The 71,194-nt window shown below is 47.5% G+C and overlaps 1 protein-coding gene, 1 long non-coding RNA gene and 1 pseudogene across 3 annotated transcripts; 1 reads left to right on the top strand and 2 right to left on the bottom strand.

The window, feature by feature from the left end:
* Window positions 1-16,251: 16,251 nt before the first annotated feature.
* On the bottom strand, window positions 16,252-46,686 carry LOC115898604. Its single transcript, XR_004058282.1, has 5 exons — window positions 46,598-46,686; window positions 24,587-24,740; window positions 21,730-21,847; window positions 21,171-21,307; window positions 16,252-17,916 (listed from the first exon to the last, which is right to left on the bottom strand). It is a non-coding gene; the product is annotated as an uncharacterized LOC115898604 (long non-coding RNA).
* A 5,202-nt stretch (window positions 46,687-51,888) lies between these two features.
* Window positions 51,889-61,375, bottom strand: LOC115898613 (annotated as a pseudogene).
* On the top strand, window positions 61,198-65,848 carry PJA1 (praja ring finger ubiquitin ligase 1). Of its 2 annotated transcripts, none has more exons than XM_030934574.1 (2): window positions 61,198-61,342; window positions 63,571-65,848. In XM_030934574.1, the coding sequence occupies exon 2, from the start codon at window positions 63,632-63,634 to the stop codon at window positions 65,399-65,401; it is 1,770 nt and encodes a 589-aa protein (XP_030790434.1). In that variant the 5' UTR covers window positions 61,198-61,342; window positions 63,571-63,631; the 3' UTR covers window positions 65,402-65,848. The 2 variants fall into 2 exon arrangements, with proteins under 2 accessions (XP_030790434.1, XP_010360083.1); XM_010361781.2 differs by having other exon boundaries at window positions 61,199-61,342; window positions 63,565-65,848.
* The last annotated feature ends 5,346 nt before the right edge of the window (window positions 65,849-71,194 follow it).

The raw sequence follows: 71,194 nt of genomic DNA, 5'->3' as shown, positions 1-71,194 counted from the left end.
CTACAGTGGCTGCATCATTTTTATATTTCCACCAGCAATGCAGGAGGGTTCCCATTTCTCTACATCCTTGCCAACACTTGTTACTTTCTGAGTTAAAAAAAATTTATTCTAGCCATGGTAGTGGGTGTGATGTGGTACCTCCTTGTGGTTTTGATTCGCGTTTCCTTAATGACTATGATGTTGAGCATCTTCTCGTGTGCTAATGGAAATTTGCATATCTTCTTTGGAGAAATTATTTGTCCAAATTTCTCTTGCGCATTTAAAAACATTTGGGTTGTCTTTCTATTCTTGGGTTGTAAGAGTCCTTTATACATTCTGAACACTAAATCCTTATTAGATATATGATTGGCAAATATTTTCACCCATTCTGCGGATTTTCTGTTAACTTTTCTTGATCTATAGTTCACTCTTAACCCCTTTTTTGCAGATGAAGAAACTGAGGCTTAGAGAAAAATGTGGCTTGCCTGAAGTCACATTCAGTGAGAGTCAGTGGCAGAAAGCTCTTTCTACTTAGCCATACGGGGGGTATAGGGAAGTGGGCTGGGAGGGTGGAGCAAATCAGCAGCATGGATAAGTCAAACCAGGGCTAGTCTACCAACTATTTCTCTTTGCTTTTGGTATGCATGATCCCATTTTGGTAGATGGCTTCTCTTGATCATTATGTCCTACTCAAGCCACTCCTAACATTACATTCCTTTCCTGATAGTTCATCGACAGTTGGTTAGAGAAAGTAGCCCAGGATTAAACCCTTCCTGGGCATAATCTACATGAGGATGATGAAAAAATCATGCCAGTGTGCATTCACAAGTTGTTCTGTGGTGCATGATGGTCCATGGAGGGCTGAGAAAGGAACTAGAGTACTGGAACCCTTGCCTGGGTTCAGGGACAATGAGGAGCCCCATGTATCAAACCACCCTTTTGGGGTGCGAATATATCTTTGTGTTCAGGACTACATCTTTCACATTTCAACCTCAAAGCAAGAGAAGTCTTTTCCTTTTTGGCTTCTTCATGTCAAACATCAGCCAAGCTAATGTTAAACCCATGATGAAAATTAGCCAAAATTTACACACGAATATATATACATCCTGGCTTGGACAACAGGCAAGGACAATTAGGCAATTTTAGAAATTATCCCTTTGCTTACACCTCAATTATGAGAGTTCACTCTGATTTTAGGTAATTCCCAACATTTGAACAAATTATCAAGTTTCTTTGTTGCTGCTTGTATGATAATTTACTTAGATAGCTTAAGAAGGTGGCAGGTCTTGTGGTGTGTTCATATATAAATTGAAAGTGAATTCAGTTATGCTTTAAATTTACTTGAAAATTGCACGGCCTTCAATTGCTCCTTCTACAAGTGTTGATTGAGGAGTTCGTGGGTGCAGTGCCTTATGCTAGATGCCAGGACCACCTTAATTTACCTTTTTAGGCCTTAGTTTCTCCCTTTGTAAAATGTAGGGATGGGTGAAATCAGGGTTTGTTAAACTTTATTTTTTGGTGGCATATTTTCTCTAGGCAAAATCTCATCTGGAACTCGAATACAAATGACAGACTGAGTAGAGCTGTTTTGGGGTGCGGGGCCTCCCCTTAAATACGCCACACCCATACCTAGCTGTCCCAGGACCTCTCTGATTTCTTTTCAGAGCAGAAACAGAGAGGGACTGAAGACCAGCAGGGCCCTACCCTTGATGCTGCAGAAAGCAGCATCCATGTTGCTGGGCCTGTTCTCAGCTCTTTTTCGCTGCTACCTCCTGCTGGATTGGGGGTAAGTCTGGGTTGGAGCCTGCTTAGAGGTGACACTACATCACAGAGCTGAGCATCTTCTGCTTCCTCCTCCCACACTGAGCCTCCTCCCCCACTGAGCCTCCTCCTCTCTCCTACTCTCTCTATCAGTCCAGTATTTCTGGAGGCCTAAGCAGATTTCAGACAAAAGAAGCTCTAGGCCCAGTCTACCTCCTCTGTCTCCCCAAGTCAGAGGGAGCTTGGAGCCCTTTTGCCCTCTCCTACACAGAGGGAGACTCCACCAGAGAAGGCCAGGAGCTTCGGGAGGATGTAGGCTGAATACTCCAGATTTCTGGGGCCTACTGTTGGTTCCCTCTCTCCTCATTGCCTGTGAAGGAGCACAAGGAATTTCACCCCAAAATATGGCTCCCTGGTATAAGGAGTATTTTGAATTAAAGGTCTTTAGACATCAACAGGCACTGGATGAGACGTTTCCCGCATCTACATAAAAACCGGACAGACCCTCCAAGGAGAACAATTTTTTTCCCTTCCCTGTTATCTCATTATCTATTGCAGAAAAGAAAACAAAAAATGTAACCACACCTGAACAGACCCTTTCACAGAATAATGTGTCTCTCAGGATCGTTCAAATTCCAAAGAGAACTGTTTACACGTTAATCTCTGTTCCCCGATTCAGTCATTCTCATTGGTAATCATTTATTGCTCCTCAGCAGAATTCCTCTTCTCCCCCTTCCCATAACCTGTTTGCCACGATTCAAGTCCCCATTCTTTGTGTAACCTCAAGATGGTATCTAAGCTTCTGCCCCCGACTGGGGGCGTGGGTAATCACTCCACGATTCTCCCTGTGCACATGTTAATACATTTGTATGCCTTTTCTCTGATTAATCTGCCTTTTGTGAATTGATTTTTCAGCGAAACTTCCGAGGGTGAAGGGGAAATTTTCCCTTGGTCCCTACACTTGCTTCAGCCAGAGCAGGTTCAAAAGGGGCTCCAGAAGGGAACTGGGCATGGAGGGGACTTTAATTGGAGACAGAGGTCACCTGCCTCATATTGCTCCCTATGAGGCTTGAAGAGAAATGCCCACAGTCTGTAGCATACGACTGAACAGGAGGGGTTGGGGGTAGGAAGTAGGAAGAGGCTAGAAGCGGGGGGTAAGAACTAAAGAAAGAAAGCAGGCATGGGGGAGGGGTGGATCCCATTTTCCCGGTATTCAGAGGGGCTGGTCAGCAGCTGATGGGTCTCCAGGCAGTGGTGTACGGATGGGGCCAGAGCCTATTCTCAGGGTCCAGGTGGCCAACTGACTTGGAGGACTGCCTGGCCCTCATACCCACACCCTCCCTTCACCCCACAAAAAGGGAACTCCCGAGCTAGTGCCCATTTCCCCAGCCCACCAGGAGGAGGGGGTGGCTGGGGAATATTCTACCATTTTCCAGATGGAGAAAAGTGAGGCCCAGGGAGGGGAAAAGTCTGGCCGTTGGCAACAAAGTCTGCAGCAAGAGCCATTGCCAGCCTCACGGACTGAGCCCCAGGGCAGGGGTGGTGAGGGCGGTCAGGGGGTGGGAGGGGTGGGGTGAGCTGTGAGGTTGAGCTGAGCCGGCTGGGATTCTAACCACCAGCTCTTTATTTAGCTTTGGGTCTGAAGCAGCTAAACGAATGCAAATGAAATTCCGCAAGTGAAAAGGGTTTCTCTGGTGAGACTCCTCCGTTGCCAGCCCAGAAGCCAGGTATGCGAGGACCCACCCCAGGGAACATTGGCATAGAGCCCAGGCAGCCACTGGGTGGCGCTGTTTCTCCATCCAAGTGTTTAGGCGGGTTTCAGATGCCAGGGCAAAGAAGTCACCCCCATTCATGCCCCATCCTGCCAGGCCCTTAACAAAGGCGCCTGGGTTAGGGCAGGGAAAACCAGTTTTGACAAAACTCCATGTCTCCCCTGGCACGTGGGTGGGAAATGGAGGGTCCAGACTGGCAGGGCTTAAGAAACCCAGAGGAAGAGACAGGCAGTTGATTGGGGCCCCTGGGGGCCGCCCCGTTTCTCAACCACTCTTGGAGCTGAGAAGCTCCAGGTGTTTGAGCCTAGAGATGAGGGAGAACAATTCTCCCCATTTCATCGGCGAACACATTGAGGCCCGGAGTTAAAGGACCCAAAGATAAGCTTTTGAGCAGCCTAGGAAGCACCCTTTCCCAAAACTTACGTTTCAAAGTGAGCCCCTTTTTGCCTGGGCCACAGTGGCGACAGGGAGAAGGGGGCTTTAGAAATGCTAATACCATGCGTGAGTGACAGTGAGAGGACAATGGAGAAGGGCGCTGTGAATGGGGCCGCCGAGGCCTGGGAGCCGGGCTCCCCACGTGGGAGCCGGGTGGGGGAGGGGAGGGAGGGGAGAAACCGGTCTCAGCCAAGGAGCTCAGAGTCTGGGCTAATTGGAAGGGGCTGCAGCTCTGGGGGCAGGAAGGGGGTGGGGATTACCTGCGGGTCGGCCGCGGAGGGGCGGGGCTCCGAGGAGGTAGGGGGCCCTGCCGGCATTGGGAAGGGGCTCTGGAAGAGCCTGGGACCCGCTGACCTGGAGACCCGGAGAAAAACGGTGGGGAAGCTGAGGGGTCTGGATAAGCCCAGAATTAAGGAAGGCAACAGCAGGTGACTTGGAATCGTGAGGAGGGGGCCCGAGAGCCCGTTCCCTCATTCGTTCATGCCGCATCAAAAGGTGGTTAAGAGGGGTCGTTAAGAGGCTGCTCTCCAGTCACACTGCTGGAAGTCTTTTCGGGCTCCCTTGCTTATTCACCATGTGCTCTCCAGCATCAGTCACATTGGAATAAGAGCATCTGCCTCACGGGGTCCTTGGGACGATGGAAAGAAACAGCGCGGGTAAAGTGCTTAAGAAAGTGCATAACAAGCGCTCAGTAATGGTGAGGGTTTTGTTGTTGTTGTTGTTTGTTTTTGTTTTTGTTTTGTTTTCTTTTTTTTTTGAGAGGGAGTCTCTCTCTGTCGCCCAGGCTGAAGTGCAGTGGTGCGATCTCTGCTCACTGCAACCTCTGCCTCCTGGGTTCAAGCAATTCTCCTGCGTCAGCCTCCCGAGTAGTTGGGATTACAGGCATGCACCACCACGCTTGGCTAAGATTTTGTATTTTTAGTAGAGACGGGGTGTCAACATTTGGCCAGGCTGATCTTGAACTCCTGACCTCATGATCCGCCCACCTCGGCCTCCCAAAGTGCTGGGATTACAGGCATGAGCCACCGCGCCCAGCCGTTTTTTTTTTTTTTTTTTTTTTTTTTTTTTTTGAGACAGAGTCTTGCTCTGTCAACCAGGCTGCAAGTGCAGTGGCAGGATCTCAACCTCTGCCTCCTGGGTTCAGGCGATTCTCCTGCCTCAGCCTTCCGAGTAATTGGGATTACAGGTGCCTGCCACCATGCCCAGTTAATTTTTGTATTTTTAGTAGAGACAGGGTTTCATCATGTTGGCCAATCTGGTCTCGAACCCCTGACCTCAAGCGATCCACCTGCCTTGGCCTCCCAAAGTGCTGGGATTACAATTGTGAGCCACTGCACCCGGTCAGTGGTGAGCTCTTTTCTTTCTTTTTCTTTCTCTCTTTCTCTCTTTCTCTCTTTCTCTCTTTCTCTCTTTCTCTCTTTCTCTCTTTCTTTCTTTCTTTCTTTCTTTCTTTCTTTCATTTTTTTTTTTTTTTTGATGGAGTCTCGCTCTGTCTCCCAGGCTGGAGTACAGTGGCACGATCTTGGCTCACTGCAAGCTCCGCCTCCTGGGTTAACGCTATTCTCCCACCTCAGCCTCCCGAGTAGCTGGGACTACAGGCGCCTGCCACCTCACTCAGCTAATTTTTTGTATTTTAATAGAGACGGGGTTTCACCGTGTTAGCCAGGATGGTCTTGATCTCCTGACCTCGTGATCCACCCATGTCGGCCTCCCAAAGTGCTGGGATTACAGGTGTGAACCACGGCGCCTGGTCAGTGGTGAGCTCTTACTATGAATTTGGTAAATAGTGATTCATGCCAACTGTGAGCCCTGGGCTTGGCTTGCTCATCTGTGATTCAGAGGTTTGTGCCCTACCCTGTGAGGCCGGCTACGCTGAGGGAAAGAAGAAGGGGCTCCACCTGGACACCAGGCTCTGGTCTGTGGAAAAACCAGAGGCCTGATGTGTGGGCCGCAGAGCCTGGGGGCCTGTGTGGGAGGGTCCCTGGGATGGTGCTGGCCCTTGGGGTCTAGGGAAGTAGGGCTCCCTTTGGGCCTCCTGGAAAGATGCAGCAGCCCCAGGAGTGGTTGTGTAGTGAGGGGCATCCCAGTCAGCCCCTGGGGGCCCACCGTCAAACTCAAGCTCCTCTAGTAGAGTCAGTCAGAAGGCGAGAGAAGAAGTCCCATTCAAACTCTACAACAGTCACCTCCAACTCCAACTGTGCCAGGCAACCCATTTGGGGAATGAGAGAAAAATATCACAATATATGTTTTATTTATTTTTACCTCATCTTTTAACAGTTTTGACGTTCAGCATGCCATTTGTGATATACCTAATCAATTAGTAAAGTAATGCATGTAAAATAATAGCAACCCATGTACACTTACTGTGTCCCAGATACCACATGCATTAACTCACAAGATCCTCACACCTTATGGCCGTAAGTAGTATTACCAGCTCCACTTTCCATAGCACGTGGAAAGAGATGGAGTCACCTGCCCAAGCAAAAAGCCAGCATGCAAACTCACATAGGCCAGGCCCAAAGTCTGTGTTCTTAACCACTATTATGTATAAACAAATTTCTGTGAATATGTTGAGTTGGTGTGCTCAAAATGCTCTAGTGATAAGAGTTCATGATTTTAAAAGTTTGGTGACTGTTGCCCTGTCACCAAACTTGAGGGCAGCAGCTCGAGAAGCATCCTTAAAGATGCTCATGGTGTGGACAGAAACACTAAAGCATGGTGAAGGACAGGACTTTGTCCTAGATCACACAGCAAGTACATGACAACAGCGGGCCACTAATCTGGATGTTCTGCCTCCCATAATGAAAATTAACAAGTGCTCGGTTGCTCCCACATTCCCTGTCTCCTACCCTCCCCTCCCTACACTTCCCCTCCCCGACACTTCCCCAGAATTCCCTTCCTGCTTCTCCTGTCTTCCTGACCCCCAAATGCAGGCAGAACAGCTGCTTCTGGCTTGCAAGGGTGGCTTTCCGGACTTTGGCCAGGATCCTCCCAGTAACCCCTTGGCCCAAGCCCAGGACGGCCACTGTCCTGTGGGAAAGGAGGCCGGGAGGGCAGGCCTTGAACAACTGGCATGAAAGCGGGCAATGACCACGGACAGAGGCAGCTGAGGAAGCAGGGGGCTCTAAATCTCCAGGATCTCCATCAGCCGCATTCAGAAGTGGAGAGAGAGATGCATAAAGGATAGATATAGAGCAAAGAGATGCATAAATAGACCTATAGTTACTTAGATATAGAGGCGTTTAGATATATAGATAGATATAGAGATACAGAGCTATGGAAATTTATAAATGCATAGATAGATAGTTACATAGTCATAGAGATTACAACATAGACACATGCAAATTCTTCAGATTAGAAACATTCTTATGTAAAAGCCTTGTTAGAAAGCTTGGCTATGTAAAGTTATGCAGGATTCTCTCCTTTGGGCTGGAAAGGTGTGTCACCCAGTGCACAGGGAATCACAGAATCAGCTCCTCTCTTAGGCTCTGAAGCTGTCTAGTCTCATTTCCACATAATCCTGGACCCTCCCGTTCCACCACCAGGCTGTCAGCCAGCCTCTCTTGCCTCTCTTACTCCATCCCTCTGTGAAGAGCCCTGATGATTATCAAGTCCTTCCCTGGATTGAGCTGAGTGCTACCTCTGCGTGGCTGCCACCTGTGGATCACACCTCTGTACCCTGGGACTACCAGACCCTAGTCTGCCCTCTCTACCCAGTGGCAGCTCTTTAGACGTATGAGGTCAGAGACCATCTCCCCCAGAGCCCTCTCTTGGCTTTTCCCACCTGGGTGCCTCTGGGGCCCCACTGAAAGCCTCTCTGACCAAAGGCACAACCGAGGAGAAGCGTGGTGGCCTGGGCCAGGCATGTTCCAAGGCCTTGACCAATGCAACTGGCCACTCTTTCGCTTTTGAAGCAACACATAGGGTTAGGGGTCAGATACGTGCCTCAGAAACCTCAACACTGCTGGGCTGGAGACAAAGGAGAATGAAGTCCAGGGAACAGTTCTCTGTCTCCAACTTTGTCCCTGCCTCTGGTTTGATGTCTCTGGCCCTTTCTCTATGTATCTATCTCTCTTTCTCTGTCATTGCTCTTGTGCTGCCTCCCCCACCCCCACTTTTCTTTTCTACTTGTCTCTTTCCTCCTCTCTTTCCCTCCACCCCAAAGCCATGTCTTGAATTTGCTCTTGGCCTTTTTGTTTGTCTTTAACTTCAAGAACTTGCATAGGTATTCCGTTGAGGAGAGCTGACCAGAGGTCAACATCCCATGGGGCTGTAGCAATTGCAACAAAGAAACACAGAGAAGGACATTGGGATAGAATTGTCCCACCCTCCTTTCACTGGCCCTGTTACAGCATTCCTCATGGTTGTCCATCCAGCCTCCACTTCCAAACCTCTGGGAACGAGGGTATCGATAGGCCCTGACTCAGCCGTCCCCTTGCAGAACAGCTCAAACTGACAGGAGGTCCTTTCTGGAAGTGGACTAAAATTGCTATTTCTGTGACTTCCACCCGCAAGTCTTAACTGTGGTCCTTGGGATCATCCAGGTCACCCTAGCTCCCTCTGCCCTTTGGCAGTTCTTCAGAGGTCTCCCCAAAGAATTAAGGTCCTTTTCTGCCTGCATTCTCTCAATGTGGGCTCTCAGGAGAGAATGAGAGGCCCTCCAATCCATCGTAGTTGCACTTCATCCTGAAGAGGGCATCCCCATCCTAAACCAAATTGGGGAGGGAGTTGGCAGGAGCATCAGAAATATTCCAGGGAGGGGCTACTGGTCAGAAATGATGTCCCACCAGGTCACGTTCGTGAACCTCAGTCTGAGATAAGGTGAGGGAATGGAAACTGGCCCAGCCTGAGGACGTAGGGAAAGTAGGCAGGCAGCTGGAAAGAAGACCAGGGCAGGAGGCAGGCTAGCCCGTCCCTGCCTGAGACCCAAAGCCCGTGACAGAAGACCTCAGGTGCCCAGGGAACTGGGCAGCCAAGAGCCAGAGAGCAGAGAGGCCTCCTCTGGGGGCACATTCAGGACTGGATGCCCTCTAAGAAGAGAGGCACAGAGCATTGAGTCAGCTGTTTCAGCCCAGCGCCCAGGAGTAGCAAGAGTGCTTTTCAGCCACACACTCCCTAGAGAGCAGGCACGAAGTCTTGAGATCCTGCCAGCCTGGGATCTTCAGCTTGCACCAAACTAGGAAGGGGCCCAGCCTAGCCTGGCCAGACCAGTTCTGCATCTGCCCCTCAACTTCCATCAGAACTGGCACCCTTGCAACTCCCAGCAGATTCCACCCAGGCACTGGCCTCAGGTGCTCCCAAACTCCTTGGGGTGGCAGGGGTCTCTCTATGCTTCAAGCCCTTAAGGGGAGATTTCTGGTCTCCCTGGAATGATTCCCAGAAGCCAACCAGGATCCTTCATGCTGCAGCTATTGCTCTGGCCCTACCCTCAGTGGATTTTGCTGTTTATTGCACATTTAGTGAGTGTCTTACTTCTCCGTGCCAGGCCCTGTGCTAAGCTTTTTGCATACATATCACAGATGAAAGAGTTAACACCATGTGCCCCACCAGAAGTCCTGCCCCCTCTCTGGCATCCCTCTATACATCTCAGGCAGCAGGAATCATATTCCCTAAGGCAGCACTTGGCAAAAAGGGGCCTGCTCTGCCCAGCTGGCCACATGTCCCTTTACTTTCCCTCCCCTCTCGGTTCCTCAAGCAAGTGTCGGGAAACAGGATCCAAGGAGAAAACAGGCACCTGTTCCTGACAGGACCCCTCTTCCCTGCCCCAGCCTCTGGGCCTCCTGGTGCCCCTAGGGCCTGATGGGAAAGAAAGGCCTCAAAGACACTGGGAACCTCCTCCTAGTTTCTATTTGGCCTGCCGCATTTGGTCAACCCTGTCAAAGAGAGGAGATGCAGTAGAATGTAGCAGTTAATAGCACAGACACCAGGGCAGATGGCCCAGGCTGGGCCACATAATAGATTTGCAAGTCTGTTTTACCCATCTATAAAATGGGCATCATAATTGTATCTACTTCACTGGATTGTTTTGAGGGTTGAGTTAATATATGTAAAATATTCAGAATAGCATCTGAGGTGTAGTAAATAAACAAATAATTGTTAAATAAATTCAGCCCCTGTCCCCTAGGATCTCCCCAACTCCTACCCTCCGAGTTGCCCCAGTTTTTGCTCTATCTCATTAATCTCCCTGGACAAATATATGAACTCTGCCCTTGCTTCCTACCCTGGCCCCCTCTATCACTGTCCCTTAGTCCTCTGAGGCTAGACCCTAGCCCAGGTGCTCAGCTACCCTCTGGAGATGCTGAAAGGCCTGCATGGGAATGGGTCTTCCTCTACCTGCAGCTTAGTGGGGGCCTCCCCTGGGAGGCCTCTTGCCTCTGTCTCCCCGGAGTGGGGCAGCTGCTCTGCCTCTTTAAGGCCCTAACTAGGTCATCGCCCAGCTGAACACCCCCTCACATTCCCCTCACACTAAACAATCTGATCTGATCGCTGGTGATGAGGTCAATTTCACATGGCTTTGTTCCTGCAGTGAGCTTGTCATGACCAATCATTTCCAAGCGAGGAGCCCATAATCCCGTGCTGGCTCTCTCACCCCCAGAGGCCATGGCCCCTTTCTTGCTCACCAATGTGAGGTCCCCAAGGGTCGGCTCAGCACGAGTTTCCTCATGGCCTTTGCGTGCCCTCCTGCTCTTCCTGGCTTGAGTGGGAGAGAGTCTGGGTTGGGGTCAATGATGGGGCTGCCAAGAGGGGGCATAGTGGGTGCCAGGTAATCTGAGGAGAAGCCAGTCTCCAGGGATGGAGGTGGGTGGCTGAGGCAAGGGAAGAGTGGTGGCATCCATTCTTGGGCCTTTGATCCACGCAGCTTGGGGAATGAGTCCTTACTCTGGGGTGACCCAGGATGGAACCTCTGTCCTGGGGACAGGGAGAAAGGGTCAGGGGCTTGTAAGAGATTCTGAACATAGACACCCCCCCACCAATCCCCCTTGCATGGCCCTTGCATAGAATAGTGGAAGCCAGTGGGGGGTACATGGGCTCACATGCCAGGTACCTGCAGGCTGCCGTGTGGTCACGACGAGAGGCAAAGGCACACTTCTGGGAATGAAGACGAGGATTTCATTTCTGGTGCCACTGTTAAGTAGCTGTGTCCAAGTCCCTTTTTCCTGAGCCTGAGATTCTCCGGATGCACCGTAAGAGTGCTGCGCCAAGACCAAGCCATTGCTTCCTTTTGGTTTGAAGTATTCTTGAGGCTTTGTGGCAGGAGAGTTGGAATGTGAAGAGGAAAGGCATGGGATGGATATTTTGCTCCCTCTCTGTTTCCCCAGAGGGGCAGAGTCAGTGTCAGTTATGTTTGTTTTTGGTGGGGATAAAAAACATCATGCCAGAGGAAAGAGCTTTTCTTCCTGCTTCTGCATCCTTCTTGCAAGACAGGACTCATCCCATCTGCCTGAGCCCCGAGGAATGGATGGCGAGAACAAGGGAGAGCGTGTGCCTGACAGGGCCCTGCCTAGGGGTGCTGGCTTCTGAGTGGGGAACTGGGTGGGGAAGGGAGCACCAAGGCAGTGGGGGCAGCTTGCTGGACATCTGGGCCCCAGGTGAATCCTGCAGCTAAGAGGGAAGAGGGAAGGGAGTGTGCCAGACTCTAGACAGGGAGCTTTTGCTATCTCATCCCATCTCTTTTAGCCCTCACATTGCCATAGTGACAATGGGCTGTCCCTGCATTTTACAGATGAAGACATGAAGGCTGGTCTCAGGAGTGAGGGAGGAGAATCAGGTGGGCTGAACAGGGCTCTAGGTCAGGTTTAGAACATAGCAGTGGCAAGAAACTTCTCTTCAGAGAGCTGATGTCTGGGAAAGCAGGACCTAAAGGCCTGGCCTAGCCCGGGCCCCCAGTCACGGTGTCATGGAAAGCATATAAGCTTTGGAATCACACAGACCTGGGTCCTAGTCCTAGTCTGACACTTTGCTGTGTGACTTTGGGCAAGCCACTTGCCTGTCTGAGCCTAAATTTCCTCCTCAGTTCAGTGGAGGTAAATGAGCTTGACTTCACAGGGCAGTCGGGAGGATTCAGTGAGATGACGGATGCACATATAATAGATGCCAAGTAAGCGTTCTTTGTTCTTTGTTCTTTTTTTTTTTTTTTTGCGACAGGGCCTCAGTCTGTCACCCAGACTGGAGTGCAGTGGTGCCATCTCGGCTCACTGTGACCTCTGCTGCTCAGGTGATCCTCCCACCTAAGCCTCCCGAGTAGCTGGGACTACAGGCACACACCACCACGCCCACTAATGTTTGTATTTTTGGTAGAGACAGGATTTCACCATGTTGTCTGGGCTGGTCTGAACTCCTGACCTTAAGTGATCCACCCACTTCAGTCTTCCAAAGTGCTGGGACTACAGGTGTGAGCCACCGTGCCCAGTGTAAGTATTCTTTCTTTACCTCTAAATAAATCACAGACCCAATCTCTTCCCCACACCTCCACTGCAGCCATTCTTGTCCAGGTCACTCTCACCTCTCGCCTGGATCAGCAGCCTTTTCTCAGCTTCCCTGCTTCTAGGCTTGTCCCTTCCCAACTGTTAGTCACACAAAAGCTGAATGATTTGTGACAGTCCTAAGTCAGTCATGTTACTCCCCTCATCACAACCCTCCCAAGGCTTCTGATGTCACTCAGAGGAAAATGTGAAGGCCTTACCCATGGCCTACAAGGCTCTCCACAGTGGTCCCTGCTGACACCGCTGGCCTTATCTGGGATCACTTTCCCCTTACTCACTCTGTTCCAATTACACTCATCTCTTCTGTGCCCTGAACCTACAAGCTGGTTCCTGCCTCAGGGCCTTTGCATTGTTGTTCTCTCTGTCTGGAACACACTTGCTCCACTTCTCATGGCCAGGTCCTTCATGTCATACAGATTTGAGCATAGATGTCAATTCCTTACAGGATCTTTCCTTTCCAAAAGTTTCTTGGTTCCAAGTCCTCATCATCTGAGAATTCTTCCTGTTGTCTTACCTGCATCTGTGCTATAGTCATTTAACCTCACTCCCATGACCCCTGTCCTCATAAAATGTCCCTTTAAGAACTCATTACTCAGCCGAGTGTGCTGGCTCATGCCTGTAATTCCTGCACTTTGGGAGGCTGAGGTGGGTGGATCACTTGAGGTCAGGAGTTCGAGACCAGCCTGGCCAATATGGTGAAACCCTGTCTCTACAAAAAATTAGCCAGGTGTGGTGGCAGGTGTCTGTAATCTCAGCTATTCGGGAGGCTGAGGCAGGAGAATTACTTGAACCTGGGAGGCAGAGGTTGCAGTGAGCTGAGATCACGCCACTACACTCCAGCCTGGGAGACAGAGCAAGACCCTGTCACAAAAAACAAACAACAACAAAAACAGAACTCATTACTCAATTTTTGAGGCCCTCAAAACTTAGGAATCTACTTGGGCTCTACTGGATAAGGCCCCCAGATAAATTGTGAGCTCCCTGGGGGGCCTGGTGGGGAAGGGAAATGGTGGTTTATTGAGGTCCCGACTAGTGTTCACATGGTATCACTTACTTCTTGAGACAGCCATGTAAGGTAGGGATTCCTACCCCATCATACAATGAAGAAACTGAGAGTCAGAACAGTTGACTTGGCCAAGATCACATAGCTGGTTGCATAGTGATCTTGTGATTCCAGGGCCAGTTTTCTGTCCACCACATTAAAACAGACCCCTTGCCACTTACACAGCAGAAGTATTTCCAGGTGTCCCATAATAACCTTCTTTGAGTGCTTACTGAATACCTTTAAAGTCACATCTTAACTTTAAGAGGCTCCACCCTCCCTCAGCCCCTCACTTTCATTTTGTCCACTGAAAGGAGCCCCCAGCTGTGCTGGCCCGTTTCTGTGTGGCCTTGGGGGAAGAGATTCCACCTGCCTCACTGTCCCCCGTACTGACCACCCTGATGCTACTGCCCAAAATGCCCCAGGGCATCTCCTCTGAGCTAGGTGCTCCAGGCTAGCCATAGAGGACCACAGAGAGCATAGACCCACAGGATACCCTGATACCAGGAGAGGGTGACACACTAAGCCCCTGGGAGTGCAGATCTTGGAGATTGTTGCCTTCACAGAGTAGGTCGGTATTTGGACTGGGAGCTGTATAATGAGTGGGGACCTATTACATGGAGATGGAGCAGAGGCTGAGGGACAAGCACAGGCAAAGGCCTGGAGGTGGGAAGAACAGAGCAAGCAACTGAGTGTGGCAGGAGCCCAGGGTGCGTGAAGAGAACGACCAGAGCTGAGGAAGGAGAGGACAATTAGGGTCAGGCCTCCTCTCAGCACCCCAGCCACCTTGGGCTGCTGCCAGTCAGCCATTCTGCCCAGTTCCCCATGGACAAAGTGGGCAGGCAGGCCTACTGGGCCACTGTGTGCCGAGTCATGACAGCTAAACTCATGAGAGCCAGGACCCAGGGGCTGCTGGCTGTAAGGCTTTGGGGGATTTGGACCTGCACATTTTGACAAACAAAAGATCCTGCTGTGGTGGGAAGGGCCAGCACCCGAGGATCAGCTTGAGTCTGGGCACTTGGGCCAGGAAGAAGTGGAGGCGCGACCCTTGTTGAAAGTAGACAGCTCTCACTCTTAGCAAGAGACAACTCCCACTGTTCAGGCTCACCATAGCCTGATAAATGAGAAAGCAGCGTCTGCACTTGGGGAGAAGTGAGTGGCATAGGAGGAAGGTGGGTCCAGGGAGGGTAGGCCAGATGAACTAGGAGCCAAACCCTTACTGACCATCCTCTCTGCCCATGGTGGACCAGAGAGAGGAAAGGGACCCTAGGATTCAGAATGTCTTGAGAACCTACCATAGGCCAGGCTGGGAGCTTTAAATGTACATTCTCACAGAATTCTCATGACAGCACTATGGTCTAGGTGTTGTTCTCCCCATTGTACAGAAGGAAAACCAAGGTACAGAATGAGCAAGGGACCTGCCTGAGGCCACTCAGCAAGTCAGTGTGGCAGTAAGGCTTCAGTTCAGGCTTGGGGCTCCCTGCCTAGTGCTCTTCTTCCCGCAGCCCCTGGCATGGGGAGTCCTCAAATCTCCCAACATCCTTCAAGACGCCAGCTTGTCTAGCCCTGTATTTGTACAGAGAGGGGCAGAAGTTTGGCCAGGAACATTCAGCTGGCTGAGAAGAAGAGGCCCCGAAGTTCCCTACCCAGCCTATGGCAGCTGGAGGGAGACGGTGAGTCGTGGAGCAGGGAGGGAGGGTGGGTTTGCTCACCTGAAACATTTCAATTACATTCTTATAAAGTATAAATGTATGAGTATAAAGAAAGACTTGCTCGCACATGCTTTTGGCAGCCTCCGTGCAAAGAGATAGCAGAGAGCTCAAAAGATCTAATTGCTTATGTAATCTCCGTTGAATTTGGTCTATCGGGAAATATCTCTTGGAAGTGTTTATCGCATCCATGTTATAAATAGCCAAGCTCGACTCTCCTCCGTGCCTTCCTGAGGCTGCCTGGGGGCTGGGCTGGCAGACGTCAGGAGGGAGGAGCCAGGTCCTCTGCGGAGGAAGGGGCACCTGCCCTGGCAGGGTGGCTCTTGGAGGCAAGCAGGGAGGGCACTGACCTTCAGTGTGCACAGAATCAGAGCCGGCTACTATTTTGCCCAACCCCCGCCTCATCCCGAGGAGGGGGGTCTTGGCATTTCCATGCCCCCCGGCATCCCTTCATTTAAAAGCAGCAGCCCTCCTCTTGTCTATGAACGTCTAGCTTAAAGAAGAAATGCGACAAGGGAAAGCTGGAAAATGAGAAAATATCCTTGGAAATTACACCAATACTATCATCCCCATTTTGCTGATGGGGAGACTGAGGCTCAGGGAGGCAGCAGGCACCAGTATGTGGTGGTGCTAGAACCAGGTCTGTCTGACCTCACATCTTGGCTTTTTGCAGCATAACCAAGGGCCACCCTGCTGGCGATGCAGGGTTTTGCTAACTTTCTCCTGGGAGGAACATAAAGTGGCAACTTGGCAGGATGCGGCCTTTTCACATACACACCACCCCCCTTCACTTCTGCAGTCTCAGTGATCTCTGGCCATACCAGGCCTGATCTGCTCAATTGTCACAACTCAGGGAGCCCTGTCTCTTCCCTCTGCCAAGCCCCCTCCTCCACCACTCTTGAGGTCCCAGCTCCAGGCCTGCCTCTTCCAGGAAGCCTTGCCTGAGATTTATGGCCATCAGTTGCCTGGCCCACCTTGGTTGTGGTCTAGGCCCCTCACCTGCCTGTGGAGCTCCCTCATTACCTATCTCAGTTTCCTGTGGCTTCTGTAACAATGACCACAAACTTAGTGGCTGAAGACAACAAAAATGTATTCTCTCACAGATCTGGAGGCTAGATGTCTAAAGCCAGTATCACTGGGCCAAAATCAAGGTGTTGATGGGGCCATGCTCCTTCCAGAGGCTGTAGGGGAGAACCTGGTCCTTGTCTTTTCCAGCTTCTGTGGCTGCCGGCATTCCTTGACTTGTAGCCACTTCACTCCAATCGCTGCCTTTATGGTCACGTGGTCTTTTCTTTTTCTGTCTATGTCAAGTCTCCTCTGCCTCCCTCTTATGTGATTGCATTTAGAAACCCTTAACTTGATCATATCTGCCAAGATCATTTTTCCTAATCAGGTAACTTTTACAGGTTCCAGGGATTAGGACCTGATATCTTTGGGGGATATTATTCAGCCTACTACATTGTCTTAAGGGTCTCCCTGGTCTTCCTTTTTGTGAGACTAGAAACTTCCAGAAGGCAGAGACAGTAGATGATGTCTCTGAATGTTCTTCGCATGATCCCCTATGTCACTTGGAGCCTCCAACAATCTTCAGGAAAGGTTGGCTGACTGAGTGATTGGCATCTTGCCCCTTCTCCCATTGGTCAACCATCAACTTCTAGATGTACTTGGTGTTTTCTTCAGGCTCCTGGGGCCACATGGCAGCATAGAGGAGGCTGATTTCTGGCCTCCAGGCATCTGTCAAGGTCTCCGGATGAATTTGCAGACAAGTGCCTCATGGCACATGTGCGGACATGGCTATTCACTGATCAAATTTGGAGCCTGGGTCCAACTGTGGGCAGGAGGAGCACATCTCATTGGCTTTCAGAGTCTGTTTTCAAAAGCATTCCCATTCCTGACAGACTAGAAGGAGGGGCTGAAGCTTACAAAGGAAATATGACAGGGAGAAATGTTAGGTCTTGCTCTTGAATCCAGTCCTCAAATGTAGGCTGGCAAGGGGGAACCAGGTGAGAGGGCAAGGAGCAGAGCTGAGGAGGTGACTGTCATATGCATGGTCTGACCAAATACATCCATGGAACCTTCAGCTGCATCTGTAGGCAGTATAGAAGTGAAGTTTCAAGAACAAGGAGGTGACAGACTGCCCTGGAATATGGTGTCAGCTCTGTGTGCCACGTATTAAGGGTACCAGAGTCACACTGGAGCATGACCAGGGAGGCAAAAGCATGCCGTGGAGAAAGCGAGGGCCCTGGTCTCAGGAGGAACAGTTGAAGGAAGTAGAGTTGTTTTGCTTGGAGAAGACTCAGGGGTTATGGCTATGGTTATGCTTCAGACCTCTAAGAGGCTGCTGGAGGGCAGAGGGAGAAGGCAGAGCTTAGGTGGCCCCCAGAGGCAGCACTGTGACCAATGCATGGAAACCACAAAGAGACAGAGTTCAGCTAAGTTGAATAAAGCAACTTTTGGGCCGGGCATTGTGGCTTATGCCTGTAATCCCAGCACTTTGAGAGGCCGAGGCAGGTGGATCACCTGAGGTCAGGAGTTTGAGACCAGCCTGACCAACATGGTGAAACCCCGTCTGTACTAAAAATACAAAAATTAGCTGGGCGTGGTGGCGGGCGTCTGTAGTCCCAGCTACTCAGGAGGCTGAGACAGGAGAATTGCTTGAACCCAGGAGGTGGAGGTTGCAGTGAGCCGAGATTGTGCCACTGCACTCCAGCCTGGGCAACAGAGCAAGACTCCGTCTCAAAAAGAAAGAAAGACAAAAAAAAAAAAAAAAAAAAAAAAAAAAAAAAAAGGAAGCAACTTTCTTAGAGTTAGGCCTGTCCTGAAATGATCTCTGTCCTGAGAGGGAATAAGCTCCCTGCTTCGGGAAGTAGGAAAGGAGAGGCTGGGCAAGCATTTGGCTGAAACATGGTAGACGGGACTTGAACATCTGAATGAGGATTTGATCAGAGCAGGCAGCTCTCTGGAAGCTTGGGATGGCCTTCTGTCCATAGAGCCTCTCACTTCTTGATGCCTCATCTGGGAGGCCTTTCCTTACTCTCCCTGCTGGTCCCCTCACCCCACCCTCCACAGACATAATTTTCCCTCCTCAGAAGACCCAAAGCACCGACCACATTGTATCCAAGCAAATTCTTTAGGCTTTGTCTCCTGCATGAGACTGAAGTCCTCTAGAACAGAGAGAGGACTTCTTCAGCTGTGGATCCACTCTTTACCTTTCCCCACACATTGCCCGGTGTCTGGGCCACAGGAGCTAGAAGAGAAGAAAGAGAAGAGTGCTAAGGCACAGTGGGCGGGGAGAGGGCTCACTCGCCAGCCAGGAGTCTTTAGAAACTGCACGTTGACACAGATTCAGATATAGTGGAAGTGCGTCCTAGATGAAGGTGGGGTGAGTGAAGGTGACCTCTTAGAGTTCTTTCAGGCCTCAGAATGCTCTCATGAATGCCAATCCAGGTTTCTGTCCTTTCCTTTTCTTCTTTGCATCATTCTGAGAGAGTTCCCCCAGCCCATGCTTCTGTTCCCAAGGGGCTTTTCCTCTCTACTGGCCCCTCTGACTCACTCCAAGCTCCCTCCAGATGGGCTCCATCGTCCTTGAAATCCCCAGCTGGGCCCACCAGCTGGACTTTCTCAGGAGTGAGGCCCAAGGAAGGTGCAGAGCCCACCCAGCAGGCTAGAGGGAGAACAGCTGCCTTTGGGGTAAGAGGGGTAGGGGGTGAGGTTCCCCCATAAGCAATCTGTGTTGGAAACGGAGAAGCTCAGTATAGGAATGGAGGTGGGGGTGGCTTTTTTGGTTACCGAAAAACATGCCAGGCCCAAGGTGGTCATTCTCTTCTGCAGCTCTGTTGATTAGCTCCATGCCCACTTAAACGCTTCATGCATGTGATGGTCCACATGCATGCCCGGAAGCCTGAGGTCTGTTATGGGGGTATGACCTTTGGCAGGCCCTGCCCCTCCCTCACTCTGGCCCTCACTCAGGCATCACTTCAAAAATGGTAACAGTGCCTGTTTATGTAGCGAATGACACTGGACTGGACAGAACCCAGCATCACTATCTGTCCTTATGTGTAGATATTATTGGTTTGTTTACTTGTTCACTGACTGCCCCCTGGACTGGCAGCTTCTTGGAGGCATGGATCTCTGTTTCGCTCATCACTGCACTCCTAGTGCCCAACTCAGTGCCCTACACAGAGTAAGCATTCAATCAGTATTTGCTAAATCAGTAGATGAATGGTAAAAGCTACGAATAGCTACTTCAGAAAATGTCACATCCCTCTACGGTTTTGCCTACAATTCTAGGGGAATCTCAGACCCCAGAAACCTGTCTCTCAGATACCCAACAGATCCATGGTCCCGTTAGGAGACCCAGAAAGACCCAAGAGAGTAGCACATGTTTATTGTCTTATGCACTGTGTGAAAACAGGTTGTTATGGACCTAGTCAGGAATAGGAATGGACATAATCATGGAGTCAGAGGTGTGAGGATGTCTCTAGGCTTGGCTGGGACACAGCAGCCCTGAACCACGGAGCTGCCAGAAGCAACAGGCTCTCTCTGCTGAGGCTGTGGGCTTACCTCATGGTAAGAAGCCAGTGAGAATACAGGGGCTTCTTGCTGGCTTGCTGTCCTGCCCCCAATGCATAAAATGGGTCCTTTGGTTGAGACCTCAGCATCTTGGGCTTTGGGCCAGTGACATTCAGTGGCCCTGAGTCTGCAACCTTGGAGGATTCCTGAGCACACAGAGATGAAGAATAGCTCCTGGGTCATGGGCCATCCCTTGGTGAATCCAGGCCAGGGTCTGCCTCTACCCTCTGCCTGCTCTCACACCCATCCCAACAGCTCTCAGTCCTCACCAGCTTCAACAGGGATCCAGGTCCTTGCCCTGCCTGTTTACCGGCCTGTGGTGGGCAGGCAAGCACTTTGGATATGTTAAAGAGCTGTGCCCAGAAAGTGATTTTTGCTATCACTTCAGGTGCTGTGTTGCAGTTCTCTCTCTGTGGGGGGACAGACATCCTGTGGGGCATGCCACGCTACAGGGAGGCTCTTTGCAAGAATGGAAAAAAATAGGAGTTGGGAGTCAGCCTGGTCTGCGTTCAAACCCTGTTTCTGCCACTTTCAAGCTGTGTAACTTTGGGAAAGTCACTTGATTTATCTGAGCCTCAGTTTTCTCATCTGTAAAATAGGGATGAAAATACATACTCTTCAGGGCTGATGCAAGGATTCAAGGAGATAATGTATACGGAGCACTTTCACAGGGTCTATCACTTACTGGGTTTTCAATAGACAGTAGTTCTCTTTTGTAGTTAATATTGGCAAGGGCTACTATAGAAAGTGTGGTCCCTGGACCAGCAATGTCAGCACTACCTGGGAACTTGTTAGAAGTGCAGGGTCTCTAGCCCCACCCTAGATCTGCTGAATCAGAAACTGCATTTTAATGAGATCCCCAGGTGAGTCCTAGGCATGAGAAAATTGGAGAAGAGGAGGCTAGTTCACAGCCTTTAGGCTGGCAATCATATATGAGGAATATCCACTTCTGGAAGCCTATCCAGGAATTAGCTTCATACATCCTTAAGTTAAAATGGTAGTAGTAGTGAGTGCAGTAGTAGGGTTGGGAGCAGTAGTAATAGTGGTAATAAATACTGAACATTTACTATGTACCAGACACTATTTGGGGTGCATCACAGTAACCCCATGAATCAGTACTGTAATTGCTGTTATTTTACCAGTAGGAAAGCAAGGCACAGCACAGAAAGGTTAAGTTACTGTCAAAGTTGGGATTAGTGACAGAACCACAGCACAAATCCAGGGCACCTTCCTCCAGAGCTCACTCACTGAGGGCAGGCACAGAAGAAACTACATTTCAGGGGCTGGGTGCAGTGGCTCATGCCTGTAATCCCAGCACTTTGGGAGGCTGAGGCAGGTAGATCACTTGAGGCCAGGAGTTCAAGACCAGCCTGGGCAACATGGTAAAACCCCATCTACTAAAAATACAAAAAGTTACCTGGCTGTGGTGGTGTGTGCCTGTTGTCCCAATAATTGGGAGGCTGAGGTGGGAGGATCACTTGAGCTCGGGAGGTCAAGGATGCAGTGAGCCAAGATAGCACCATTACACTCCACTCCGGGTAATAGAGCAAGACCCTGTCTCAAAAAAGGAAGGAAGGAAGGAAGGAAGGAGGGAAGGAAGGAAGGAAGGAAGGAAGGAGGGAAGGAAGGAAGGAAGGAAGGAAGGAGAGAAAGAGAGGGAAAGACAAAAAAAGAAAGAGAAAGAGAGAAAAGAAAAGAAGGAAGGAAGGGAGGAAAGAAGGAAAAGAAACTGCGTTTCAGGAGCAACATGGTCAATTCCATGCCACAAGCACCCACTGAATTGCTTCCCCATGTCTGCCTGGCCCAGGCCTGGGAGATACGGAGATGGAGGAGACACAGGCTCTGCTCAGTGCCAGAGACAAGCATGCGAGTAAATGATGAAAGGGGGTAACCTGCACCACTGCTGTGCCTACATGGGGAAACAAAATACTGTGGGGGCGCGGAGGAGTGAAGCCACGTGTCTTGCTCACGGGTACCTGGTAGAAGCAGCTTCCCAGCAGGCCGGATTGTTCCCAGTTACAGCTTCCTTTATAAATCTCCAGGCTCTTAGGCATGATTAAAGTGCCTTCTGGATCAGACAGTGAGTCTAGGATTCTAGGGAGAAAAATGTTGACAAGGTATGGGGAGGTGGTGGTGGTTAGGAGATGAGAATTTGAGCCCAGTTTTCAGTTTTAATTCTTTGTGTGGCCTTGAATGATCAGGCCCCAAATTTCTCCTAGTCTGTAGGGAAAAGAAGTAGAAGCTGTGGCTGGAATTGTAAGGCCAAAGTAAGGAACCAAGGGTTTGTTGCAATTTTTAGCAGTTGCACTATGTCCACTTTGCTCACTGCTATACCCTAGGCACCTAACTCATTGCCTGGTCCAGAGCTGCTGCTCCATAGTGACTTGTTGGATGCATGTTGAGGGAGTAGTCACAGGAAAAGGGGCCCAGGATGAGCAGATACCAGCTTCTTTATGCCCTTATGCCTGAATCAGCCCTCCATTTTGAACACAGTCCAGTTGGCCTCCTCTCTGCCTCCAGGTCTGCTCTTGACCTCGAGCTGGAGTTCATTCTGCTTCTCTCCATTAGGGCAATGAGTCTCTGCTGCCTGGTGAGAAACCCAAGGCTGACAAGGCCCTTGGAGATTGGTCCATTGCACAGATAGGGAAAGAGGCCAGAAAAGAGAAGGGACTGACCCAATGGCATGCAGGGAATCTGTGGTAGAGTCAGGACTGGGAGCCACATATTCTTATGTCCCCACCCCATCACTCTCCGTTCCTGGCCTGGGGCTCCCAGGAGTCAGGGAAAGACAGAGATAATGAGTGAATGAAGGACGAGGCTCTGTCATGAAGAAAGATTGGCCTTCAAGGCCTCTGGAAACAAATTGGAGGTGTGGGGAGAGCCAGAGGTGGCAGCACCAAGGACAAGGCTGCTCACGGGCAGGGGCTGGTGGGGAAGTGAGGGAGAGGCGCAGGGGAGTGGGCAGGCAGGAAGCTGTAGTTGGAATGCTGAGGAGACATGTTTCTTTTTAGGCACTCCTCTTCCACTGCTCACTGTCTCCTCTCAGGAGTAAAGGGAGAAAAAAGAGGATGTGATGCCTAGGTGAGCCCCATTATGTGGAACGTGTTGGTAGGGGCTCCACAGATAGCCCATTCTGCAGTTGGCAGCACCAGGTCCAAGGCCTTCCTCCAGGCCAGAGCCCAGCCTGCTCGCTCAGCTACTCTGTCTCCTTGAGGCTGGGTCAGAACCCTCAAGGTCTCACAAGATGCCCTCAACCCACTGACTTTGAGTTAAACACACCTAGGTTTGAATCTCTCCTCCAACACTTTCTAGGCTATGTGAACTTGACCTTACTTCTCCAAACCTAGGTTCATGCAACTGTAAATTGAAGAAAATGGTCCCTGCCCTGCCTCCCTCCCCAAGTGGAGTGCTCTGCACTCCTTCCTGTGAGAGCACTGTGGCAGGGGTCATGAGTCCCTTGCCTCTTTCTTTCCCTCTATACATCCTGGTCCAGCCTGGTGGGGAGGGTACCGAAGACCTTTCTGTGGCAGCTCACATTCCAGGCCCTCTCAGCAATGGAAGTGCCTCTGGTCCCTCAAAACTGTCCCTCCCCCCAATCATCCCCAAAGCAATCTTGGCAGTCATTTCACAGCACAACACACAATCAAACGTGTGCTGTGTTTCCCCCACATGCATGCATGAACTATACCTGCTGCTCACCAAATGCACAGGCCAAGGGTGGAGAAGGCACCTGGGGTGCCCTTGAGCAGACCCTCCAGACCAGGGCCTCCACTAAGTGCCTGCTGTGGATCGTCTTGCTAACTCTTTGCTACATATGTAGGAGGGCTTGCCACTATCTGTTTCACAGATACAAAGACAGAAGGGAACATCCTGTTCAGAGAAGAGGACTCCACATCCCTGAGATCAGCGGTGGCCGGGCCCACGTCAGAGCTCATAGCTGCTCGTGCTGTGTTACAAAGCCCTCAGGAGGAGACAGACAGGGAAACATCACTAACATGGAAGGTACCAGGATAGAGTCATATAATGGAATACCATACAGCAGTGAAAAAGAACATGGCCACATGTAACGTGTAACAACATGGGTGACTCTCCCAGATGTGATGTTGAGTGAGGGAAATACAGCAGAAAGAAAGAACATACTATGGCATGCTATATTTATATTCCATGAATATGAACTTCAAAAACATGTGGAACCAACCTATAGGGAGAGAAGTCAAAATAGTAGTTTCCCTTGGGGCAGGGATTACTGATTGGGAAGAGGCACGCAAGAGCCTTCTGGAGTGCTGAAAATGGTCTGTATCTCGACCTAGGTGGTGGTTACAGAGGCTGATACATATGTAAGCATTCATGGAGCTGTATGCTTAAGATTAGTGTACTTTAATGTATGAAAATTATGCCTCAATAGAAAAAGTATTTTTAAAAACCAAAAGTGCCAAGAGCTTTCCCCAGATCTTTGCATAACTGGCTTCTTGTCATTCAGGCCATCCCCTAAATATCACCTCTTCAAAGAGGCCTTCCCTGGTCCCCCCTGCACCTAATCGAATTTAGCAACACTCCCCACCTCTGTGCCTCAGTTGCTCTCTATTCTATTAACTGGTTTTCTTTTCTTTTTAGTATGTACCAGTGTGCTGGAGCTGGCTTTCACTGGCTCTTCCCAACTCAGTATTCAACGACTTCATACTGCCAGCTTGAGATCAGCCGTGATGGGAATGTTGGCACCACAGAAGTCAGCAGGTACTGCAGATGCCCTCCTCCAAGCAGATCACTCAGCATTTTCCAGTACACCCCGTACACAACACTATTTGAAATCATCTTATGTATTTGTCAGCATACTGATCTGCTGTATGTCTCCTCCACATGAAGTTTCATGAGGGCAGGGTCTATGGCTTGTCATTTTTGCCAGTATCCCTGGTTCCTAGAACAATGCTTGTTGTATAGTAGATATTCAGTACATGCTGCTTGAATGAATAAAAGTCTGACAGAAACACTGGAAGCACAAGAGAGGAAACTGTTACCTTTGTACAAGAATAGGGAATATTTGAGCTGAGGCTTCAACCATAAAAGAGAGTTTGCTAAGGAGCCAAGGGAGAAAGGACTTCCCAGGCAGAAGGAATAAAATGGAGGCGTGAAAGAGCATGGGAGGTCTGGGGGAAAGCCAGCCACCAGAGTGGCTGTATTGTAGGGTGTGTGGGGTAGGAAAGGCCTTGGGAGTGGTGCAGAAAGGTAGGCTGGGGCCACATTGTGAAGGGCCTTAGCTCCTTGAATGGAAGGCTGGATTTTCCCCTGTAGGCGATAGGGAACCATTGAAATGTTTTAATTAAAGAAATAATCCGATCAAGTCTTTGCTGGCAAGGTACCTCTGATGGCAGCCTGGAGGGTGGATTGAAGGGGGATGACTGGAGGTCCAGTCATCTATCCACAGTATGCCTAGGATAGAAGGCTTGCCTTTTGAAACCAGCAGTTCTTCTCACTGTTTTTCCTGCCTGTTTCTATTCCCTCAGTCCTCAGTGAAGATGGAAAACAGCTGGCTCTTCCCTCAAAGCCCAGTGGCCCTCTAGGTCCCAGGCCTTAGTTTCCATTGGCCAGATTTCTCCATGTGGCCTAGCTCTGTGGGGGAAGCCCTCGTGGCCCTGCCAAGACGCCCAAAGGATAAGTCTCCAGTGTGGGCACAGGAACTGCCTGTACCTTCCTAGTGTTTTCACTTAGCCAGCCCATTCCCCGTTCTGTGCCTCATCCTGCTGAGTCCCAGGCAGCAGCAGCCACTACTACAGTCACCGCTAGAAGAGGAGGGTTAAGGGGCCTTTGTTGTCTGTGGTGTTGCTATGCAGGGACAGCCACAGACAGCTCTGAGGTTGGGTTGTGGTCGAGAGTGGGGTTCATGCTTGGCAGCTGAGGGATGCCACCCCAGCCCAGGCTCCCGCTCCGGGCAGGGAGTGGTAAATTAGAACCTCCAGCCTTCTAATTTAAGGGACCAAAATAAGCCCAGGAACATTCCTGCTGGGGCCCCAGGAGCCCAGCCTTCAGGCAGCAGCTAGGCTCTGTCCTCAAGCCCTGAGTTGCAGAGGTTGGGGAGCTGGGCAGCCAAGGATGGCTAAAGCCTGGGTGACAGGACATACAGGAGGTATGGGAGGGAATGGGTGGAGGCATTTGTCTGTGGTTCTATAATCAGTCCACTTTAGTTGAGCCTGAATCCCCATCAAACGTTTAACATCAGGCACTGGACTAGCTTAGCCCTGGGATGACAGTAGCCAGTAATACTAGGATTTACCCATCTGGGAGAAACCTTAAAGACCATTTGGGTCAAAATTCTCATGTTACAGATGAAAAAGTGAAGCCCAGAAAGGAAAAGACACTAACTCCAAGTCACACAGAAAGTCAGGGGCAGAGCTAGGACTAGAATTGAGGGCTGTAGTGCAGAACTAACTCCACCCCAAGCAGACCTGGGGGAGCATCGGATGGAGCTTCAGATGACCTGTTGGGTGTGTCCTACAGGAACCTGGAATTCAGTCAACATGCAGGAACTGCGGGGGCATCCCAAAGGTGAGGCCTTGGAACTGGGCCTGGGGACAGGGCAACTTAGGCATAGAGAATGGGCCACATGAAGTCACAGAGGTGGGGAATCTCACAAGCCAGAACCAGGAACCTGATGTCGTCTAAGAGTTGCATGGGTGCGTGGGTGTCTCTCCCTAACTCATGTTCCAGTGGACATGTTCCCCAAGAGTACCTGCTGCCTCTCTTTCTCAAGAGGAAAGGAAGCTGAAATGTCGACGAGCTTCCTTATCATCACAGCTAACATTTTTTGAGGGCTTACTATGTGTCAGGCTCTGTGCAAAGTGTTATCCCATTTGATCCTCATAACAGCCTTATGAGGCGGGACTATTATTAACCACCTTTTAAAGATGAGAAAACTGAAGCACATAGAGGTCAAGTAGTTGGTTGAGGTGGCACAGGGGATTTGTACAGAGGAAGTCTGATTCTAAGGTCTGTGCACTTAACCATCACACTATAATAGTGTTAATGATAACTGTAATAATAAGCTAGTGTCTGTTGAATATTTACTATGGGCCAACCACTGTTCAAAGGATTTCATAGGGAGTAGCTTGTTTGATCTTCCCAATGACTTTATGGAGTAGGTATTACCACTATTATTGTAATCTCTAATTTACAGATGAGAAAACCAAGGCAGAGAGAAGTAAAGAGCTAGTATTGCTTCTGCAAGACCTTGCCAAGTAGACAAGGGAGAAAGGATTTCCAAGGCAGAGGGAACAAAATGGAAGCATGAAAATAGCATGGCAGTGTCTGGGAGAGCCCAGCAGTCAGACTGTACTGTAGGGTGGGTAGGATGGCAAGAGACATTGGGTGGTCCTGGAGATTGCCCCCCCGCCCACTGAAGGAGCGCTCTGCAATGGCCCTGATGAGAGGGAATGAGGGGGTTCTCCCGGTTGCTCAGTATTTGAGAGCTGGGTTGGGAAGCCTGAAATATCCTAAGAACCCTCCCTGCCTCAATGGGCCAGGAGAGGCCAGGGCAGTCATGAGTTGAGGGAGCAAAAAGTACAGGACTCAAGCCACATCCCCCAAGGAAAGCAGGGACAGAAGGTGTCTCTGTGGGGTCTCTTTCCTCAACACCAGGAGCTTGGCACCCCTGGGAATTGGATAATTCTCAGAGACCCTAGGAATGTCAGGGTCTTTAGTGTAGCAATCCAGTCCTACCCTTTTATAGCAGCAATGTAAAAGCTGAGGTTTGGAATGGTGAAGGGACTCATGCAATGTCATGTTGATAGGAAGTGGTGGAGCTGTGGCTCAACTCCCAGTCCTTCAGAGTTATTTCTGCTACCCTGCCTGGCCTCCTTTGGAGCAGACCCTTGGAGTTAGAAGAGACCTGAGTATGAATGACGGTGGATTTCTTGCCTGAAACCGTGGAGACCAGAGGAAGTGCCACAGTATTTTTTAAATTCCAGAAGAAAAGAACTGTCAACCCAGAGAGTTCAATATCCAGTGAAAATATCATTCAGGAAGGAAGCAGAAGTAAAGACATTCTCAGATGAAGAAAAACTAAGAGAATGTGTTTCCAGCAGATCTGGTCTAAAAGAAAAGCTAAAGAAAGTTCTTCAGTCAAGACGGCAATGAGGGAAACTTGGGACAGGGGTAGACTTGCTTTTTTCTGTCATACCGGTCCTCAGCGCCTTCCCCCATCTTAAAGCCTCTTCTATTACAGTCCCTTCCAGCCCGGGTGCCCTATCCCCTTTGCCCTCTGCCTGGGGCAGAGATCCAGGAGCCCAAGACCTGGGTTTGTAAGCCAGGTGAAAGCTAAGGGGAATATGCATGGGATGTGGATTCCTGGGTTGCAGATTGTGCTTAATACCACCACCAACTAGCTGTGCAACCTCAGGCAGGTTTCTTATCTTCTCTGAGCCGCCATCTGGCTGCTGGGGATAATTACCAAGCGTTTTGTGTGGCTGGGACAAGGGAAGGGGAGGGAAGCCTATTAGTGGTGTGTGAAAGGGCCGTCCAGATGGGAGGGATGGTTATCATCATTCCTCTGCTAGTCCCCTCCTCTCCAGCCAGCCAGGCATCTGCAGGGGCGTGAAGGCTGGGGGCAGGCCACTTAGCAACTCAGCTTCCTTTTACTTCCTCCCTGGGGCCTTTGCAGTTCTGGATTCCAGGGCTTTGATGGAAGGGTAGGAGCTGCCTCTTTGCATTAGCAGCCTGGGCTGCCTGGCCTGGACCTACCTATTTTCTTGGAATCTTTTTGGCACCAACAGCTTCTTTTTCACACATACTACTAAAAGAGAAGGAAGTAGGCCAGAAGTGGGGTGGCTCTTCCACCAGGGGTAGCTGTGGGGGTACCAGCTGATCCATGGGTGCTCAGGTGGAGGGCAGGGACTTCTCCAGCAGTAGGTTCGGCCTGGAATGCACAGCTCGAGGACAGGGTGAAAAGAGGACAGGTAGGAATAGCTGCTGCAGCTAAGTTGTAAGATAAGGACAGGAATGTAGCCGGGCCTGTACACAGAACCATGGCTGCCAGAGGAGCCCAGGGATCTGGCTTCTAGACCCATCAACTTGCTTGCTGATCTTTGGCATTCTCCTTTCCCTCCCCAAGCCTCAATTTTCCAGCTGTACTTTGTGTACTTGTGTGTGCGTGCATATGTGTGTGTAAGGGGAGGGCTAGGCTACTGACCTCTGAGGTCTATTCAAGCTTCAACACTGTGGTTCTAATGAAGTAGTTAAGGCCTGAGGCAGGAGGCTGGCTGGGGAGCTGGGGGCTCCTGAAAGCTATCTGGGGGAGTTGGTACAATGTGGTCTTCGCTAGAGTGCTTTGTTGCTGACTGAGGACCGGGGAGTTCCAGCTCTGCTCATTATCATCTACATAACCTTCAGCAAGTCACGTAATGTCTCTAATGTCCCAAGGCCAGTTTTACTCCCACCTTGGTAGGACGTTGCCCTTGTGGAGAACAGAAGATCCCCTTTGCATCATATAAGAGGGCTTGTAGCATAGCTATGAGAGGGATCCACACCAGTATGTCTCCAGTGTGGTTCCCACATCCAGTCTGGCCAGCCCTCTGCATGGTTGGCTCCTTGACAGGCTGCCACCAGACCTCTCAGCCTCCAGGGCTTTGAGCAGACCGGCTTGCCTCTGGCTGATTCTCCTGGGGTAATCATGGGTCTGGACTGTACCATTCCTCCAGCAAGAGCCCTGGCCCCACCCCTCAGCAGATGGCAGGGGGTTTCACCTGTACCCTGAGGTCATGACATGTACTAGTTTACAGGGCTTTAAATTAGGCTGGGGCCAGCCACAAAATGATCAAGACCAGTGAGGGAGATGTCTGTGCTGGCCCCTTTAGTTGTGGCCCTAAAGGACATACCTGGAGGGGGAAAAGAAGTTATTTGGAGATATAGTGAGTTCAGAAAGCTCAGGGCTTGCTGGGGCATTTGGAGAAGCCAAAGAGCTTGGTCAGTCAGAAAACAGTATCAGCTTGGGCATAGGCTGCAGTAGCTGGAGAGAGTTCAGGGAGGAAGGGGAGAAGGCCAGAAGCTCAAAGAGCTCCTTCTCAAGTCCCCTGACAGACAGCCAGATACTCCTCATGAAAAGAAGCATTTCAGAAATGATTCCCAATGTCATGGTCCATTGGCAGAGGTCAGGTGAGGAGAAGCAGTACTGGAAGTAGTGTATGAGCCTGACTGTCCCTTGGTTCTGTAACATACTTCCCTGCCTCGTTGGGTGCCTGCCCTTTCTCTGAGGTTGGTTCTCCCCCTTCCCCAAAAAGACTGTGAGCCATCCCAAAGCTTTCCAGTAAATCTATTTTTGGTTTAACTTAGCTGGACTCAGATTCAACCAAAACCCTTGCTGGATATGGCCCCTGATGACTAAAAGTCACAAATCAGCGTGCCCATCCTAACTCTAGAACAGAGGCAATGCACGGTGAGGGGAGGAGCCAGTTCAGAATCTATTAATAGGTCCCTTGAGTAGTGGATCAGCATGGTAGGGTGCCCGATTTCCAAGTCCTTGGGCTAAGGAATGCAGTAGGTGCTCCATGGATGGATGAATGAATAAATGAATGAATAAATAGCCCCCACCCCTAGCTATCCCATGCACCCTGTCCTTGGTGCCAGACTACCTCTATTCCTGCCCATAAGCCTTTTCTGGGCCACCCTACCCACCTGGCCTCTGAGAGAAGAAAGAGAAAGTCACAGAGTCATGGGATGGCAAGCTGGCCTGGCCTTTACTCTGCGGAATCCAGTGCCCTCCTGGCCCAGTTGGAAAGGGCAAGGCTCAGAGAGGTGAAAGGTCTGGCCAAAGGTGTTAGGACTCGGCTCTCCTGCCTCCGTCATAACACATGTCAGGAATTTTTGTTAAGTTTGTGTTCCAGAGGTCTCACTCCACAGCAAGTTCTATCCCAGAATGCATTGGGACTTCAAAGCATGACAGGATGGCATCTGAGCTCTCCCACTCCCCTTCGGCCCCGGTACTCCTGGGGCCAGAGGGTGGGAGTGCCTTTGATCAGTCAGGAGTGTTGACTGTCCTTCACCAGGCCTGACAGCAGAGATGAGCCAGAGGCTGGCCCATGCCCTCTGGATGCCGGGAGAGCACACAACGTCACAAGAGAGAAAGTCCAGCCTCCAGCCTGGGGCCTCCTGCATCTGGGGCACGCCACCCAAAGCCTGCACAGCTGGCCAGCAGGGAGGGCCACAGCTGGGGGATGTTTGTGCTAATCTTCAGCAAAGGAAGCAGTGTGATAGCTAGGCTGATGTCTCCAGGGTGGGCTGCCACTCAGCGCTGGAGGCTTTGCTTCCCCTCTACCTTCCAGTCCCACATTCCTCCCCTCAAGTTCCTGCCTCCTGCAGCCCCCACTCCCGGCTTCTCCTACCAGTTACCATCACTTTCTCAGATAGAGTCCTGGGTGTGGGAAAAATGGCCTTGGACTGGGAGTCTGGAGGTCGGGGTTCCACCGCTGTCTTGCTATGTGATCTGAATCAGTCCCTCACCCTCACTGGACCTCAGTCTGCCCAGCTGCAATGCAAGGAGAAAGGTCTATGGAACTGCCCTAGCACTGCTACTCTGAGAGTCTCTGAATCAGAGAATGTGATTTGTGACTGATGACTCAATCACATATAAGGGAATGCTTATTCTCTGTCCTGTTGGGCTCAGCTGGATTGTCTGGGCACTCTAGGCACCATGACCATGCTTCTGAACTTGCTGTTAAAGGAACAGGGGAGTAAGGTCCAAGAGTGAGCTTTGATCAGGCTAGGGGGAAGAACAGAGGGAAGTACAGATTGTTCAAACCCAGAAATGCTCCATTGGTTCTTGGACCCATGGCCCAGGGGAGAAAAGCTAAGAAACCTGATTGATAAATCCAGGAACAAGGTGTCCAGGTCTCCTCTAAGAACAGGTTTTCTGTGACCATAACTCACATACCTTGCTCCCAGAGCCCAGTACTGCTCAGGCCAAGTTCCCTTTCTTAGGGGAGATGACCATGTCATGACAGCCTCTCCAGCCAACGAAGGATGGGGGCTTGAGCTTGGCCTCCCGAGCCAGTCAGTGTTACTCCTGGAGTCCTCAGTGCTCAGTGGAACCAGAAACAATCCATCTTGACCTGTACAATACAATGATGCAGGTCTCACTTGTTAAGACTGGGGCAAATCTCTACCATCAGGCCCCAAACTGAGGCTGCCCAGGAAGGTGGTTTCCTGCCAGGACTTTCCTCCCTCAGGGATTTCTGAGGACCACTGCATGCTGGGCTAGGAAGAAAGCAAAGAGAGAGAAACAATCTCAGGGGTCGGGGGTGGTAGAACAGTCCCTGGCAGTGTGCTGTGGCACAGAGGGCTGTGGACATGGAGTGCCCCTGGGAAGAGGTGATGGGCTGTCCCATGGCCTGTTCACTGTGTGCTAAGCTTTGCCTGCTGCCTCTTATTCCACCCTCACAACAACCCAGAGGAGAGGTATTCATGGCTGCATTTTATAAGGAAGGACACTGAAGTAGAGTGATTAAAGGGCCTTCTCGGACGTCCCATGGCTCAGTTTTGTCTCCAAATCCCGTGGTCTGTCCGATCTCCATATTGCAGTGCTGCAGTCTCAAAACAGCCAAGAGTACTTTCAACAGGAAAGGACAGGAAGGCTTCACCGAGGAGGTGGCATTTGGGATCGACATTCGGGACAGGTGGATGGGAAGGAGAGTATTCCAAGGGTGTGGAGGAGTGTGGGGATGGGATGGAGTATGCTCAAGGCATTGAAAGGTACCTTGGAAGGACAGCAAGGAGGCCAGATTGGCTAGAGGGAGTGGCCGGGAAAGTAAAGGGTGAAGCTCAGCAGATAGTTGTTCCCACTGTGGGGGCCCCTGCATGTTAGGATCAGGAATTTGGCCTTGATCCTGTAGGCTATGGGAAACCATAGAAGGATTTTGAGCAGGGGATGGGCCATGGGCTCTCCCCATGGCACTATGGAAGATAAACGTGAGGGGAGAAGACAAAAGTAGAAATATGAGATGAAAAATCTAAAAAAGTTGATTTTATAGAAGTAGAGTGTAGAACAATGGCTCCCACAGGCTGGGGAGGGAGGATGGGGAGAGGTTGTTCCAACTGTAACTATGTTACAATTAGACAGGAGGAGTAAGTTCTGGTGTGCTACTGTACAGCAAGGCCATGCAGTTAACAATCATGTAGTGTATCTTGCAAAATATCTAGAAGAGAGGATTTTGAATGTCTCCACCACAGAGAAATGATAAATGCTTCAATGATGGTTATGTCAGTTACCCTTATTTGAACACTGCACAATGTATACATGTATGGAAACGTCACTACACCCCATAAATATGCAAAGTTATTATGTATTAATGAAAATAAAACCAAAGAAGAAGGAGAAGGAGAAGACCCCAAGGGGAAGGATCACTGAGGAAGGAGAAAAACAGGAGGGAGATTGAAGAAATGTGAATGGATAGGACTGAAGACCCTTGAGGTGTTGCAGGGGGAAGAGAAAGGAATGCAAGATACACCACCCAGGGATGTAGTAGATGGGAAAGTCGCTGTGGGGGATGAGGCTTCTGGGAGAAGGAGGATTTTGAGATGGGGTGTGGGTACAGGAGAAATGTCAGTGCAGTTTTGGCTGTGGTGGGTTTGAGGAGCTTGTGGGACATTCCAGCCTAGGTGTGCCATGAGCAATAGGAAGAAAGGAGATGAGAAGAGAAACCAGCTGGAAAGAGAGCAGTTTGGGAGTCATCAGCCTCTTCCTAGCAAGTTCCATAGCCTCCCAGACCTCATTGTCTTCTTCATCTATGTGATGGTGTAAGGTCAGCCTCATTAGGTTTCTGTGAAGATTAAATGAATTGACACAAGCACAATGTTTAGATCAGTGCCTGGCACAGAGTTAGCACTCACTTCATCTGAACTCTTATTAGGACAGAGGTGGTAGCTGCAATCTGAGGGGTGGATGAGGTCACACCAGAGGCATGTGAAGGATGGAAGAGAGGTGAGCCTGGTACAGAGCTCAAGGAGCACTAACCTGCCAGTGATGGGCAGAGAGCACCTTAGGAGTGTGCCAGTGACCAGACTGGAAGGGTTTGGGTCTTCAGTTCTAATCTCATGACGTTCCAGTGCCATCTCCCTGTGACAGAGTCTTTCTGCCTATCTTGAGACGCAGGTCATTAGCTGTGAGAGCTGCAGGCATTTGGGACTCCAAGTATCCCTGCCTCACCTCTGCTCACCAGCACCCCATTCCCTCACACTGAGCCCACAACCAGACACCTTTATGTGCCACAGCACTGTGCAAAGGAAGAACCTCACATGGCCAGAGCTTCCATCCCAGGCCACCGTGGGCCTGAGACTGGTCTCCTTAGCTTCCCATCTGGGGAGTGATTACAATATGACCCCCTTGCCCCTCTCCCCCAGGGTGAAGCAGGCAGATGGGCTTGTGACTTTGAAGTGTTTTGGGGTACCCTTGGGAATTCCCAAGGCAGGCCCAAGCCCTAATTGCCTCCCAGAGGCTGTGCAGGCTCTGCCAGAGGAGGAAGGGCCAATTTTTGCTTTTTGTGATCTTCCAACAGGCTGCTGGCAGTGCCTCCAAGACAGCAGGGGAGACTTGCTTGAGGGCTACAGGTCTAGGCAATGGGCAGGCCGGAAGCCCCGTCAGCAGCCACCATTCACAGTAATCTCAAACTTCCAGTCCTCTCAGTGTGTAGCATCTTGCAGAGTCACGCATCTAGGCTCACACCTGTGATGGGGTCCAGGGACACATGTGGAGCTTTCAGGGCCCATGCTCATGTCAGGCAGCCCAGCAGAAGCTGTGGGAGCATGCACAGAGACCAGGGCTTCAGCTCCTTGGGATGGTTCTTTCTTTTTGGCAGAAGGGAATAGGACAATGAGACAAATAGCTGAAGGAGGCCCAGACAGTTGCATTGGGAAGAACACTGAGTGTGGAGTCAGGACAGGGTGTGGCCTCAGCTGATTGGCTGAGCAGGCTTAGCTATGCGACATTTCACCCTTGTCAGAAACAGGCTTTATTTGAATCTCTACTATGTACCAGGCACACTGGTCTTTCTTTCATCTTAACAATGCCTCTCCAAGAGAAGCCTTATTACCCCACTTTACAGATGTGGAAACTGAGACCCACAGAGGTGAAGTGGCTTGCCCAAGGTCAAGCAGCAGGAAAGTGGTAGAGCTGGTTTTTAACTGAATCCAGAGCCTGTGTGCTTTCACTATACCTGGCTATCTCCAACTGAAAAATGAGAGGATAAGGAGGAGCTCATCATTACTTAACTACAGAGGGGCTGAGCCTGAGTTGCAAAGCCAGAACTTGTCCCACACACAGTGGAGGCTGCCCCAGTGTGCCCAAACCCAGACAATTAGGAGTTGCCCACAATCGCTGTACCACAGTCTCATGGAGGCAGCCAGATTCCTAAACATATGGATCAGTAAAGGCCAGAAAGACTCCCTTCTGCAGCTCAGTGGACTGGGGAGCACCCCACCTTTCTCCTCAACTTCATGTGGACTCCTCTTCCTATCAGTAAAAGCTTAGGAGGTCGTCTTAGCTCTCTGAGCCTTGGCTTCCTCCTCTGCAAAATGAGATTTCCCTATCCTGTAGGGATGTCACGAAGATTAAATGAAATAACCGATGAGAAGGATCTGGGGCTCCAAAAGGGATGGGAACAGGGAAGAAGTTGTCTAAGAATGCCTCACCTGTGTACACCAAGTTAGACTTTACAACAGCACGGTCTCATTTATTTCCAGGGTTTCCCTCATTCTGTTCAACCAACCAGATGCCAGTGATGGTGTATTGGTGGTGGTGGTGATGGTTGGGGTAGTACATACAAAATGAAATGTGTATCAAATGGAAACATGGCTACCCTTTGATCTCACAACTTCGCATCAGGGATTCGACAAGTACATTAAGGATGTTTATTGCCTTCTTATTTATACTAGCCCCAAATGGCAAACAACATAAAAGTGTAACAATGGGGGATTGGTTAAATCATTTCTGGTTATGGTACATACAGTACATAATTAGAGTACATTTCCAGTTAAGATGGCAACAGAGCCCCTCTGTACCAAGCACGGAGTGATGGAAGATCGATACACTGTAAAAAGAGAAAACCCCAAAGACAGAGTCAGGCTGAAAAAATGAGATATGGAGACATACAGAAATGCAAAGCAACCAGCACAGCTGTAACTTGCCAGCCTCTGGGTCAGAACACGGGCGCCATGGCGGGGGGTGGGCAGGAGTGGCCGGGACTCAGCTCCTGTGAGTACTACAAGTGCTCCATTGTGGGATGGGAGGCAGAAACCAGGGGGAGGAGGGGCAGGGTTCTCCCTTTATGAGCTGGAAAAGACAGCTTCCAGCTGCTTCTGGGAGTTCTGATTACAAGGCAGCCTGGGCCATGAGGAGCTGGGAGGAGGGAGACTCGGCCTCATGACAAGGAAGTGAACCGAGCCCCAAGGTTCTACACTGAAGCAGGAGAATGCTCCCAACATCTCCTATAGGGCAAGAGCCCTGAGTGTCATAAAATCAGATTCTGGGCTGAGGGATTTGGAGGGGCCAATGGAGGCCACCATGAAACCACCAGACAGGGAGGGGTAAGCACTGAGAGAGAAAGACAATAAGACACAAACACAAACAAAACAACACCAACACTGCCTCTCCAAACCAAAATTCCAAAACACATAAAGAAATCAAATGCTCAGGGAGAGCCAGCAAAATCTACAATCAGCACATAAATTTACTCCAGATGAGTTTTAGAGAATAGGCTGACAGATTTTGAAAATAAGCATGCCTAGGATGCTCACAGAGAGAAATGAAGGAATGACATTCCTTAAAAGGACAAAATAGGATTGCACAAAAACAGGAAGAGAGATAAAAAAAGAAAATCAAGTAGAAACTTTGGAAGTCAAAAATACAGTTATTGAAATAAAAAGAAAGCAAACTTCAATGAATGGGATATCTCTAGCCTGGGCACAATCACGGAAAGAATTAGAGAATTGTAAGCTAGTGCTGAGGGATTCACACCAGCATAGAAACAAACTTTGAAAGAGCAGTTAGTAGGCATGAAGAGTTTGCATAGAGGGGCTTTGGCCTAAGTCTAACAGAAACTCCAAACAGAAAATGGTGAGGAGGCAATCATTGAGAGATAATAGCTGAGAATTTTTCAGAAAGGAAAAGAGGTATGAGTTTCAGGGAGAAAGGGCAGGCCAAGGACTAAGCAAAATAAATAAAAATAAGTCTACACCTAGACACTTTGTGGGAAATTCACAGACCATCAAAGATAAGGAAAAAAACCTCACAGGCTACAGCAGAAAAGAGACCCATTCTATACGAAGAACAAGTTCACAATGTGAGACAGAGCCATGCACAGAGGATGACTGCCATGACCTGATGACGGGGAAGGGTCTTGTTGCAGCTTCTCTGGTAAGCCGCCTCTAAAGATGGCCAAAGACATGGTTTTTCCTAGGTTTGAGGTGCACTACTTCGGTGTTCCTGCTTACCTCCTGCTCGCTCTCTGGCCCTTATTGTGACCATGCTTGACTCTCCCATCCTGTGCTGGGACAACCGTTTTCCTTTCCTCATTGCTGCTACTGCAGAGTGAGGTGGGCTATGGCCTGGAGGAGATCCTCTCAGTGCACCACTGAGTCTTGCTCTGGAGGAGAGGATCAGGAGAACCAGCCCTTTACAAGACCAGTACTCTCACCACCAGACTTGATATAGGAGTGTAAAGGAGTGCTCACCTTGGAAGGTGAAGGGGGCTCCCCACCCACTTGGGTGTCACATGCATGTAGCTTAGAATGTCTGCCTTGCGACTTCCAAACTGCATGCCTTTGGTTAGCAAGTCACTTCCAAGCCCCAGTGTTCTCATTTACAAAAGAGGGACCATAACTTTACCCAATAGAATGGTGATACAGAAAAAAAGGGGAGCCTAGAAATTAATGGAAATGTGTTGTGTAAGCTGTAATGTGGTGGACTATTATGACTGCCTCCTCCTGTCTCCAGCTCACCTGGAATCCAGTTCCTTCCCCTGAGTGATTTCAGTTAGTCCCCACAACCCCATGACATGGGTGATATTATCCCATATGTACAGAGGAGGACACTGAGGCTCAGCAAGGTAGTTCTTCCTCTCTGAGGTATTAAGTGGAAGAACCAGGACTTAAACTCGGATCTGTCTTACTCCAGGTCTGTTCTTTACTGCTGGTCCTGGCTTTGCCCTGACCTCAGACCTCTAGGGTACATGGAGGGAGGAAAGGAGGGAGGGAGGGAAAAGCTGCTGCATTGGAGTCTCCCCTCTTTAGGGAGACTGAAGAGGCAGGGTCCAGCTCCCAGGCTGAGGTTTGGAGACAGCCGCAGAGCAAAGGAGCTTGGGAGGTTGGAATGCGGGATGGTAGATAGCAGAGGGGAGAGAGTTTCTGACTGCACCCCAGTCAGGGACCACATGAAGCAATTGGCCTGCCTTGCCAATCCCAGTTTAAACCCAATTCCATCCCATAATGCTTGTGTGATCCATGGCAAGTCATTTAGCCTCTCTATGCCTCAGTCTCCTCATCTTTCTATGAGGTAGCAATTTCTATCTCCCAAGGCTGTGGGAAGGATGATATGAGGAAGCATACGTAAAGCGCTCAGAACTGTGTTCACAAAGGGTGGCCTCTCTGCACCCATCACTGTCCCAGTCCTCAGCTCTGGGCTCTGTCCTGGCTCCTGACCCCAGCAGCATCTCCCTTGCTCCCAGTTCTGCTATGCCTTCTTTCTTTGCCTCACATTCTCAGGGAGACACAAGTTCAGATGCCCTGGTTGTTTGGAAAGATGGCAGTGTCTATGGCTGGGCCCACCTTCAATAAGTGAGAGTGAATTATTGATTCATTCTTGTATTCATTCATTTACTCCAATATTTATTGATCACTGACAAAGTGTCATGCACTGGTGATACAGCACCAGACCAGACAGACAAGGCTTAGTGTTCATGGAGCTCACATTCCAGAGAAGATGAAGTCTACCGCTTCCATAGAGGCCTCAGACACAATCCTATCCCTAGGTTGGCTGCCATATTAGACATCCCTTTCAACTGCCTCTGGACTGCCTGGCCCTTATGACCACAGCAGAGAACCCAAGAGATCATCTCATCTACCCTCTGCCTCCAGACAACCGTTCCAGCCCAGATGCCTAAAACCTGCTTCTGTCTATAAAACGGGCTCTGGAGTCCAAAGACCTAGGATCAAAGCACGACTCTGCTGCTCATTAGCTTTGTGACCTTGGGCAAGTTCTGTAACCACACTGAGACTTTGTTTTCTCATCTATGAAATGGGCATTAGAACAGCACTATTTTCATAGGGTCATTGTGTGAATGGAATAAGATAACACAAGTAACATGCTAGAAACAGTGCCTGGCATATGGTATGTGCTCAATGCAGATAAAATGGTGCTATTATTATTATTACTACTGTCGTTATTAATATTACCTGACCCAGGGTGTCATAGGCCTTTCGTTCTGTGTCCAGTCTCAGTTTCAGAAGATATGCTTATTCCTGTCCCTGTGGCCAGGCCAAAATCCATAGGCAAACCTCCCAGGAGGCCCTCTGACCATGGCCCTGTTGGGGGCAGTCTGGAGGTTCGAGCTCTGTCTCAGGTGTCCTCACAGTACACTGTAGAGAGAGTAAGTGCACCCACTCACCTTCCTCAGGCTTTGCTCCAGTGCTCCCTTGTTAAGGAAGGCCTCCCCTGACAACGCCATCTAAAATCACAAACCCTAGCACCCTCATTCCCCCTCCACTACTTTCTTCTTTTCCATAACCCTTGCCACCATCTTTCATGCTACATATTTTATTTGCATATTCTTTTTAAAATTGTGGTCTGTCTCTTCCCTCTAAAATGTAAGCAGGAAGAAACTATCAAGTCTGTAGGGCCAAGCAGGCTAAGCCAGACACCCTGGCTTGCTAGTTACCAACTACAGGACAGTCTCTGCCTGATCCTAAATCTCAGCTTTTCCATCAGAATCATGAGGTGGGTAGAACTGGGGTTCAAAGGGCCTCCTCAGCTCTGACTTAGAACAGTCTGTACTTTTGTGTCAGTTCTCATGGCAGACCGGGCAGGACCTAACCTCAGTTCAGACCAGTCTGTTGTAGGAGGCTGTGCCACAGGCAGTGTGTCAGGGCTATAAGCAGAATTCCTCTGCCCACTCAACCTGGCTTTCCTCCACCCTTGACCTTTGTTGGAAAGGCCCTGGGTTTGCAAGCAGGGTGGTCTGGCTCCCCTCTCCAGTGGGGCAGGAGGATTCAACCTCATCTCCATATCCTGGCAGGTGCAGCCTCAGCCTAGTGCCCTCCTCCCCTCTGACAACATTGCCGCACACGGTGGCCAGCTATTTGCTCCCCTTAAAGGCTACTTGGCTGGACATGATGCTAGCACATGTTCTGTTGAGCTGCCTTCTCTCTCAAAGGCTGCCTTATGGTTTGCAAATGGGGTGAAACAATCCCATAGGACAGTTTGCTGATTCAGAGACTGCTGGCTCCGGGGTGCAAATCCTGCTTGGAATTTCATCTTTCACCCTGATTGTGGGTGTGAGATATCTGCTAAGACCCAGCATGAGAAAAGCCAGGACATGACATTTAGCCCCTAGCCTCTTTCTCTGCCCCACTGCCTTGCCAACTAAAAGGCTGCCTCTGGGGAAGGCAGCTCTGTCCATGCTAACATGGGCCCTGCCATTTATGTATTTGACAATATGTATTTATTGGGTGACTACTATGTGCCAAGCACTGCTTCAGGGGCTGGGGACACTGTAATAAGCAAACACAGACACAGTCTCTGCTCTCTTGCTCCACTTACATTCTAGAGGCAGAGGCTGGCATTTAATATGGGGGCTTGAGGCATATTACAAAAACCTGAGCGGGAGACTCAAAGTTTGCACATATGTGGTGATGGACGCTATGAGCATAAATGAGATGGCTCAAAAGAGAGTATATAGAATGAGAGGGGAAGGGGTTTGGGATAAAACTTGAGGAATCCCAACATCTCAGGGGTAGGCAGAGGAAGAGAAAGTAGAGAGGAAGCCACCATGAGTAAGGGGATCCCAGGGCATCAAGCCAAGCCAAGAGAGGATTTTCAGGAGGAATAAATGATCAGCCATTAAATGAGTCATATCAATAAAGGAGAAGCCCAAGCAAAGGCCACAGGCTGAGTGTTTAGAGAGCAGCATTGTTGAGTAGCGCACATGGAAGGCAACCCATTACAGGCTCCAGAGCAAAGACAGACAGTGAATGCAAGAAAGAGGAAAGCAACATTTCTTGAGCACCTACTATGTGTCAGGTTCTCTGCTGGGGCCCTTATATGCCTCATCCTTTCATTCATTTGGTCAACAATTTTCTAGATGCAGGGCCTTTATGGAAAGCAAAGATAGGTAAGGCCTCTGCCCTCATGGACCTCATAGCCCACATGGGAATAGGAGCCAGACATTTATCAAAGTGTCCCCCAAATGAATGTGAACTTACAACTGGGACTAGGGTTATGCAGGAGAAGCATGTGGTACTAATGAGATCCTTTAATTTGGGGCTTTGACCTAGCAGGGAGCTCAGGGAAGGCTTCCTGAGGAGTGGACAAAGAAGCTGAGATCTGAAGGACACATAGAAAGGAACTCGGTGACTGGAGTAGAGTGGAGTGTTTTATGCAGAAGGAACAACATATGCAAAAAACTAAAAGGTGGCCACTGGGAGTGGAGTGGAGAAGGAGAGGGGCGGAGAGGGGCAGAGAGGGTCACGGGAGCAGGGAGAGGTGGGTGAGGCAGAGCTAGACTCAATGAGGCTTCACAGGCCATAAGGAGGAGTTTTGTCTACCCTGAAACCACAAGAAAGCTGCAGCAGGTCGTTAATCAAGGCAAGGATATGATCAAAGTCCTGTTTTGAAAATACCAGTCCAGCCACTACATGCAGATAGAGCAAGAGATGATTTGGGCAGAGTATTTAGAAAGTGATACTTCTGAGTCCAGGAAAGGATGGTGGTAGCGTGCATTAGAGGGGAGACAAAGGAGACTGAAACAAGTGGATGGGTTGAAAAGATGTTTAGAGACTGCTTAGAATAGCAGATTACCTATAACTGGCACTTGTAAATAAGAGGATGGTAAAATAAATGTTATTAGGTCCACCCAGTAGAATACTATTTGTAAAAACAGAGCTAAAGATTTCTAATGCGGAACAGAAAGATTGACAAAATATATTTTTAGGTGAAAAATGCAAGGTACAAAACAGCATGTACAGTATTGTATTTTGTGGAAGAAAGGGAGCAATATCTATTGTTTGTCTTTCCATAAAGATGCGGTAGAAGGATACCCACCTCCCAAATAAAGGTGGTTTATCTGTGTGTGTTTTAGGGGGACTACTGAAGTTGATGCAGTTGGGTGAGACTCCTTACTAAATCTTGTTTCATATTTATTTTGATTTTTCAATGCATTTCCTATTTAGAGATAAATAACCTTGAAAGTCAAAGCAACATAGGAAGTAAAACGAGCAGGATTGGCTATGAGGTTGGTAATGTGGGAGATGTTGAAAATGACTCCTAGGCTTGTGGCTTGTGTAACTAGATGTAAGGGGGTCCCTTTGCTATGATAAGGGACAGGAAAAGACAGTAGGTTTGGGGAGGAAGATCATGAGATCAGTTTAGGACACATTGAGTGTGAAATGCCTTCAAAGAGTGAGATGACTCTTTGAAGAAGTTTGTATGTGAAGAAGAGAGAGGCAAGGCAGTAGCTGCAGAAGGAAGTAAGGTCCAAAAAGGTGGGTTGGTTTGTTGGTTTCAGTGGGAGACACCTGGGCACCTGAAAAGTAGTAGGGAAAGATCCAGTTGAAAGCGAGAACCTGGTTGTCCTTGAGCCATGTCATTGCTAATTATTCCATTTTAGGGATGAGGAAATGAGGCTCTGGAAGGCCCAAGATCACATCGCTAGTAAGTGGCAGAACCGAAACTGGAAGCTACATCTTCTGACTACCAGACCAATGGAGCCATGGAAAGGTGCTGGCAGGGAGCTATTAGGAGATAGGAATTAATGAGGTCACCAGGCTTAGAGGCTCAGAAGACACCCACATATTCTGAATAATCCCTCTAGAGCAGTCATCTCAACTGGGGGTGGTTTTGCCCCCCAGGAGACATTTGGCAATGTCTGGAGACAGTTTGGTTGTCAGAACTCAGGGTGGGGGTATGCTACTGGCACCTGGTGGGCATAGGCCAGGGATACTGCTAACAGTCTGCCTCACACACCCCAGCAATGCACAGGACAGCCCTTGCAACAAGTCAATAGTGCCCAGGTTGAGAAACCCTGCTCTGGAAGCTCCAGGGGCTCAGGGAGCTTGTCAGCATCTCCACCCTCTCCACAAATGCAAGTATCTTTATTGTTTTTACTATCTTTTTATTTCTGTGATTTGGGCACATTGTAAAACACTCAAACAATGCAAAAGTTGTTAAAATATTAAGTAAAAGTCTTGCCTCCCTCAATCGGAATTCCCCAGAGGTAATGGTTGTTATTGTAACTTTAGTAAACGGGTTGAAATCCACAAGCAGAAAACTTATTTTCTCTCTCTCCTATTTCTCCCTAAACACTCTCTGTGACCTATTTCTCCCCTGCTTCTTGGATGAAATCTCCTGAAGAGCCAGAACTTTTTGAGATGCTTTCAGATAATTAAAAAAAATCCTCCGATTACCTCCAGGAATAACATGTCCAGTCTAGTGGAACAGACAAAACCCAAACTTCACTAAAAGTGAAATCTCCTCCACTGAGGCCTGTCAGGCTGCAGAGGCCAGGGATGTGGTCAGTGTCTTCTCTCTTTTCTGTCCCTACTGGCTTATTATTTAGCCAGTTTCCCTGTTGATGCATATTGAGGTAGTTTCCAGTTTTTTTACTCTTATAAACACTGTTGAGCCATCCTTGTACCTATGTTTATCTGTACACACTTGTTATTTTGTAAGGACAAATTTCTAGAAATCAGTGTGCAGAGGTATGCATATTTAAAACAGTAAAACATACTTCCAGATTGTTCTCCAGAGTAACTGCATCAGTATATGTTCCCACCAGCAGAGTATGAGAGGGTCCATTAACAGTTCTCACTCTTGGCTGGGCGCGGGTGGCTCATCCCTATAATCCCAGCACTTTGGGAGGCTGAGGCGGGTGGGTAATTTGAGGTCACAAGTTGGCCAGCTTGGCCAACATGGTGAAACCCCGTCTCTACTCAAAAAAAAAAAAAAAAAAAAAAAAAATTAGCTGGGCGTGGCAGCACGCACCCATAATGCTAGCTACTCGGGAGGCTGAGGCACGAGAGTCACTTGAACCCGAGAGGTGGAGGTTGCAGTGAGCCGAGTGAAGTTGCACTGCACTCTAGCCTGGGCGACAGAATGAGACTAATGAGACTCTATCTCAAAAAAAAAAAAAAAAAATAGTTCTCACTCTCTCTCCTCACCTTTTTCAATACAGTACATACTAGTGGGGCCAGGCTGACATTAACTACTGATTGAATGAGTGCTGAGAGAACACCATTCTTTGTGGGCTTCTTGAAGTCCATGAAGAAAGCACAAACTCTCCCAAACTCATTCCTCCCTCTTGACACACAGTCATCTCTTACTCCTCTCCCTCCTCCACCCTCTCAAACTTCAGGATTCTAGGTCCTGAATTGCTCTTGAATCCATTGTCTTCTCTCCGTTTCATGGCCAATGTTGGAATTCAGGCCTCATCATCTCTTGACTACAAGAGTTCCTTGCAGGTCTCCCCATCTCCAACTTTGCCATCTCTGATCCATTCTTGACACCCCCAGAGTGAAGCTTCTAAAATGCCAACGTGGTCACCCCCCAACCCCCACTCCTAGAGACTAGCTCCCTAGGGCCCACTCCACAGGACACACTGTCATCTGTCTTCTCCCTGTTCTCATCTCATCTGTGGCTCTTTGCCTTCCTCTTCTTACACCCCAGTCACACATTGCTGCCTGCCTGCCATGAGCACAGCAGGCTTCAGCTCTTTCTTTATCCATTCAGTTCTCTCTGGCTAGAATGCCCTCTTCCTCTTTTTTTGCTGCCATCAAGCAGAGAGTGGACATTTGTTGGTTTGTGGCTTCCCAGCCTTCATTCCTCCCCTTTCCTTAGGCTCCTGTTTAGTGAATTGTCTCTGCCTGATTGTGGGTGATGTTGGTGAAACAATAAATCTATGCATGCCTCCTTTCATAGAAGCCAAAGGGAAGTTGCCTTCCCCTCCCCAGCCCAGTATAGCCAGGAGGAGAGCATGTGACTAAGCTTGGTGACTGGACACTCTCGTTGGACTTTGAATCTGGAACAAGCAATACAAGAATGGAGGAAACATACTTCATTCATTTTATTGGCAGCATCCTGATCAAACCATTCCTGCTTCCTATTCCTTCCCAACCCCTCCCCAAGAAGTGCCTTTGCTTATGTCAATTTCCATACCTGGTTCTCTAGCTTTTCTTTTGATTCTGTAAGCTCCCTATAGCTTACCCCTCCAACCCCACAAATTCCCTTCTTTCCTAAGTTAATGAGAGATGCTTTCTGTTGCTTGCAACCAACAATTTCTGATAGGAAGTCCAGCTCAAATGTTTCTTCCTCTGGTTCTGCACAAACATACTTCCCTGTACATTCCCATAGCACCCTCTACAAAGTGCAGATCACATCTCAGTTTTTTTTTTTTTTTTTTTCTGTTCCTTCCATTAGGGTAAAAACTCATATTGGTCCCATCCTTGTGAGCTCTGGACTCACTAGCTTATGCGTGGTCCAAAGTCAAACATTTAAGGAAACAAACATTTAAAGACTAAATTAATGGACTAGTAGCTCTGCCTGTTCCCCCTCTAGGTGCTTCGGTGACTTACACAGACTCTGTCATGCCACAAAAATAGTAAAAAATGCACCTGCCTCCCTCGTGAGTCTGGCTAGGAATAACATGGGATGATTTCTGTTTGGGACACTCCTTCTGTCTGTGCCACGGAAGATGGGGTGAGGGTGGGCAGGAGGGGGAAGAGGAAAGGACAGAAGTGGGACAGAGAGGCAGCTGTTGGAGCAGCTCAGGTGGAAGATGCTGGTGAGTGGGATTAACATGATGGCAATGGGAACAGAGTAAAGGGGCTGACTGGTGAGATTGTGAACAGAGCACTAGAATTGGATAGGCTGCTCAATTGTTTCTGGTAATTCTTTTTTTTTTTTTTTTGAGACGGAGTCTCGCTCTGTCGCCCAGGCTGGAGTGCAGTGGCCGGATCTCAGCTCACTGCAAGCTCCGCCTCCCGGGTTCACGCCAGTCTCCTGTCTCAGCCTCCCGAGTAGCTGGGACTACAGGCGCCCGCCACCTTGCCAGGCTAGTTTTTCATATTTTTTAGTAGAGACGGGGTTTCACCTTGTTAGCCAGGATGGTTTCGATCTCCTGACCTTGTGATCCGCCCGTCTCGGCCTCCCAAAGTGCTGGGATTACAGGCTTGAGCCACCGTGCCCGGCCCCCAATTGTTTCTGGTAATTCTTAAAACAAAAACTGGCCATTCGAGATGTTTTCCATCAGAAGGAGGTGGTGAGGGAGTTCGAGTGTGCCTGTGCATGGTGGAGCAGGGGTGGGGGGATTGGTAGGGGAGGGTGTCACACCATCTCCAGCATCCTCCTCCTGCCAGCAGCCATGACCGTGCAGGCTGTCTTGCCTGTTTTCTAAAGAGCTTCCCCAGGCAGCAGGGGAGAAAGGAGAAGGGGGGCTGGCCACCCACGCCACTAAGCAGAGGTGAGCCAGGAGCACTGAGTTCTCAAATTCGCCCTCCCCCCAGCCACTACAGGCTGCCAGGTGCCTTGTTTTTGATGAAAGCTTGTAAAAACTCATGTGCATGGATGGTCATGCATTCATTTTTGTTCATTTAACTAATACTCACTGAGTCTGGAGCCACGCAATGGTGAGCAAAGCCTGCCATGGACCCTGCTCTCAAGAAGCTCCCGAGCTGGCGAGCTCGTGGGGGAGAAGATGCGTAATCAGGCAATTAGGAACCAGTGTGAGCGGGAGGTAAGCATTGGTTGCTATAGGAACACGAGGAGCGGCCACAGCTGCTGCTCCTCTCCGAAGAGTGGTGGCAAGCAAAAAAAGGAGGTGCAAAACAGGCAGACCTGCTTGCCAGGCCCAGCTCTGTGCACCCCAGCCAACTGGTACAGGACAAAGATCTTCTGAAAGGACAAAACCCATCAGCTCTCTGCCACACCATCTCTGCACCTAAGAAATAAGTAGGGAGGGCATGATCCAAGGACCCAGTGAGATGCTGTATGACTGTGCCTGGCCCCCAGTAAGTCTATAGCACATGGCAGCTTCTAGGGGTTTTGTTTTCAAGAAATATTTGTTGGTTAAAAGTTTCCTGGGTTATTGGACACCAAGGGTAGAGCTGTGAATGAGATAAACAAGGGTCCTGCTATCAGGGAGCTGATAGTAATTGAGGAGGGGAGACAGATACAAACATACTTGTATGGTACAAGCAATTACTACTGTGATCTTATCATTATTCTATGAGTGTGTTTCAGAGTGGGAGCTGGCTTAGGCTAGGGACCCAGGAAGACTTCCTGGAAGAGGGGCCATTTCAACTAAGATCAAAAGGAAGAGAATTACCAAAGAGGTGGGGATCCTGCATTCCAAGTACAGTGAACAGTGTACGTGAAGGTGCCAAAGCAAGAAGGAGTCTGATACGTCCCAGGCAAGGAAAGGAGGCCAGGGGAAACTGGAGAGGGAGAGGGGAGGCTGGAAAGATGGGCAGGGCATTAATCCACTCAAGCTTCTAGGTCGTGGTGAGGAGTTCATGTTGGATCCTAGGATGACCCCAATGCACACCACCCCCACGTCACAATGTTACTGTGACTTCCACTACTGATCAGCACATTAAAACAACCATCAGTGCCTGAGGCACAGCCATGCTCAAGGGGCTTGACTCAGAGCAGGTTTGGAGAAGATTCTGGAATTTGAGAGCTGACAGAGCTCTTGGAGAACATTTGGGTCCAAATTCTCACTGTGCAGATGGAAACACTGAGACCCGGAGAGGGAAAAAAGACCTGCTCAGGGTTGCACAGCAAGCAGGGGTATCAGACCTGTAACTAGAGCTCCGCTTAATCAGCCACACAGTGCCCCTTGCCTCTGTAGAGATCTAAAGGCAAGCTTTTTCTTACAGGTACAACTTCCTCTCCCTCTCAGGACAACCAGGAGAGTGTTTCCAGCCCTTTCTTACTTTCTTGTACTTCTTGTGGTGTTCCTCTTTTCAAAAAGTCCCCATTTCTATTAACCACAGATTCTCATTTGTGTATCCTCCACCTTTCTGTCATGATGGGGCAGCCAGAGGCAGGGCTTGGACCCCAGGCAGGGCCTAACAGAGCTCTTGTACCAGCTATTGATGTGTCTTCCTGGCTTACCCTAGCTCTGCCCTTGCTATACCCTGAATCATATTCTGTGGGCAAAGTCATCTCCACTGACATGGTCACAGCACTTGCCTGCCCAGGCAGGCCTTACCACACACACACTGGTGGAGTTGACATGGTCTCAGCCATCGTCTTATACACACACCCCCCCCCGACGCCCCGTTGCCCTGATGGGAACAGTGAAGCAGGAGCAGCCCAGAGTTCTTGCCTGTGAATGAACTGTGTCTGGTCTTCTGACTCTGCCTACTCTACTCTCAGCACTGTCCGCTGGCTCTCTTCTCTCCCTGTTGATGGAAGCACAGAGGAATTAAGGGGAGTGGGGAGACCCTATGGGAGGAGGGAGGCCAGCACTGCCTGAGTGGAACCTGCAGGGGTTGGGGTGAGAGAAACCTGCTTCTCTGCCCTTCTAGTACAGCTCTTACCCAGCTAGCCCTCCCTACAGAGTGGGCCCAGTGTCCAGGAAGGCGCTCTAGGCCTCCACCAGGGAACTCTCTACCTGGTAGGGCCTCCCTTTTAGGCAGAAATTAAGGCCACTACATTCCTCTTGTTTTAGTCCTGGAAGGAGCTGGCTTTGGAATCAACAGTCCTGAGTCCAAATCCCAGGTCTGCCACCTCTAGCTGAGTAGCCTTGGACAAATCTTTGAACATCCCTGGGCCTCAGCTTCCCTATCTGACCATAAAAATTGCTATCTCATTGATCTGCTGTGGAGATTAAATAGGGGAGCTAAGTACTGACTCCCTACCTGGTATATAATAATAGGTGTTTGACAAATGGTAGTTCCCTCCCCACACTCTTGACTTGTCTCTCCAGTCACACACCCAACAAGTTCTGCCTAATTCCTTCCAGAGATCCTTGGGGCAAGGCTGGGGCCAGATTTGGCAAGAACCTCCTGGCTCCGGGGAGAAGAGTAGGGAGCTGTGTCCCATGGTAGACAGTCCTAATCCCTGAAATTCAGCAGGAGGCATGCAGTGAGAAGATATACCAGGGGAAAAGATGACAGGAGGGAAATTGGAAGGAAGGAGAAAGTGGCAGGTGGCTTTGGGGCCTGTGTCAGAACAGTGGGGAAAGGGGCCTGAGCCTCATGGGGGCCCATTGGACCAGTTGAGGCAGTGCCAGAATGTTGAGAGAGACAAAGAAGGAAGACTGTGGGCCACAGGCTGCCTGGACCTCTTGGTGACAATTCCTCTGAGCTTGTCCTGGGAGCACGGGATCTCTCTCTCATAGAGACCCATGTAAGCTCCAGCAGGGGATTCAGCCCAGCCCCATTCAGCTCCAGACACTTGGCTCCCTCATATCCCTATTATCTGCCTCCACAAACTAAACCCTCACCCCAGAACCGTGTTCCCTTTTGATCTTTTATTTCCTGCAACCCAGATGTCCCCAAAATATCTCTTAGATTTTACAAATTTTTCTTCACAAGAAATTCCCCTGTCTCCAGAAGTAATCAGCACTGGTTGCCACAAAGAAGCCTTAACTTTGGGTCCCAGGCTATGGATACGTTTGGCCGTAATGTTTCCACTGAAATGTATCCACTGACAGGCAGGAACGTGCCTTGGAGAGGGGTTCTTGGCAGGCAGGGTACAGTGAAATCTGGGGCCAGGAATGACCCCCAGTTTCCATCCTGGGTGAGGATTAAGTCTATGGCATGGATTAGAGTTGAATTCGTAGTTGGGATCAGGGCTGGATTTGTGACCAGGTTGAGGTCTCAGTCCACGACTATGGTTTATTAGTGTCTTTTGGTTGCAAGCAACAGAATTCAACTCTGGCTAACTTGGGCAAGAACTAAAACTGTATTTTCAAGATATTGGGCTTGTTTTCAGAATTGATTGATATGAATATGACTCAGCTCCAATCTTCTCAATCTCTGTGTGTCTCCTTTTGAATTTCAAATTCTTTGGAGAGGAATCTCTGCCAAGAATAAGTCAAGTTAGCCAGGCTGCTGGGCCACACATTGTTGAGGAAGTGAGAAGGCTCTAAGCTTTGGGGAAAGCAGTCTGACACCATTTATTAAAATAAAAAAGATGCACATCATTTGACCTAGCAATCCTACTTCTGGGATATCATCCCATAAGAATGGAAACCCCGCCGGGCGCGGTGGCTCAAGCCTGTAATCCCAGCGCTTTGGGAGGCCGAGACGGGCGGATCACGAGGTCAGAAGATCGAGACCCTCCTGGCTAACATGGTGAAACCCCGTCTCTACTAAAAAATACAAAAAACTAGCCGGGTGAGGTGGCGGGCGCCTGTAGTCCCAGCTACTCGGGAGGCTGAGGCAGGAGAATGGCGTAAACCCGGGAGGCGGAGCTTGCAGTGAGCTGAGATCCGGCCACTGCACTCCAGCCCGGGCAACAGAGCGAGACTCCGTCTCAAAAAAAAAAAAAAAAAAAAAAAAAAAAAAAAAAGAATGGAAACCCCAGTACTTAAGATCCTATGTGGACAAAGACGTCTTAGTTCATTTTCTGCTGCTGTATCAGAATACCACAGACTGGGTAATTTGTAAAGAACAGAAGTTTATTTGGCTCATGGTTCTGGAGGTTGGGAAGTCCAAGAGCATGGCACTGGCATCTGGTGAGGGTAATCCCATGGTGGAAGGCAAAAGGTGGAAGTGAGCATGCAAAGCACAGAGTAAGAAGAAGCCAAGCTTATCATTTTATCAGGAACCCATTCCCTCTGTAACTAACTCACTGCCACAATAATGGCATTAATTCATTCAAGAGGGTGGAGCCCTCATGACTTAATCACCTCTTAAAGGCCGCATCTCCCAATTCCATTACATTGGCAATTAAAGTTCAACATGAGTTTTGGAGGAGACATTCAAACCATAACAGATGTGTATTGCATAATTACTTACAGCTTTTTTAAACCCTAAAAGTCATAGTAACCTATCAATAGGTTAATAGCTGAGTAGATTATGACACGTCCACACTATGAAATACTAGGCAACCATTGAAGATTAGTAATTAGAGCCATATGATTGATTTCCAGGGAGTGTTGTTGAGTGAGAAGAATATGAACTGGAAGAGTATGTATATAATCTCATTTTAATAAAAAAGGACAAATAAAAACTTGTGCATGTATTGCATATGTGTATATGTATATACACACAAAAGTATACATATATGTGTATACATATGTCTGTATGTGATTACACAAGTATGAAGAAAAATATGTAATAATGAATACTAGTTTATTGACATAGGTTGTGGAGGGAGTACTGATATAGGCCAAGGTGGGAGGCAAGTAAAAATAGAAAGGACTATAATTTTTTTTCTTTCATAATTGAGATTTTATTGGTTAAGGATCAGTACAGACATTTCGATTTGTACACAATTCTTAACATATGTAACAAAAATCTAAAAAGCTATGTATTGTAATTCTTTTTTAAAGTTATTCCAGTGACTTTCCTGCTTAAAATTTGGAAGCAAATTTTCCTTAAGAGGCTATCAAGTACCAGTACCTTCACATGTTGATAAGCTATTATATATGTCCCACCAATTCACAACTGAATAGCATGTACACTACATATTCAAGTTTTAAATCTTTCACAGCACAGTAACAAAGTAATCAGGAAAACAGGACTACCACAACCAAAGACGTTATAGAGTGCATACAATTCTGACAGGGAGAGCCATGATCAAAGAGTAGTTTTCTCTAGGAAACAATTCTACTAAAAAAACAAAACAAAACAAAAAACCACCATGGGAATAGAAGTAATTTAAAATGTTCAAGACATTAAATACAGGACTGACTCCATATTGCTATTTAATATGCTTTGTATTACAGGATATAAAAACTAACCCCCCATCTACGGAATGTTAAGCTGACACCCGAGACAGTCAAAGCATCCCATAATTCAATATCCCATACTATTTTCTGGTTGTACCAAAAACTAAACAACCAACAAATGATTTCACCTCAAAAAGAAAAGCATTTACACTTAAAAAATGGGATGAGGTGTGATTCCTTCCTTCTTAAAAATGTTTCTAGAGTTACTAAAAAACTTGCATTTACATTTACAATTTTGTAAATTTACCAACTATTTAGTTAATAAAAATATTCCTCTGGATTGTACAAGAAGTGAGACAGGGACCACAGATAAGATATGGTATATGGTACTAACCAGATTTGGCTCCTGCTTCGTCAGAGGCTGGACTCTCTTCAGTTTTCCTTTCACCATTTTCTGCAGGTAAATCTTCTTTAGTTTCTTGGTTAGCCACTTTGGCCTATTTTCCCTTTGTCCCCCTTTTCCCTTTTGTTTGCACTTTTTTGTCTAAAGATTTGTCCTTTGCTGCTGCCTTTTTCGGTTTTGCTTCCACTTTTGCAGGAGGTTTAGCTGACAACCGCGCCGATCTCCTCTTGGGCCCTTCCTTGGCGGCCCCTTAGGCGGAGCAGACTTTCCTCTTGGGAATCCTGGCGGCGGGGAGGGGAAGGGCGCGTGCCTCCCGTGCCGGGTGCCTGTGGGCTGCGGCGCGTGGAGAGCTTTCGCGAAGCTGGGCTGGCTGACTGCTGCCACTCCTCCCGCCGCCCAAGCGGAGAAAGGACTATAGTTTTAATAAAGCATGCACATAGGGTTTCTTTTATGACTGGGTCTAAAATTACATAAATATTTGTGTGTAATTATAAAGATATTACCTTAAAAATATTTGTAGAAGATGAGTAAAAATATGCCAGAAAAAAATCTTAACAAAAGGAAACTGGAGGCTGGGTGTGATGGCTCACTCCTATAATCCCAGCACTTTGGGAGGCCCAGGCAGGCAGATCACTTGAGGTCAGGAGTTCAAGACTAGCCTGGCCAACATGGCGAAACCTCGTCTCTACTAAAAATACAAAAATTAACTTGGCATGGTGGCATGAGCCTGTAGTCCCAGCTACTCGGGAGGCTGAGGCAGGAGAATCACTTGAACCCAGGAGGTGGAGGTTGCAGTGAGTTGAGATCATGCTGCTGCACTCCAGCCTGGGCAACAGAACGAGACTCCATCTCAAACAACAACAACAACAACAACAACAACAACAACAACAACTGGAAAGTAGAATTGCTGACAGGATTGACTTTTATACCGAAAGTGTTATTAGAGGTACATCATTATGTCATTTATTGGTGATCAAATAAATAATTCTCTGAGAAGATAGAACAATCTCGAATCTACAATGCCCTCTATGTGCTTTTAAAACATATATAGATGCTATTGTAATATACATACCCTCTTACAACTCACTTCTTGCATTCAATATTGATTTCTAGATTTATCCCTTCTGATACAACTGGCATTAGATTCTGCATCTTAGCTGTGTTACAGTAGGTCTTCCACCGTCACAACTATTCATTTCCCTTTTGATAAATGTTTAGGTTTGTTCTAGTTTTTTGCTATTCAAAACAATTCTGTGATGTAAGGAATATAACAGCACATATTTCATTTCAATCATGTGCAAATATATCTGTAAGCAAATTCCTAGAAGTAGAATTTCTGGGCCAAAAAGTATGTGCATTAGTAATTTGATAGCTATTGCCAACTTGCTGACTACAGAGGCTCTAACTACCAAGTATCCTCACCCTACCACCAGCAATGTTGAAGGGTGCCTGCCTGTGGCTCCACGCCTTCAACAACAGCGTTTATCAAACTGTCTCTCATTGCTCAGTCTGATGGGTGAAATCATATTCTATTTTATTTTTATCATTGAGCTTGAACATCTTCTCACATGTTGAAATGCCATTTGTATTTCCTTTCTAATAAAATGTTTATTGGTATCCTTTGCTCATGTTAAAATTGGTTTGTTGACCTTTTATTGATTTATAGGAACTCTTCGTGTATTTGGGAAATTAGTCCTTTATGCAATTAGCAGCAAATATTTAATTGAAATGGGGTCTTGCTATGTTGTCTAAGCTGGTCTTGAACTCCTGGCTTCAAGTTGTCAAGGTGAGCCACTGTGTCTGGCTCTTCATTTGTCTTTTATTTTACTTAGAATTGTTTATTTTTGCTGGCCAGAAGATTTTTTTGATGTAGTTGAAACTTTTCTTTTTCTCTCTCTCTTTTTTTTTCTCTTGTATATTTCATCGAACTTACAAAGGTCTTCTCCATTCCAGGATTATAAAAAAAAACATTCTCCCATGGTTTATTTTAACTGCTTTTAAAATTTCATATTTACATTTAAAGAAAACTCCAACTATGAGAAGATATTTGCAACGGTACAAATACAGCTGACATCTGGTATTCAGAATATATAAAGAACTCCTAGAAATCAATAACCATAAAAACAACCCCAGTAGAAACATGGACAAAAGATATGACCAAGCAATTCAGAGAAGAGATCTAAATGGTCAACAACTGTGAAAGGATGCTTAACTTCTCTAGTAGTTCAGGGAAAAGCAAAGCCAGTGTTCCATACTCATCAGATTGGCAACAGTTTTAAAGCTTATATCAAGAGTGGTGAGGATCTGGCGAAATACTCACCAAAAGCAGAGATGTGAATAAACTTCGGGTGAAAATGTGAATTGTTATAACCATTTTGGAAAACAGATTGGGAATATTTATTAAGGGTGAAATGCTCCAACATCCTCCTGCCCCCATGATGCCTCATGATGGCCTCCTCCTGCCCCCATGCATGCTCTTGGGTAATCTCCTCCCATTGAATGTGGGTTAGGCCTAGTAACTCACCTTTAATAAATAGAATGTGGCAAAAGTGTTATGATGTCACTTCTAGGAATTGTCTTGCAAGAAATGTTAAAAGAGATTCTTCAGAGAGAAGAAAAATAATATTGGTTAGAAATATGAATCTACGTAAAGAAAGGAAGAACATTGAAACAGAAATAAATGAAGGTATAAATAAAGTAAAGTGCTTTGTTTTTCTTGTTACTAATTGATCTAATAACAGCTTGTTCAAAATAATAGCAACAATATGTTGAATGATTATAGTATATATACTAATGAAATGAATGACAGAAATGGTTATTACATCTGTTATAAGAGACTGAAGGAAGGAATTGGAAATAGTATATTATAAGGTGCCTGCACTATTCATGAGGAGTTATAGTGTTATTTAAAAGTGAACTTGGACTAGTTGTAAATGTATATTGCAAGCTCTATTCACTAAAAAAGTAAAAATGAAAAGTAAAATTAATATGCTAAGAGAGGAGAGAAAATTGAACATATAAAATACTTAATTAAAATCAGAGAAGCTGGGTGCAGTGGTTCATGCCTGTAATCCCAGCACTTTGGGAGGTGAGGTGGGAGGATCGCTTGAGCCCAGGAGTTCCAGACCAGCCTGGGCAACACAGGGAGGCCTCATCTCTACAAAAAAAGTTAAAAAGTTAGCTGAGCATGGTGGTGTGTGCCTGTAGTCCCAGCTACTCAGGAGGCTGAGGTGGGAGGATTACTTGAGTGTGAGAGGCAAGGCTGCAGTGAGCTGACATCACATCACTGTACCCCAGTCTGAGTGACACAGTGAGACTCCATCTCAAAAAAACAAAAAGACAAACAAAACAAAACAAAACAAAAAAAGCTGAACATGGTGGCTCACACCTGTAATCCAGTGCTTTGGGAGGCCAAGGTGGGTGGATCACCTGAGGTCAGGAGTTCAACACCAGCCTGGGCAACATGGTGAAACCCTCCTCTCTACTAAAAAAAATACAAAAATTACCCGGGTGTGGTGGTGGGCACCTGCAATCCCAGCTACTCAGGAGGTGAAGGCAGGAGAACCGCTTGAACCTAGGAGGTGGAGGTTGCAGTGAGCCGAGATTGAGCCACTGCACTCCAGCCTGGGTGACAGAGCAAGACTCCATAAACAAGAAGAAAAAAAAAAAAAAAAAAAAAAAGAGCAAGGGCATCAAACAGGGAATAGTCACAAGTATTACAAGTGTGGTAGATACTAATCCAACTATATCAGTAATCACTTTAAATGTCAATCATCTAAATGCACCAATTAAAAGAGACTATCAGAATGGATTTTAAAAACAAGACTTAACTATATGTTATCTACATGAAACCAACTTTATAAAGACAGAGATAAACTAAAAGTAAAGGGACTCAGAAATATATACCATACTAACAGTAATCAAAAGAAAGCCAGATTAGCTATGTTAATTTCAGACACAGCAGATTTCAGAACAAGGAAAATTATTAGGGACAAATAGGGGTGTTATGTAATGAAAAAGGAGTCAGTTCTCCAAGAAGACATAACAATCTTCAATGTGTATGTACCTAAAAACAGAGCATCAAAATATATGAGTCAAAAACTGATAGGACTTCAAGAAAAAATAGATGAATCCATAATTATAGTTGGCAACTTCAACACCACTCTATCACTAATTGACAGATCCAGCAGGCAGAAAATCAGTAAAGATATAGTTGAACTGAATAGCACCATCAATCAACTGGATCTAATGGACATTTATAGACAACTTCATCCAACAAAAGCAGAATACACATTCTTTTCAAGCTCACATTGGACATTCACCAAGATTGACTACATCCTGGGCCATGAAACACGCCTCAACAAATTTAAAAGAATAGACACTATACAAAGTATGCTCTCAGACCACAATGAAATTGAATTAGGAATCAATAAAAGAATGATAGCTGGAAAATCATATAGTATTTGGAGATTAAACAATACACTTTCAAATAAAACATGGGTTAGAGAAGAAGTGTCAAGATATATGTTAAAATATTTTGAGATAATTTACCAAAATATGTGGGATGCAGCAAAAGCAGTGCTTACAGGGAAATTTGTAGCATTGAATGCATACATGAGAAAATAAGAAAGACCTTAAATAAATCACCTAAGCTTCCATCTTAGGAAACTAGAAAATAAAAGAGTAAATTCAGTCCAAAGTAAGCAGAAAAAAACAGGCAATAAAATTAAAACGGGAATCAATGAAATTGAAAACAGAACAATAGTAGAGAAAAAATAATACAATCAAAAGCTGATTCTTTGAAAATGTCAACAAGATTGAGAAACCTGTAGCCAGACTAACCAAGAAAAAAAGAGAGTAAACAGAGTTACTCATATCAGAAACTACGGAGGAGCCATTGCGACTGACCTCATGGATATTAAAAGGATAATAAAAAGTATTATGAACAACTCTATGGCCACAAATTTGGTAACTTAGATAAAATGAACAAATTCCATGGCTTGTTTTTAATGAATAGGATATGGCAAAAGTGATGGGATCTCACTGCATCTTTCCTCTTGGGATCTCTCTCTCTCTCTCTCCAGCTACCATGCTGTGAGGAGACTTAGGAAGCCTACGGATAGGTCCACATGATGAGGAATCAAAGCCTGACAACAGTCACATGAATTAGATTAGAAATGGGTCTTCTTTGGCCTGTCGACAACCATGTAAAAGAGCTTGGAAGTGGACCTCTTACCCTACTTGAGTCTTCAAATGAGACTGCAACCCTAGATGAGAGGTTGGGTGCAACCTCATAAGAAGCTTTGAGCCAGAGGCACCTAACTAAGCCATGCCTGGATTCCAGACCCATAGAAACTGTGATATGATAAATGTTTGTTGTTTTTAGCTGCTATGTTTTAGGGAAATTCGTTATACAGCAATAGATAACTACAACATACTCTTTGACCAAGAAATTCTATTTCAGTGTTTCTATACTGGAGCAATTTATTTCAATCCTTTTCACATCAGAACATATATTTTAAATGCTAATATTGTGTCAGCTCATTGAAATAAACAGACAGTGTGCTGTGGCCAGAGGCAACAGTCCCTAGGGGCAGCTTCTAAAGCCAGAGCTACCTTCCTGGAGAGCTAAGGGGATCAATATATCAGAACACTTATAACTCAGTTGGGAAGCTCTGCCCTGAAGAAACTCTTCTATGTAGGCACAAGGAGCCATGCACTAGGATGTTCATTGAATCCTCACTTAAAATTGCACAAAACAGAAACAGTAGGAAAAGAGATAAATTAGATAACTTATGCAAAAGAAGGCCATACAATAATACATTATAGTAATATATTGGATAATTGATACAGTAATATTCAGCAGTTAAAATGCATGACAGATCTATAGGTATCAAAATTGCTGAGTTTCAAAAATCAATAGAGTGAAAATCTAAGTTGCAAAAGTATATATTTATAATGATACATCTGCATAATTTAAATGCATGAAACAAAATTGTGTATTGGTCACAGATATATATATCTGTAAATACATATATATATGCGTATATGTATATATACACATACACATACATATACACATATACATATATACACATATATCTATACATAGATATATATATACACACACAAACATGAACAAGACGAGAGCACATCAACTTCCAAATAAGGCTTATTTTCAAGAGAGAGGTCAAGTGAATAGGATGAAGTGAGAGCTTCAACTGTACTATTTTGTTTCAAAAACAGAAGGATCTGAGGATCTGGAGAAAATAGAATTTGTTCATTCCATGTGACAGGTGCATTCAAATGTCTATTTTGTATTCTACTTTTCTGTATAGTTGATATATTTAAAAATATTTTATAAAGAAAATGTATCCTCTCTTGAGTCCAAAAATACATATACAAGCTGGGCACAGTGGCTCAAGCCTGTAACTCCAGCATGTTGGGAGACCGATGCAGGTGGATCGCTTGAAGTCAGGAGTTTGAGACCAGCCTGGTCAACATGGTGAAACCCCATCTCTACCAAAAAATACAAAAACTAGCTGGGTGCGGTGGTGTGCACCTGCAGTCCCAGCAACTCAGGAGGCTGAGGCAGGAGAATTGCTTGAACTTGGGAGGTGGAGGTTGCAGTGAGCCAAGATTGCGCCACTGTACTCCAGCCTGGGTGACAGAGCAAGACTCTGTCTCAAAGAAACAAAAAACAAAAATACATATACATTCAGTATATTGTATTGTCCCATTTCCTCATATCGTTATTTATTTTGCAGTCTATTTGATTTATCTATACCATAAGAAATGAGGTGAAGTTTCCCACTATAATTGCAGACTTCCTGATCTCTCTTTATATTTCTAACAGTATTTGTTTTATATATTTTGAAACTATGTTGTTTGGCACATAAATTTTTGTGACTATCATATTTTTTTTTAATGCGTTGTTCTGCAACTGCTTTTTTCACTTAATATATTTATATTAGGTCAGTACACATATACTTGCCTTATTTCCTTTCTTCTTCTTTTCCTTTTTTCTTTCTTTCTTTCTTTCTTTTTTTTTTTTTTTTTTTTTTTTTTTTTTTTTTTTTTTTTTTTTTTTTTTGAGACAGGGTCTGAGTCTATTTTCTAGGCTGGATTGCAGTGGCCCAATCTTAGCTCACTGCAGCCTCAACCTCCTGGGCTCAAGTGATTCTCCCACCTCAGCCTCCCAAGTGGCTGGGACTACAGGCATGTGCCATTGTGCCACGGAAATTTTTACATTTTTTTGCAGAGATGGGGTTTCACCATATTGTCCAGGCTGGTCTCAAACTCCTGGGCTCAAGCAATCCTCCTGCCTTGGTCTCCCAAAGTGCTGTGATTACAGGTGTCAGCCACCATGTCTGTACATGAGCCACCAAGCAACATGTTTAAGTAAATTTAAGCAATTTATTTGTTGAGGAGAATTAAAGTGGGTTGCATTATCTTGCTACACTCCTATTCACATATCTTTCTCCACTTGTGTGTCTCAATAGAACACACAACAGAGAAGTTGACTAGAAGTAGAATTGCTAGATGAAAATGTATCTCCATTTAAAAAATTGATAGCTTCAGATTTCTCGCCAATGAAGTTCTATTATTATTGTTATTATTATCATTATTTTGAGACAGCATCTTGCTTGGTTGTCCAGGCTGGAGTGCAGTGGCATGATCTCCACTCACTTCAGTCTCAACCTCCTGGGCTCACACAATCCTCCTGCCTCAGCCTCCTAAGTAGTTGGGACTACAGGCACACACCACCAGCTTGTCGCATCTTTCTCAGTGAGTAAAACAACCTGTTTTGTTCTCTTTAGTGCTTTTTACTCTGAGTTCTCCATGTTTAGGATATTGACATTGTTAGGAGTTTCTTTCCTCCTTCCTTTTCTTTTCTTTTCTTTATTTCTTTTTTTTTTTTTTTTTTTTTTTTGCTTCTTTCCTTCCCTCATTCCCTCCCTCCCTTCCTTTTTTTTCTGCTAGTATTTTACTGTCATATATATTTTTTCTATTTCTGCTTTAGGTGAAACTCACAGAAATAGTATATAACTTGACTTTTAAAAACAAAATCCTCAAAATAAGAGTTTGGTTTTTATTAGGAGATGTTAACCCATAATGCATGCTGATATATTTGGATTCCTGCGTTTTTGTTTACTTTTTGCATCCTTTTTTTGCACACCCCCAGCAACATTTCTTGACCTTTGTTCAGAATGAGTTTTTCTCTTTGTTCCACATATTATTACTTTAATGGTTTGAAAGTTATACATTCTATTTCTATTATGTTGCTACCCCTAAGATTTTTGTTCTCTTGTGCATTTTGTTTCCAGTAAGAACAAAACTTTGCTACTGTTGTGAACATAGGAAATGTTTACATTCGCTGTAAATATTAGAGTTCCATTATAAAGCGCAATTTAAAGACTTCAGAATTCAGTAAAATGGTATAAATCCAAAAGGCATAACTGTAATATGTTTTAACTGCAATGCAATACCAGAATATGAACCTGTGTTGTGTCTTATGATCTCTTGAATAGAGAAGCTTGGTTTTGTGATTAGCAGCAACAAATTCAACACTAAGCAGCTTCAGTTTGCTTTAACAATAAGGTTAAAAAAATTTAAGCTTACTGCAACCCTAAATATAGTTTCACAGTTTTAATACTTTCGGTACAACCATAACACGTAACATAGGATGTGATGTAGTAACGTAATTACTCTCACATTGGACTTAATCAAAAAGAATTTGCAGATTTTATTTTATTAAAAAATACAGAAGGGAATATAGCTAAATATTTAACATTAGTTAAAGCTGGGTGTTCGTGACATTTTTGGCTGTCCTTTTCTGTATCCTTGACGATTTCATCATTTAAGATGAAATAATGCTTTGGGGCCCACCCTGATTTGTGGAGAGCAGCTGCCGCCCCCGCCACATCAAGGGGGCGGGCTCCAGCTGACTCCACAATCACTTCCGCCGCCGCAGTCGCCGCACGCCCCGCTGCTATCTGGCGGGGGAGGAGCTCGAGACCCGGAGCAGCGGCTCTGGCGGTCGTGGCGGTCGGAGGTCCGAGAGCTCTGCTTCTCTGAAAAGCGTGTGGTTTTCTGGACTTGGTGAGTGAAAGGCTGATTGTTTCCTCGATTCATCCGGGCGCTGGCGGTGGCGCGAGTGGTCGGGCGCGGTGCGAGTGGCCGGGCACGGGGACGAGAATTTTGCGGGGTTCCTGGGAACTGCTTTTCAGGTTCGCCCCTCGGGAAGGGGTGGGGCGGACGCGGGACCTGACTGCAGAGTGAGGCCCATGTTCTACATTGGCCTGTTCTGGGGCCGCATCCTCCGCTGCCGGGAACCCCTTTCGTGTGGCGCGGTCCCCACTCGAGTGGCTTTCATCACTATTGGGAGGGCAGTGGTGGTCGCGTCCCTCTCCCACTTCTCCCTGCCTCTGCTCCCCTCTCCTTCCTTCTTCCCTTCTCGGTCCCTTTGCGGAGCACTCCGTGGCCTTTCTTCCCATATTTTGCTGTTGTTTTGCCAAATGGTAAATGGTTAAGATTTTTAGGTAAAAATACTGTTCCCAGGGAAAAAATTGTAAGGAGGAAAAAATAATTATTCTCAGGGAAAACTAGACCCACGCACGCCCTTTTCTTTCATTTTGCCTCTCCCCTGCTACATCGGTTTGGGTCTCCCGTTTGAGCTGATGGCCTTTTCCCACCTCTTATTATGACATTGCGTACCCCCTACCCCACACCCCTCCGTGTCTCGCGAGCACGCGCCCCCGCACAGAAGCTTTCCAATGCAGCCCCCTCCTTGCCCCTCCATCCTCAAGGTTCCAGTGCGTCCCCTCTCCCGCGCATGTGCAGGCACACGCAGCACACACCCTCTCACACACCCTCTCACACACCCTCACACCCTCCCACCCTCCCTTGCCTTCCCCCTCCTCTATCCGCCTACCACATACACACCTCTAGCACCGGCCCCCTCCCTGCTCGGCCTCTGCGTGCTATCGAGAACACATGCCTATTCACACACCCCCTCCGGCTGCTCTTCTTCCTTCCTGTCATATACACACATAAGGACATCCTTCTATTGCTGGCCAGTGACATACATATACAGCCACATGTGCTCATTCATACCCCCTCCTCAAATGCTCTCCTCTATTGATCTCTCTGCCACGTGTCAGACACAGCTCTTTCGCTGGTCCCTGAGGTGCACACACTCACACTCACATAAATCCTTCTATGGGGACACGACCTGCTTGCCATATCCACACAGGCAGGCATCGTTCTTTGATTGCCGGCCTCTGTTCCATCCACCTCAAGCGCATCCCTCTCCAGTGCTGCGCCATCCCCGACCCCCGCTTCCGTTTGTGCCTGCTGCATTTGCTCACACTGACATTTCTCCATTGTTGCCTCCCATTTTGACTAACATACGCACACACAAACTCTCAGACACTCCTCTCCATTGGCAACCATACACTCCCCTGCCTGTGACATACACATAAACATGGGCATCCTTCTGTAGTTTCAGCTGCCATGCATACAGCTACACACACAAACACCTTCCCTTTCCTCATACATACACGCACCCCTCTCCTCCAAAGCCACCCCACCCATGCCTGTCATTTTCATACCCACATCCAGAATCATTCTAACACTCATACCCTTTCGCCCTACAAACATAAACATCCCTCTGTTGCAGGATTGCTGGTCCCCTTCCACCTGTCCCTCTCCTCTTGATAGACACATAGGCACTCGTGCACACACAACGATCTGTATTTTCCACTCTATTCCAATTTGCATTTCTCCTGTATGTCTGCAGCACTCAGAAAAATGCAGACACTCCATAAAAAGAAAACTACAGCAGTCTTTCCTTTCCCCACATTGGCACAATTCCACAGTACTTCACCCACCTTCCAAGTGTCCGGTCACCCCCCATCTTCCGTCAGATTCTCCCCTAAGTCTGGCTTTCCTGCAAACCCAGTCTTGTAATCATTTTGCCAACATTAAAAATGTGTTCCAGGTCTACACCTGTCACTGGAATGCTACTCCAGGCCTTAGAAGAAAGTGAAACTAATTTTAAAGGCCCCTTATTCTTTCAGTTACCTGCCTGCTGAAGTGAAAATAAATCTCCCTGCTCCTTTATTCTAAACTGATTTTACTTTCCCATCTGAAAAACGTGTGCAGGGAGCAGGAGCCTACCTACCCAAGCCCCAGCTGTATTGAAAACCTTCCTAAGTCAGAGTGATGGGTCAGGAATCTAGCAAGCCTGTATGGCCCAATCCAACAGGAGGGTATCAGTCCAATACACGTAGGAGGTATGGAAGAAGGCATGCTTATGTCAGTTTCAGGCCACCCACGAGCCAGAGGGAAAGGATTGCCAGCCAGAGAAAGACGAACTCCAAAGTCCCAATGCACAGATCAGCCTCCAGTCAAACCACCAAGAGGAGCCGATCGCCATTTTCCACTACTCGTCGTAGTTGGGACGACAGCGAGAGTTCGGGAACCAACCTGAATATTGATAATGAGGACTATTCCAGGTATCCGCCAAGAGAGTACAGAGCTTCGGGTAGCAGAAGAGGAATGACCTATGGACATATTGACTCTTATGGGGCAGATGATAGTGAGGAGGAGGGGGCTGGGCCTGTTGAGCGACCGCCAGCGAGAGGAAAAACTGGCAAGTTTAAAGATGATAAGCTGTATGACCCAGAGAAAGGGGCAAGGTCTTTGGCTGGGCCACCTCCACAGTTCTCTAGTTTTAGCCGTGATGTGAGAGAGGAGCGAGACAAGTTAGACCCAGTCCCTGCAGCAAGATGCTCAGCTAGCAGAGCTGACTTCCTGCCACAAACTAGTGTGGCCTCACAGTCGTCTTCTGCTGAAGGCAAGGTGGCTACAAAAGGTGACAGCTTGGAGAGGGAGAAAAGGGAGCAAAATTTACCTGCACGTCCCAGCAGGGCTCCTGTGAGTATTTGTGGTGGTGGGGAAAACACCTCAAAGAGTGCAGAGGAACCTGTGGTCAGGCCCAAAATCAGAAACCTGGCAAGTCCAAACTGCGTGAAACCAAAAATTTTTTTTGATACTGATGATGATGATGATATGCCACACAGTACTTCCAGGTGGAGGGATACCGCCAATGACAATGAAGGCCACTCAGATGGCCCAGCAAGAAGAGGCAGAGGCGAAAGTTCAAGTGGCTATTCCGAGCCAAAGTATCCTGAAGACAAACGGGAAGTGAGGAGTGACCAAGTGAAACCAGAAAAGGTGCCGAGACGACGATGCACCATGGCTGACCCTGACTTCTGGACGCACAGTGATGATTACTACAAATACTGCGAGGAAGACTCTGACAGTGACAAAGAGTGGATTGCTGCTCTGCGTCGGAAATATCGAAGCCGAGAGCAAGCCCTGTCCTCCAGTGGCGAAAGCTGGGAGACTCTGCCGGGGAAAGAAGAGCGGGAACCTCCACAGACTAAGGTGAGTGCCAACACTGGCGCCAGCCCCGGCCCCGGTGCTAGTGCCAGTGCCGGGGCTGGCGCCGGGGCCAGTGCTGGCAGCAATGGCAGCAATTACCTTGAAGAAGTTCGAGAACCATCTCTTCAGGAAGAGCAGACATCCCTGGAAGAAGGAGAAATTCCTTGGCTCCAGTACAATGAGAATGAGAGTAGCAGTGAGGGTGATAATGATTCTGGTCATGAGCTGATGCAGCCTGGGGTATTCATGCTGGATGGAAACAACAACCTTGAAGATGACTCCAGTGTGAGCGAAGACCTAGAAGTGGATTGGAGCCTCTTTGATGGATTTGCAGATGGGTTAGGAGTGGCTGAAGCCATTTCCTATGTGGATCCTCAGTTCCTCACCTACATGGCACTTGAAGAACGCCTGGCCCAGGCAATGGAAACTGCCCTTGCACACTTGGAGTCTCTCGCAGTGGATGTGGAGGTGGCCAATCCACCAGCAAGCAAGGAGAGCATTGACGCTCTTCCCGAGATCCTGGTCACTGAAGATCATGGCGCAGTTGGTCAGGAGATGTGCTGCCCCATCTGCTGTAGCGAATATGTGAAGGGGGAGGTGGCAACTGAGCTGCCGTGCCACCACTATTTCCACAAGCCGTGTGTGTCCATCTGGCTTCAGAAATCAGGCACCTGCCCCGTGTGCCGCTGCATGTTCCCTCCCCCACTCTAAAGACCAAGGCTGTTTACTCCTGGTCTGATTATTTTCCCCATCTGAAATCCACAATACTGCAGGAGCCCTCTTGAAATTAACAATGGAAACAAAACCAGTCAGTCAGTTAGCCTAAACCTATTGATTCCTCGTGATTATTTCCAATGTGAAAACAGTTGTGTATGATTGCATTAAAAATCATATCATCTTTTAGAGGTTAGAAAAGGGAAAACTAAACTTTATAAATGCTACTTGAGATTGCAGTAAGAACATACGTTTTCTAACCTGAAAGTTAAATCGTATTTGTTTTCTTCAGTAGAATGTGTTGCTGTTACTTGTAATGTCAAGTGTATCTGTTAAATATGTCCAAAAGGCAAAATCATTTTTGTTGCATGTTATGGGTCGATGTTCCTGTAATTGCAGTGCTGTAAAAGCTTATTAAAGTTTTTCTTTTGGTTTTACATGGTATAATGGAATTTTTTGGTTTTGTCTGAAACAGTGGTACTGAATGACTTTATAATTGATCCCTTGCATTTGCATCAAAAACTTGTTTCACTGGAAATGCTGACTTCAACAATCGCAAAAAAAAAAAAAAAAAAAAATGAGGGCAGTGACTTTAAAAGTAGGAATAAAGTGTGTGGTTGTCCAGCTACTACAGGGAAAAGGTCAAATAGATGAAGAAGGAAGAAAACAAAGAAGGAAAGAAAGAAACAATAAGAAAGCATGGTAAAGAAACAAAACAATGGCAGGATTAAGTCCAAACTGAATGTAGCGATGAATGAGTTGAAATCACCTTTGAGAAAATAGAAACTCTCAGAGGGAATGGGTCCAAAAAAATAAAGCTATATGCGAATTTTATAGCTTAACACAGTGACACAGATAGGAATAGAAAAAATATGCCACACAAGGTGCTACAGGAAAATACAGGTACTCACCTACACAGAGTGAACAGGTTTTAACATTTGGCTATATTTGCTTCAGAGATGTCTCTCTCTCTCTCTCTCTTTTTCTCTTTCTCTCTCTCCCGCTACCCCTCTCTTCTCTCTCTCTCTCTTTCTCCAATAAATATATTTTTTTTAGGCACAGGTGAAGTTCCTCAGCCCATAATATTTACCTTCTTTCTTACACAGAGGTAAGAAACACACCAGAAAATGGTGTGTTTACTTCTTGTGTGTGTCTTTAGACATATATATGAGTGTGTATGTATGTATATGTGTGTATACAAATATTCATAATCAAATAGAGTATTGTTTTTCAAATGGATATAATTGATAGACTATATATCATTTTGCAACTTGAATTTTACACTCAACAGTGTTTTGGAGACTTAGCCATTTCGATATATGTGGATCTAGTTCATGCAGTTTAACTGCTGTATACAAAATATTAATTGTATGAATTACCACACCTTATTTATCCATTTCCCTACTGGTGAACACTTAGGTTCTTCCCAGCATTTTGCGGCAATGAACATACTAAACAGATGTCCTTTTGTGCACATGTGTGAAGTTCTCTAGAGGTAAGTATATGGAAGTGAAATTTCTGCGTTCTAGGGTTTGAGCATCTTCACCCCAACTAGATATTGCCAAATTGCTTTCCAAAGTCATTGTACTTGTTCATGCTCCTACTGACAGTTTCTAAGTGCTATTTCCACACATCTCCAACAGGCTGGATGTTGTTCAAGTTCAACCTGACTCATAATCGGTGACATGTAAATTAACACACCGATGAAACATATTACATCTATCAGAAGCCAATAGCTTTTCTTCATGATAATATCTAGTTTGGGCTAGGAAGAGATGAAATGAAAAGACTCATGGGGTTGGTGTGCATATAAACTATAGTGGTCTTCTTGGAGAACAGTTTGGGTAGTAGCTATCTATCAGCATATTCAATTGGTGCATGCACTTCAGCCCAACCTGGGTTCCTTGCTAGTATGGAATTAAAACTATGCAGCAGTTAAAAGTTGGATGTACTGATATGAAAAGATCTCCAAGAGGGGCCGGGCGCGGTGGCTCAAGCCTGTAATCCCAGTACTTTGGGAGGCCGAGACGGGTGGATCACGAAGTCAGGAGATCGAGACCATCCTGGCGAACACGGTGAAACCCCGTCTCTACTAAAAAATACAAAAAACTAGCCGGGCGAGGTGGTGGGCACCTGTAGTCCCAGCTACTCGGGAGGCTGAGCCAGGAGAATGGCGTGAACCTGGGAGGCGGAGCTTGCAGTGAGCTGAGATCGGGCCACTACACTCCAGCCTGGGTGACAGAGCGAGACTCCGTCTCAAAAAATAAAATTAAAAAAAAAAAGAAAAAAAAGAAAAGATCTCCAAGACAGTGTTAAGAAAGCATAGTGTAGAGTAATATGTACAGTGTTTGTGTAAAATAAAACCTTACAAAACCAAACTTTATATGAAAATGCCTAAGAATGTCTGGAAGGCAACATGCCTAACTGATGGCAGGGGTTACCTCTAGGGAGGGATGGAGGATTGGGGGAAAGCAGTCAGGAAGGAGGCTTTTGTTTTTCACCTGAAATAATGAATTTGCTTCATATTTTTTACAGTGTCAGTGCATTTTCATGAATATTATTACAACAAAATAAGCAAAATCAAAAAATTTTCCAATTAGGAAAAGCAGGATGTCATTCTTCTCTCACTGCAAGTACAGAAACGTGGGTTGAAACTGCAGCTCTTTTTTCTGCAACTGGTCAAGCTGATATTTATGACTTCATTCCTCACAAGTCATTCTAGGTTTCCCCTTGGCCTTCAGCCAGCACCTCAGCTGGTTATGGAGGCTCAGGAGTCTGAGTCCTTGGAGAGCCCTTTTAGGGTGGGGTTTTGGAGGTTTACCATTAACCTTTGCTGTGCTCTGACTGGCACCACCTAAGGAGGTATTTTAGGAGCACGCTTGGGTCCTAATCATCTTCCTTTCTGTTGCTATTGCATAGCAGTGACCCTAATTTGCCTTTTAGTCAGAATTAGTCTCTGCACAGAAAGGGACACTTACCCAGTGCTCAAAGCCCCCTGCTGGTGTGTTGGAGCAACCTGCTACTGCAGTGTCTTGGTGGACTTGAGGCGTGCTCTACCAGGAAAGCCCACAGGCCCCAGGACCTATACTCCTGGGGCCCTGAGCAGCTGTGACTTGGGCCTGGGATATCAACTAAGCCCATCACAGACTCGTGCCCAGTACTTTAAGGCTGGAGGGAGAAAGTCAGAGAAGCAGGGATCCTGAAGCATTTGTCCCCGTGCTGCTGTGGTGATGATGGTGGTGGCAGCAGGGGCGGCAGCAGCAGTGGTACGGGGTGGCAGTGATGTGGATCCCGTGCTGACAGTGCTGGCAGCCAATAGCTCCTATGGCAGGATGTGGCTGTGTGCTTGGCTGCCCAATTCCTTTGCTCCTGCCAGTTTCTGATTCTCCAGCCTCTCTGACAATTCCCCAAGCTCCTCTATAGCTTTCCAATAAAACTTTTCTGATTCAATTAAACTAGCATTGGTTTCTGTTGTTTGTAACTAGGAACCCCAAGTACTTGCCAATACCATAGCCCACTTTTGTGACTGTTTTCCTCATCATATGAGATATTCCACATGGCCAAGGGTCAGGCAATTTCTGTTTATGATGCAGTGGACCTGTCATTGGCACGCGGGGCCATGGTTTTAGAACAGCAGGCCTCAGGGGCCTCCAGACATGAAGCAGTCATTTATGAGAATAAGTTGTTTGGATATTCATTGAAGGTATCACCCACCACACTTTACTTCTGGGTTTCTGGTCTTGTTTTCTGGCTGTGAAATAAAAAGCCCCAGATTTGGTCAGTCATTTGAGGCATAAAGCACTACATCTTGCAAGAGAGCACTGTAACTTCCTGAGGTGGTCTCCCCAGCTGGCACTACAGCTGAACCATTAGAAGGCTCTTACTGTGCCCTAAGGCCCTACCCTTCTCTTAGCCCTTTGTTTCAGTGAAACCCTTCCATGGAAGTGCCTAAGGACCTCTGACCTGAAGTATCCTTTCCAGCTCTGTTTAAATTTTATTCATCCTTTAAAAAGTTCATCTGTGGCTGGGCGCAGTGGCTCACGCCTATAATCCCAGCACTTTGGGAGGCTGAGGTGCACTGATCACAAGGTCAGGAGTTTGAGACCAGCCTGACCAATGTGGTGAAACCCCGTCTCTACTAAAAATACAAAAATTAGCCAGGCATGGTGGCACGTGCCTATAGTCCCAGCTACTCAGGAGGCTGAGGCAGGAGAATGGCTTGAACCTGGGAGGTGGAGGTTGCAGTGAGCCGAGATCACACCACTGCACTCCAGCCTGGGCAACAGAGCGAGACTCCATCTCAAAAAAAGAAAAAAAAAAAAAAAAAAAACTAATTTGCCAGCTCCTGAAAAGAAAAACTCAATATCCCCAGCTCCTTGCCTCTCTATGTCTCCCATCTCTAAGTTCTTGATGTCAAAACCTATGTGTGAGCCATTTGTACAGTCCCGGCATGCACTGCTTGGCACAAAAATGTTCTGCAACACTGGGTGACAGGGTGAATAGATTCCTCTCCCAAGGTAGGCTCAAGCAGGGGCTGTGTTCAGAGAATGCAGTAGGAGTCATGGGGACTTGGACTAAGCTTAGCCCCACTCCCACCCCCAGCCTCTGAGGCCCTGGCGCCCCTCTCGCCTCCTGCTACCCTCTCAACCCTCAAACTCTATCCCATTTTCTCTTTGTCCTGTGGAATCCCCAGTATGTCAGAGGCTGTTCTCATACCCAAGGCCTGTGGAGAGAAGGTGGCATTTATCTGAAGATGGAGAAATACATGGCAACAAGCTTCCGCACACCCCTCTTTGGCCTGGATTGAACCTCTGAAAAAAAATGAAGCTGATAGGGTGTTTACTGACATGGTCCCAGCCTTGCACAAGGTCTGGTGTGGAGCAAGCCAGATTCTGGGATCCCTGGGCAACCCTTTCAGCCTGCCTTGGCATATGCCTCTGCAGCCTGGAACTTAGTGGCTAGGCCCATTGCTGTGGGTTTTGCTGACCCCTGGAGGCCCCCCTTCCTCCTGTTTCCTCCCTGGGTACTTCACTATCCCAAGAAGGGTGGTAAAGCATTAGTGAGACTTCACAATCTCTCACATTTGGATAAGATTTCCCCAGACCCCTTTGCATTCACTGATTTCACTAGACCCTGCCATCAACCCCAGGTGAGTGGTAAGGAGACCAATGTTCAGAAAGGTGATGACATTCTGAAGACAGAGCAAGAGCATGTTTGCTTGGTGGGGGAGGGCAGCAGAGATGTTTTCTCCCCATCCATCCTAGTCCCAGTGTGGTGGGGAGCACCTGGGGATCTGTACGTCAGTGTAGAACCCCCAACTGGCTGCAGCTAGACCCCATTCAGGCACTCTGGTCATAAGCACTTGTGTGCTACCTGCGTCCAAGCAGAGCACTGTGGGACCAGGGCAAGAGCAGCCCAGGGGCATGCAGACAATAGAAGTCAGGCACTTTGGTAGGAGGAAGAGGAGAAACAAGACACATACATAGAAGAATTCATACATAGAACTGAAGACTAGCAGATAGTGTCTGCTCATAGTCAGAGGTGTGTGACTGGGCCACTGAACACATGGAGACAGATCTGCAGGGACCCAGGGAACCAAGCCCAAGGCTCTGCTCAGTCAGGACCATGCTCGCATTGCAAACACATTTCTGCCCACTCTTGCACTCAAAAACGAAGGTTCAGAGTTGGCTAGTTTAGCTCAACAAATATTAATTGAGCTCTTGCCTGTGGTGTGTTCAACTGGGGCCTGCAAGAGATGAGTAGGGCTTAGTCCTTCCCTCAAAAAGCTCA

This window comes from Rhinopithecus roxellana, chromosome 7 (genome assembly GCF_007565055.1).
Source record: "Rhinopithecus roxellana isolate Shanxi Qingling chromosome 7, ASM756505v1, whole genome shotgun sequence".
Lineage (NCBI taxonomy): Eukaryota > Metazoa > Chordata > Mammalia > Primates > Cercopithecidae > Rhinopithecus > Rhinopithecus roxellana.
This window is presented reverse-complemented; position numbering and strand designations above follow the sequence as displayed.

Excerpts from the sequence above, each read along its gene's own strand:
- PJA1 (XM_030934574.1), top strand. The coding sequence starts at position 63,632 with ATGCACAGATCAGCCTCCAGTCAAACCACCAAGAGGAGCCGATCGCCA.